Below are 72,089 nucleotides of genomic sequence, written 5' to 3'. Positions count from 1 at the left end.
TTTCTGAAAAAAAAGGATGGACCTTTGTCTTCAAAAGATAACTTTTCAGCTTATCAAAGGAAATACAACCCTCTTTCTGTTAACTGACTTTTAGTTGAAGAGTGAAACTTCAGTTCTCTATATCTAACTGACCCCATAGCAAGCTTCATCCAACACCCTCTCAGGACAACAGAATTTGTGAACACCTTGTCACCATCTCCCCTGCCACCAATCCTATTCTTCTGTTTTCTACCTTTTATTTAGGAATCAATAATAAGTAAATCAACATTACAATTGCTACTGGATAGAGAATGATAATTTATTTGCATAATGGTGCCACTTAGAAATGGATCTTTAGTTTATAAACTGGTCATGGACTATCTAGAACAATATTCTCTTTCCTGGTCATTACTTTAATCATCTTATGCCCTCTGGAACCCTCATTCTTACTTTTAACAAATATTCCTTTATATTTTGCCTCTTCCTCTTACACTCCTTTCACCAACGCCCCCTTGCAGAAACTTGACTCTCTTTTGAAAACATTATAATCATAGACATGTTTCCCTGGGATTAGTTGTCCCTTCTTGATATGTTGAGAAGAGGAAGGAGAACAGGAATTCTCATGCATACTGACATTTCTGGCTTATACTTTTCACTTTGATATTTTTTTTCTGAGTATGTTTTGTTCTTCCTTGTCATCATAGTTACTTTCTATGGTCAGAATTTTTTCTCATTTGCTCATTTTCCCAACCTATTTCTTAACTTTTCACTGTCTGTGAAAGTAGGGCTCTGCTTTTAGAATAGAGAGTGCATTTCAGGAGTTTTGTGCAGCTGTTTTCAGAGATATTTTTAGGGAATTGTAAATTTCCACTTCTTTCAAGGTGTTATGTTCTAAGGAGAGGTGTTTTATTACTCTTTTGGCCTGTGTTCTGGTCTATGAGTGACCACTAGCACTCTCTTCTTCCCTAGAACTATGAGGAGGGCCCCTGCTCTCTTGAGTCCATAAGCTTGGGTGTACTTCTCATCCTGGGACTGCCATCCAGGACTATGACCAAGATCTGGGTATGGACAAAGCAAAAGAGTTCTGCCTCAGTGCTAGCAAAGAGATACCTATAATGTCCTTCTGAATAGTTACTTGTTCCACTTACTATCTGGGCTGAAATGTTTGGAAACTACAATGCTGCCATTGATTCAGTTGTCCCCTACTTCTGCTCTTGGTTTGTTGGGGATGGGTCTGTATTATTAAAGTCTGCATTGGATTTCACTCCTCTCTCACTCTGTTGCAACAGACTTTGCTGCCCACTAATTATTTGAGGCTGTAAAATTGTTTCCCTCCAAATTTTCATAAGTTATGCTGCTCTATAATTTGTTTAGGACATTTACTTGGAGGTGTTTGAGGGAGAGATCAGTTAAGTTCCTGTCTTTCCTTCACCTCTTAACAGGAATGCTTCTTTCAAATATTTTTCAAGTAAAAAATATTTTTTCATCTGTTCATTCCACTACATCCCCTTTCCAGTTAAGTGAATCAGTAATAAAGCTATCAACAACAAATCCTTTAATACATAACTGTGTAGTATAGCAAAGCAAATCACTTTTGCTATATTCAAAAATGTATGTCTTTTTCTGCATCTGAAGTTCATCACTTCTCTTTTAGGAGGTTGGTGGAATTCTCATTTTTTTTCAATTCATTGCTTATTATTGTATTGGTTAGAATTATAAAGTCTTTCAAATTTATTTTCTCAAAAATGTGATCATTTTATAAAGTGCTCTCCTAGTTCTGTTCACTTTGTTCTACATCATTACATAAAAGTCTTCCCAGTTTCCCCTGAAATTTTCCAATATTCTATCATCCATCTACCATAATTTGTTTCAAAATTTCCTTTAGTACAACACTACTAAGGATGTTTCTAATGTTTCTCTGTTGCATATTATACCAACTTTTATTGGAGGGTGAACAATTTCTTTTATAGTTATTTAATGTTTTCATGAAATAATATTGGATTTTATTAATGGCTTTTTGCTTTGTGATCTGGTTGGAATGGGAAGGAAACTAGAAATCCCTTTCCTCTTTGGGGAAAGCAAAGAAGGATAAAATTTTCCAGGGGAAGAATCATGCTGGATTCCCAAAAATGGATCATTACATAAGCAGTTTAGTTCCAATTTTTGTTTTTCCCCATACAGAGTTAACCGGGATGCTGTGTATTCTACCTTTAATTGGGGATTATGGTACCATATTTCTCCATGTATAAGACTCACCTTAATTTTGGAGACCGAAATTTGAAAAAAAGTGCTATATAAAGTTATTGTATTCAAATTTTATTCATCATAAAATTCATACAACCCCTCATCTCTGTCAAAACTCCCATCCAGTAGTTTGTCTTCATCTGTGTTTGATGATGAATCACTGTCTTAGGAGAGGCTCTGCCTGCTCTTCTAGCTGTGCTCTGGTCTGGGGTTGACCATAAGCACTCCCTGGGCAAATCTGGTGCTTAGTCCATTCCCTTTCATGAACCTGAATCACCAATTGTGTCCTCCTTTGAAATCAGTCACTTCTTTTCCATCAGCAATTCTTTTTGCTTCCTGTTGAACCATTTTTGTGGACACAGGAATTCCACTTGTTCTTTGCTCTTCAATCCATCTCTTCAGTTCCCTCTCTAACTCAGGCTATTTGGCTGACTTGCCTCTCATGGCTTTGTGCTGCAACATTTTCAGTAGGGTTTCTTCTTCCCATAGCCAATCTCAGATTGTTTTCTCAGTTGGAGGAGAAACTGACATTCAGCAGCACAATTTCCTTTCACTTTTGCAAAGTGGATCACTTTGAACTTGAATTCAGCACTGTATGAAAATCTCTTCTGAGCCATTTCTGGGCAGAATATGGCAAAACATAATCTGATATATTAATAACAAATGTGAAACAATGAGTGCAACAAGTGTGAAAAAGCAGGAAACACAAGTAAAAAATCTACAACCACTGTATAAGATGCTCCTAGGTTTTAGATCACAAATTTTTCAGAAAAGAGTAAATCTTACATATGGGGAAATACAATACTTATCTTTCAGCACTTTCTCTGAAGTGTGTAACCCCTAGATGTGAGCTGTTATTTGGGGGCAGAGATGGGCCAAGTCTGAGGGATGAGAATTACATCATCTTAACTCAGGTGAGTCAAGGCAGTTTTTACTCAGCCCTAAGTAGAAAAGGATAGGGGTCTGCCTTCTCTCCACTCAGATCTTTCTCTGGAAGGCTGCTAGGCATTTCCTAGAGTTCTAGTTTCACAGTTTGTGAAGATCTTCCCCTATTTGACTGTGGGTCAGAAAGCCCAGATATTCTAGATTCCTCTGGCTGGAGTCTACATATGCTGATTGTAGTATCTCCTGACTTCATGAGGAAGGAAAGGGAATAGATTTGAAAAAGAGCCCTAAATCCCCAACACCTATCAGACAATGAGACATGAGGAACATCAGCGTACTGATTTGGACAATGCACCAGTCCAAAATTGGCTTTGACTTAGATTGGCTATATGGCTACAAAGGTAGCAAAACTTTTCTCTTTATCCACATTTCCAAGTTATTCTTTCAATTTTACTTATTTGTGCTTCTATTTCTGCCTCTTCTCTCATTATTCTTAGAAGGAGGAGAAAAGATTTCAGTACCTTTCATGCCAAATGAAATGGTTTGGGGAAAAACCAATTTGCTTACTTTCTTATTACTCATCCATTTTTATTAAAAAGAAATATATATTTCCTTTTTAATGTTCTAGCTATCCAATATTACCTATTAAAATTAACAAAGGAGCTAATTTATATAATAGATGAATAAATCATAAATTCCCTAGTGTTTTAAATTTTAATGACTATTCAATGTGTGTATATAATTTGCAAAGTTCTGTAGAGAATCCAAATGGCATAAATTTTGCTATATCTTATTAGGACCACTGTTAGAATAGTTAATAAACATTAAGAAAAATAATTGTTTGTGAGGTTTTGGTGTATTTTTCTCATAATTATTTCTTTTTCTTTTGAGTCCTTGTCTTTAGGCATGTTTTTACCCTCTCTATCACTTGTGCAATGTAACTCATCAAGATAAGCATTGTGAATATAACAAAAACTTATCAAATTCTAACATTTTCCTTCACCTACTTTACTTCCTTACCATCTGCCTTTCACTTTTAAAGGACTTTCAATAAAGCAGAAGTTGAAGTAAATACAGATATCCTACTGCTATCTATTTAGCTTTCATTAAGTGAGTTGGTGTATTGCTCAGATTCATTCTCAAAACCAGCCCATCATCTAAAAGTATTTACATAAGACTCTTAGCATTATATCCCAACTTCTGCCACACTAGTATTAACTACTGACATCTGCCAAGTCTGACTGGTAAGTGCTTTACAGTACCAATTCATCCTAAGCAAAAAGCATTTCTGAGTGCTACAGTGTTCTTGCTAATGCCAATAAGAAGTATCAGAGCTCATATGACACCTAGCAGAAATTAGTACCCACATTGAAAGAAAAGCTTTTGTTATTTCCCAGAGTATTATGTGGACTTTATTGAGATGACTGCATCTGACACCTGCTGTAATATAAAATGCAGCTATAATTAGCCAACTGATGCACACTGCAGTTTAGGTCGAATCCCTTCTGTGGGAATTATGCTTTAAAATATTCAGAACTCCAAGTGGCTCTCATTACATTTAATTTTTACTTAGAATTAGGTGGTCTAGAAAAAAAAATTTGGGATTGTAATAGCCCCCTGCTGAATGCCACACAGCAATGTGAAAAACCATAGGGTTTTTTTCCCCTCTCTAAAAAAAGTGAGAACAGCAGACTACACTACAGTCTTCAATTGAAGTCTGGCTTTGCTTAATTGTACTTTTTGCACTCATCAGTCTCTCCTCTTCAGAGCAAGCAAAAAAAAAATTGCCTGAATAGCCAAAGAAAAGTTTCCCACAGTCACTGGCCACAGAAAAACACTATTGTCCTTCCTCACAGTGTGATGGACAACATTTCTATAAATGGGTAGCCAGTCTGTCAATGGCACCCTTGCTGAAAAGGCAAAGGAAGAGAACAGATTCTGCCAATATCTGACAAAGGATGTTAACACATAATCAGGCATTCACTAGTCAGGCAGCTGCCCCAGGACCTTCATAACACAGGTGCCTTTAAGCCATTTCCTATTCAAAGATAAAAGAAGCAAGCAGGAGATACCTGGGAAAGGAGCAGTCTATTATGGTCAACCAAATGTCTATCTTCTGGGCTGTGTGTATGAAAATAGAAAGGTGAAAAAACTTCAGTTTGAACTGTGAAATTGTGAAACAGCAGAACATTCATTACACCGATAATTTGAGCTTGTTATATTTTTCTATATTTTTTGCATTGGTGGGGGGAATAGATATGTGTGCGTGTTTGTAACAAAGTGGTACTATGTCTAATCAGTCCAACAAGTATATTTGCCCAAAGGATCTTCCCTGTCTTAGGCTTGAAATGAAAACTTAACTGGTTTGTGTCTGAAGAATTTCAAACTATTGTTTTATTCTAAGTTTCGTCTTGTTCTGAAAAAAACTAAGAAAAACGCAAACAAAAAAACAACAAAGAAAATCAGTGATCTACACTGGTAACTGTGATAGGGAATAGATCTGCTATTTCATTGCTCCTTTTCTTCAGTTCTTGGTGAAGACTTAGTCCCTCTTCAAATTCAAGTCAACATCCTCTCTGGAATTTAAAATCTTTGAGAGTCTCTGAGAGCAGTGAGGTTAAGTGACTTGCACAAGTTCAGACAGTCAGTTTATGTCAGAGGTACTTCCAGGCTAGTTCTCTAGCCCCTAGACTTTGTTTCTTCTGTCTAGTTAGGATAATACAGTGCTTTTGTTTTTTAAAATTGTGATGAACATTTTTGTTTTTTTTTCAAGCTGCTCAGGATTAGTTCTATAGTATTTTAATTCTATAGCATTAATTCTATAGCATTTTAATTTCATCAAAGCAGGAAATCAGAAGTCAAGACAGTTGTATGCAAAGCTTGTTTGTTCATCATCATATTTTTAAATGTCATATAATAAGTTAATGAATTGACAAATTAGTAGAATCTTTCAATCTATCCTCTTAACAAAATACAAGTTTTTCCATATGAGGCCAGTATATGCATATATATAACACAGAAAGGGACTGAAGCCTATATCCAGCTCTATGTAAAGTGTTTCAGTCTAGTTGACCATAAAACTCTCCAAACCCCCATTACATACTTAGTTGCCTTTTCTATAGTGTAATAATATCTGACCATCTTGTGTTTCTCTTGTCCAAACTCTTCCATAAATTCTCCACAGGATTTTCACTCAAGGTGGGGATTACCTCTGGCACTCTTGACATTTTTGTGGATGCCAATGGAATATATAAGTTCTCTGTTGTCTAGTGCTCATTACAACTACATGACTGAATCATCTCTTTCTATTAAGAAATCTTAATAGATTTCTCTGATGAAATCCTTTAAATTATTTCTCCTACATAATTTGTTTGTATATATAACTGTTGTAGCACCATGCAGCTCTCCATTTCCTTTTGAGTGATCTTTAACTTCAAATCTTCAGAGACTGTGATATTGCAAGATTCCCAGCATATAGTTTCATAAGAATTTTAGTGTTAAGAAGATAATTCTTTGTTTGAAGGTAAAGGTTTGAGTCAGTTAAAAAAAACTGTGTAATTTTCCTAAAGCAATGAAAGATTCTCTTCTTCCCATTAAATCTGGGCCTAGCTCAATATACCTTTCCAATATCTTCTCAGTTTTTACCTACTAATTGACCTGCTCTATTAACTGTCCATTAAACTGCATATCATCACCTAAATAATACACACCCTTCATCCATTTGATATTTTCTTGAGAGGACAAAATCTTTTGAATGATTATGGACCTCATTTAGGAGGTTCAGCAGTGTTCTAGGTCTTGACATAATCAGCATAAAATCAATCTTAAACAGAAGCACCTGGAGAAATTTGTCATCTATAGAGAATCTTTCTTCATTTTGAATTAAACACTAGACATCTTCCTTAACAGTGACAAACATCCTAGACAAGCATAGCTTTCTGCTTAATGGATCACCTGATATAATCAGAGCACTACTGAACAAAAATTTCAGTTAATACATCATTATAGGAATTTTGCATAATTTTGTTATGCATGAAATATTCTGCCAGAAGACAGTTTTTTTAAGGAAGCATTTTGCTTTACCAAATATCTTTCTATTGTCAATAAACAAAGAGCATAGTGGGATTCTTTCATCTTTATATTTTTCAGTTAATTGTGTGATTGAAAAGGTGAGAAATGCAGTAGAATATTATTTGCAGAAGCTTTATTTCTTTCTTAGATTTTGGTAGGACCCTAAAGGATTTTGTTATTTTATTTTATTTTTTCAACTACATGCAAAGATAATTTTCAACATTTATCTCTTTGTGTTGTTGAGATCTATTTCTATATTTCTCCCTTCCCTTCCCTTCCCCATGAGAGTGAGTAATCAGATATAGATTATACATGTACAATCATATTTAACATATTTCTATTGTAGTCATGTTGTGAAAGAAGAATGAGAACTAAAAGGGAAAAAATGGAAAAAATAAAGCATTTAATAAGTTTAAAAAGTGAAAATGTGTATATTCAGATTCCATGCTGAGAAGAATTATGTTCATCATAATTGATTATCACCTAATTCTGCTGGGGTTTTTTTAAGTAAAAAATATGCTTCAATCTGTATTCAGACACCATCAACTCTCTCTCTCTCTCTCTCTCTCTCTCTCTCTCTCTCTCGCTCTCTCTCTGAGCAAATAACATTCTTTATCATAAGTCCTTCAGAGATTTCTTGGGTCACAGCACTGTTGAAAAAAAACTGTCTTTCACAATTAATCATCCTACAATATTGCTGTTACTATGTATACAGAACATTTCACATTACATCTGCTTATGTAAGTCTTTCCAGGTTTTACTGAGAGATTCCTGATCATCATTTCTTATAACAGAATGGCATTACATCATAAACACATTCTAAAATTTGTTCATTCATTCCCCAACTGATGGACAACTCAATTTTCAGTTCCTTGTCATTAGAAAAGAACAGCTCTAAATAGTTTTATACAAATAGATATTTTTTCTTCCCCTTTTTCATCTTTTCAGGAATACAAACCAACTAGAGGCACTGCTAGTCAAATGGTATACATGATTTTATAGCATTTTGGGTATAATTTCATATTGCTCTATAGAATGGTTGAATCATTCCACAACTTTTCCAACGGTACAATTATTAATGTCTCATTTTCCATACATCACCTCCAATATTTGTCATTTTTCCTTTCTGTTATTAGTCAATCCAATAGTTATAAATTAGTACTTCAGAATTTTTCTAATTTTCATTTCTCCAATCAATAGTGAGTTAGTTCATTTTTTTAATATGACCATAGATAGCATTGATAACCTCAACCAAAAAGTATTCTTTTTTTTATTATCAATTGGGGAATGGCTCTAATTTTTTTATATATACATTTGACTCACTGTTTTCTATATTTGAGAAATGAAGCCTTGGTAGACTGCCAGGGCTGAGCTAAGATGGTGATGAGAAGCTAAGAAGTTCCCGGAGCTTTTCTCAAAATATCATTGAATGAAGTCTCTAAACAGATCTTAAAGAGATAGAACCCACAAAAAAAGTAGTGAAACAACTTTTCATTCATATGGCTTATTTTTTTTTTTATTTTTTAGATTTTTGCAAGGCAAATGGGGTTAAGTGGCTTGCCCAAGGCCACACAGCTAGGTAATTATTAAGTGTCTGAGGTCGGATTTGAACTCGGGTACTCCTGACTCCAAGGCGGGTGCTCTATCCACTGTGCCACCCAGCTGCCCCACTCATTCATATGGTTTGGAGGAAATGCAATAAAAGGTTTGTCTCACATGAGTTAAAACAAAGTAAGGGGAAGCCAGCAGGAGGTTCTTAGCCACAGGGGAGCTCAGATCTTGGTATAATTCAGGTCCTGACTCAGCAGGCCAGCAGTGATGGTCCTGACCCCAGCTCTGAGAGCATGACTCAGGCCCCAGAATGCTGATGTGTCACTGAATTAGCCTAATGCAGGAAGTAAATCACAAATACCAAAAATGTCTTAGCAGAAAGCCAGAGAACAGACCTTCCACCAAGATGTGGAGCAAAGACAGGCACTGTGATAAGTGTTCCTCTTTCTCCTCAAAAATAACATGAGAGAAAGTTCTTAACAGAAATTCAATCAACAAAACTCAGGAGAAGCTAGGAGAAGAACATGTATCAAGGGGATCTGTCTCAGGGAGACTGTGGGTGAGCCAGGAGATGGGAGCGAAGGATCAGCATGGGGACAGCAGCTGGGGGAGGCCAGCAGGGCCAGCCTCAACCATGGAGACTTTGGTGTGTGTGGCCAGTGTGAGATCCAACTTTAGCTGTGGGGTCTTCAGCTGCGGGGAGGGGAGCTACAGGAGGGTGGATTCCAGGGCAGAGTCTCAGAGTATGCCTGGCTGGGCCAGGGACCTGAGCTCTGCGCTTTCGGCAGAGCCCTTTCCCCAAAGCAAACAGTGGACAAACCCCCACCCCATTAGGGCAACAGAGTTCATTCAACGATTAACTCCCTCCCCCAGGACCAGACCAGTGTTCAAGGCCAACTCAGACCCTGCTACCAAGGACCTCAAACACTCCAGAGAAAGCAACCAGTGCCACCTACTGGCTGTCACTTGGAATTACTAAGCCAAGTGAACAAAGACTCTAGGATGTTCAAAAGCAAACCTCTGAGAACCAATCCCCCTCCCAAACACAAGATCCTAGAAAGATGTAAAAAGGCCAGGGAAAAGGGGGCACATGGAGAAATACTTAGAAAAGATAGATTTTTAACCCAGAAAGATCGAGCACTGCTGAGGAGAATATGAATTGGTCTCTAGCCCAGAAAGACTTCCTTGAAGAAATCAGGAAGGAGTTTAAAAATCAATTGGAAAAATAGGGAAAAGAAACTCAAGAGAAAATTAACATCTAGCAACAAGAAAACAAATCCTTGGAAATCTACTTGCCAAGGCAGACTCAAAAAACTTTTCGAAAACAATTACAAAACTTTTCTCAAACAATAAAATCAGATTTAAGTAACTGGGCAAACATCAACTGCTCATGAACAGGTCAAGCTAATGTAATAAAAATGACAATTCAATCAAAACTAAACTATCTGTTTAGTGCTCTATCAATCAAAATTCCAAAAAAATTATTTAATGAGTTAGAAAAAGTTGTAAGAAAATTTATATGGAGAAATAAAAAGTCAATAATTTCTGGGGATTCAATGAAAAAAAGTACCAAAGAAGGTGACTTAGCCTTACCAGAACTAAAATTATATCATAAAGAATCAGTCATCAAAACTGTCTGGCATTGGCTAAGAAACAGAGTCACGGATCAGTGGAATAGACTATGCATATTAGCAGGAAATGATTATAGTAATCAGCTGTTTGATAAACCCAAAGAGTCCAGCTATTGGGATAAAAACTCTCTCTTCAATAAAAACTGTTGGGAAAATTTGAAGTTAGCATGGAAGAAACAGAGATTAGACTCAAACCCTATACCAAGGTAAGATCAAAATGCATACAGGATTTAGACATAAAAAACAATATTATTAGCAAACTAGAAGATCAAGGAGTAGTTTACCTTTCAGATCTATGGAAAGGGAAACAGTTCATGACCAAGAAATTGATAGAGAACATCATTAAAAAACAAACCAGAGGGGTGGCTAGGTGATGTAGTGGATAAAGCACTGGCCTTGGAGTCAGGAGTACCTGGGTTCAAATCCAGTCTCAGACACTTAATAATTACCTAGCTGTGTGGCCTTGGGCAGGCCACTTAACCCCATTTGCATTGCAAAAACCTAAAAAAACAAAAAAACAAAAAACAAAAAAGAACAAGCTAGATAATTTTGATTACATTAAATTAAAAACATTTTGCATAGACCAAAGCACTGTAACCAAGATCAAAAGAAATGTAGTAAACTGGGAAACAATCTTTACAACTAATGTTTCTGACAAAGGACTCATTTCTAAAATATACAGAGGACTGAGTCAAATTTTCAAAAAACCAAGCCATTCCTCAATTGACAAATGGTCAAAGGATATGCAAAGGCAATTTACAGATGAGGAAATCAAAGCAATCTATAGTCATATGAAAAATTGCTCCAAATCATTATTTATTAGAGAAATACAAATTAAGGCATCTCTGAGATACCACCTCACACCTCTCAGACTGACCAATATGACCAGAAAGGACAATGATCAATGTTGGAAGGGATGTGGGAAATCTGGGACACAAATACATTGTTAGTGGAGCTGTGAACTCACCCAAACTTTCTGGAGATCAATTTGGGATTATGCCCAAAGGGCAACAAAAATGTGCATACCCTTTGATCCAGCAGTACCATTCCTAGGTCTATACCCTGAAGAAATTATGTAAAAAGGGTAAAAACATCACCTGTAGAAAAATATTCATAGCAGCCTTGTTTGTGGTGGCAAAAACTGGAAATTAAGTGAATATCCTTCAATTGGGGAATGGCTTAAGAAACTGTGGTATATGTATGTGATAGAACATTATTGTTCTATTAGAAACCAGGGTGACTGGGAATTCAGGGAAGCCTGGAAGTATTTGCTGAGGCTAAGCGAGATGAGCAGAACCAGAAAAACATTGTACACCCTAACAGCAACATGGAGGCGATGATTATCCTTGATGGACTTGCTCATTCCATCAGTGCAACAATCAGGGACAATTTGGGGCTGTCTGCAATGGAGAATACCATTTGTATACATAGAAAGAACTGTGAAGTTTGAACAAAGACTAATACCATTAATTTAGAAAAAAAAAACTTATATCTTATTGTCTGATCTTGCTATCTCATATACCTTATGTTTCTTCCTTAAGGATATGATTTCTCTTTCATTCCATTCAATTTGGATCAATGTATTCCATAGAAACAATGTAAAGACTGGCAAATTGCTGTCTGTGGGGGGTGGGGGAGGGAAGTAAGATTAAGGGAAAAATTATAAAACTCAAAATAAATAAAATCTTTATAAATCAAAAAAAAAAGAGAGATCCCAAAATAAAAGTTACAAAGAATATTGTTGCTATATTTCAGAATTTTCAGCTAAAGGAGAAAACACTGCAAGCAGTCAAAAAAGAAGCACTTTAAATACCAAGGAACCACAGTCAAGATTAAGCAGTCCTTATCATCTTCAACATTAAGAATCACAGGGCCTGGAATATGATATTCTAGAGGACAAAGGAGCTTGGATTACAAACAAAAATCAACTACCTTACAAAATTCATCATATTCTTTCAGGAGAAATGATGGATTTTCCATAAAATAGAGGACTTTCAAACTTACATGCCAAAAAGATCAGAACTGAGCAGAAAATTTGATGTTCAAATATAAGACTCAAGAGATGCATAAAAGATAAAGAAAGAAGAAGAAAAAATGTTAGTCAAAAAGACTAAACTATATTCATCCCTACACAGGTAGAAAATACTTGTAACTTTTCAGAATTGTATTTATCTTAGGATAGTTCAAAGAATCATACTTAGGGTGGATATGGATAAAAAAAATTGAAAGGAGAAAAATTTTAACTCTTGAAGTTGTATTTATTTCAGAATAGTTGAAGGGATTGTAGCTGGAATCAGGATTTGAGTATAAATTTATTATGATTTAAGATTGCTTATGACTTTCAATAATTGTCCTTCTTTCATGACAGTTGAAAGGGGTATACTTTGACAGAGGGAATGGGTACAAAGTAGCTATAAAATAATTAGGACATTTTTAAAAAAAAGGATTATGCTGGAAGAAAAAGGAAGAGGCATTAGAGTATAAATAACTGCACATGAAGAGGCACAAAAGATCTAATATAATTGAGGGAAAGAGGAGAGAGAGTGTGTAAATACTGAATAAATCTTACTTTCAACAGATTTGACTCAAAAAATGGAATAACAACATACATTCCCAACTGGCTTGAGAAATTTATTATATCCTACCAAGAAATGGGAGGGAAAAGGCAGAAGAGAAGTGGAAAATGGGATGATAAAAGTGAAGGGAAAGTAAAAGTAAAAAAAAAAGAAATAAAAAAGGGAAAGGGAGGAGAAAAGGGAAGTGGGTTAATAAAATGGAGGGAAGAATGAAGAAAGCATCAGTCTGAAGCAAAACACTGATAAGGAAGAATAAGGGAAAAGATAAAAGTACAAACAGAAATATAGGGTTAGTAATCAAAACTTTGAATGGGAATGAGATTAACTCTCCCATAAAAAAGAAGCAATCAAAATTGCATGTAATTTTGGCCATGGAATGATAAACTAAAAAGGAATTAGAAATTAAACAACTAATTTAAAATGAGTGAATTAAACAATAAATCATAGAAGTAGACAACAATTTCATCCAAGATAATAACAGTGATGAAACATTATACCAAAACTTGTTATAACCAAAACTAATTATTAGGATAAATTTTATATTTCCAAATGCTTACACAAATAAATTAGAGAAAGAGGATATAAGAGATTTGTACATGAACTAAAAAAAAAAAAAACTAGGGGTGGCTAGGTGGCCCAGTGAATAAAGCACTGGCCCTGGAGTCAGGAGTACCTGGGTTCAAATCTAGTCTCAGACACTTAATAATTACCTAGCTGTGTGGCCTTGGGCAAGCCACTTAAGCCCATTTGCCTTGCAAAAATCTAAAAAAAAAAACAAAAAAAAAACCAGAAGAACAAATTTAAAATGCTCAATTAAATACCAAATTAAAAATTTTGAAAATCAAAGAAATTAATAAAATTAAAATGAGAAAGCAATTGAACTAATCAAGCTGAGTTGGGTTTTTTTTTGAACAACCCAATAAAATATATAAATCTTTGATTCTTTAATTGAAAAATAGAAAAAAAGAGCAAATTATCAGTATCAAAAATAAAAAGTGTGAACTCACCACCAATGAAGATGAAATCAAAGTAATAATTCAAAACTATAATCTAAGTTAAATAGAAGAATATTTTACAAAATATAAATTTTTCAGTTTAATAAAAGGAAAAGAAATAAAATACTTAAATAACCTTATTTCAAAAAAAAAACAAGAAATTGAACAAGCCATCAATGTACACCCTAAGAAAAAAATCTCCAGGCCAGATGGTTTTATAAGTGAATTCTACCAAACATTTAAAGAATAATAAATTAAAATTATAATTCTTTATAAACCATTTGAAGGAGAAAGATGAAGAAGTCCTGCTTAATTCCTTTTACAGTACCAATGTGTTGTAAATACCTATACCAAAAAGAGTCAAAAGAAAGAAATTTATAGAACAATTTCCCTAATGAATAATAATGCAACCATTTTAAATAAAATTTTTTACTAAAGAGATTACAGCAAGTTATCACTAGGATAATACACTATAATAAGAAAAATTAAATTCTAAGTAACCAGGAATGGTTCAATATTAGAAAAAACAATCAGCACAATTTATTATTTCAATAACAAAATTTACAGAAATAATAGGATTATCTTAATAGATGCCGAAAAAATCCTTGACAAAATATGACAACCTCTAGAGAACATAGGAATCAATGTAGTTTTCCTTAAAATTATAAGCAATATCTCTTTAAACCCACTAACAAACAGTATGTGTTATAAGGGTAAATAGAAGCATTACCAATAAGACCAGAGGTGAAACAAGAATTCCTGTTACCACCATTATTTTTCCACTCAATAGCAAGAGATAGAAAGAAAAATTTCATTTCAAGTAACTGTAGAATAAGATAAAAATATTTGGGAATCTACCTCCTGAGACTAATTCAGAAACTGGAAGGGCACAATTGCAAAACAATTTTAATACAAATAGAGTCAGATCTAAACAACTAAAATAAGGTCAATTATATATGAGTCTCTTGTCATTATGTTATTGTCTATGTCTTCTTTCAAATTCAGATAATGTTTTATTGCTTTGTTATACTAAGATCTTTGGACTCTTATTTGTAGCATACATTTTTTACTGGTTTATTGCTGATTGTTCATTTCAGCACAATTAATAATATTTTTATTTACTCCTTATTTATGAAGGTTTCTTTTTTGCTTTGTCTGTTAGCATGATGGCAACCCTGATTTTTTGACTTTCACTTAGTTTATAGCAATATTTTATCTCCTCAATTTTTTGATTATATCTCCTTTAATCTGTTTATATTTAAAATTATGAGTAGGGTTTTTATTTTCCTGCATTTTAAAATCTCTAAAAACAATTAATTTTCAAGTTATGATTTTTCCCCTCTTCTGCTACAAACATGGTATTACTTCCTTAGTTACTTTAATTTTTTTAAGGTGACTCTGCTGCCTTAAATTAAAGTAACTCTCTTCCCTTCACCCTAATTGCTGCTTCTCATTTGTTACCTCTGAGGGTTTTGTTCATTTTTTTTTTCTTTTCTCCTGATTTTATCTGGTTATATGTTTTCCTTCTTATTTTTTTAATCTTAGTTAATCAAGTAGGTTCCTTCTTCCTCTCTTCCCCCTTTGTCCATTCATATTAATTAGGGTCTTTTTAAAAACAAAATTGTGCCCCTTTCCAAAAAGGATTTGTCTCAATCTCTTTACTTTGATATTTGTCTTCTCTTTTCTCTACATTCTTCAAATAATCAAAATTTCCAAGGAATCCTTAGGCTCTCCATTCTAGGCACTTTCTACCACTGCCTTGTTCATTGTGCTTCACTCTCTAAATAATGCCAATCTTTGCAAGTCTCAGAAAAGACAGGGTGGGATTATACACATACTTACACACACACACACACACACACACACACACACACACACACCATACTTACACATACACACACACACATACACACTGATTTATGCCTTCTCTCTTGCTGACTTTTTGTTCCTTTCATTTCCCTGCAAACAGGTGTCCCCAGATTCTGTTTATAATAGCTCCTACCTCTTCACTGTTATCTCTACCAGACTTCCACCTTCAGACTGCCTCCTCCAATTTAAAAAGAAATCTTACAAGTCTGCCTATTGTCATTCTGTTACTGTTGCTGTCCTTGTCTGATGTATTCATTCATCCTGAAATTTTGTTATTTGAGGCATTTAAAAAGCAAAGTATTTCTTCAGATCTTCTTTCTAAAAATATTTCAAACTCTTATTATTGAATGTACATATTTTGTCTTGTGGGATTCACAGTGTTTCAGGATAGGTCCCTCTATGCTACATCTTAAGTTAAATTCTTCAGAACACATTCCCTCATGCTTTTTCTGGTGGGTGCAGAATAGGGTTATTGGAATGTCTGTTTAAAGATCTTTCTTCTGATAGTATACAGAAATTGCCTGTGAATTGAACAGTGAAATTTATATGTCTTGGAGTTTCCATTCTTGGGTTTTTGTTTTTGATCTTTTCTGAAGGCAACTTGTGACTTTTGTGAATTGGAATTTCATTTTTTTTATGTTGAGAAGTTTTAGAGAATTTTTTATTCTCATTTTCTTCATTATGGTATTAAGGAATTTTTGAACTACTATGTTCTGCTGGGAGACCTATGACCCTTGACTCTCTGCATCCTGTCTTTGAGATCAATGTTTTGCATACTTGCACCCCACCCCAATTTAGAGTTTTGTCTTTAGTTTCTTTGGTGAGGTTTGCCATTATAGATTCAAATTTTTCTCTTTTGCTTATTATTTTTGCTGTACAGGACATAAATTATGCTTTCATAAATCTTACTTCACTTTTAAACTCTCTCAGGAATAGCATTTTGTGCTTCTAGATCCTCAAATTCTATATGTTCTTCTATCTCATCAAGCCCTGGATATTTTTAGTTTGCACTATTATTCATAGATATTTGAATTAACTTCCCCAAATCCCATACACTACTAACAGCAAGGGTGCACTAGCAGAACTAAGGCCATAACATAGATTCAATACCCCTTCCAATCCCCTAGTCTTCCCCTTCCTCTTTTCAAAGCCTGTAAGGCCCTGATTATAGACTACCAAAATTGCTCAGGTCTTAATAGCCAGCTTGGACCCAGGCTTTCAGGAGTAGACGTCTACCAGGCTGCAACCTAGAACTAGCAGCACTAAAATGCTCTTATTGTGGAAAATTGACTGAACTGCTAGTACCAGTCCAAAGAACAGAGGAATAGAGACAATGGGACCAGTAACCAGAACAGGACATCATGCATGTGAGAATATGTGAACTCCAGCAAACCTGAAGGAAAGGGTACAACATCCATCTGGGGTCAGTTCTGGGCACACAAATATTATTTAGAGTAGAGAATTAGGTTGGTGAAGCAGGAATTCCCCAAAGTGGGAGGAGGCTGAGATGCTTTTAGATTCAGGTCCCACAGAAACCACAATCAGAAGGAAGGGAATCAGTAATGAGTAATAAGGAAAATGAAAGAGAAAAAAATCTGAAAGTAACAAAGACTTTTAGTAAAAAAAAACCCTAAACATCAAAAACTTTGAACATAACAGATAAACCAAAAGGAAAAATAGTAACAATAGAAGGAAATATGGATTTCAGATCTTTAAATGAGTTCAGACATTTATGATAATAGCACAACATAAAAAGAAAATCATCCAACACTTGATAAGACAGAAGACATTGTTGAAATTAAGAAGGTATAGAAGTGTAAAATGCTATTCCTGAGAGATTTAAAGGAGAAATGAGAATTATGAGAATATATCTTTATGTCTGCTAAAAATAAAAAAAAAAAATTTGAATCTGTAATGGCAAGCCTCACCAAAGAAACAAAAGAGAGAATACTAAATTGGAGAATTAACTAACTATAGGAAACTCAAGAGCAATCTAGAAAAAGAAAAGCAAAAACCAATAAGTTTAAAAGAAAATATATTCACCATTCAAGCAAAACATTCTGGTCTCAAAAATAGAATCTTTAGAGTCATCAAGTGTCAGTTCTTGAGGTATAGGGGAGGGATTACTTTATTTTGGATTCTCTATGTCCTAGACCACATAAATAACTGAAGTTGTTTTACTTTTAGTGCAGAATTTCTTTTTTGTAGAAGTTTGAGAGGTTGTGGGGATTGGAGAAAAAGAATGTTTTGTGGATCATGTGATCTGGAAGTACCCTGTTTCATATTTCTATAAATAGAAGAAAAGCTATATTTTCTTTTTTCAAACCTTTAATATGTGATAATGAGGTGTCATGTGACAGATTTTCATGGAAGCTGGGAAGGGAAAAAACTAAGATTCCAGAACTTCAACAAACATCTGTTAAGAAATTACTATGTGGGGGCAGAGCCAAGATGGCGACAAGAAGGGATTGAGTCTTAGGAGCTCTCAGATAAAATTCATCAGCTAAGAACTCTAAACTTTCAAGAGACAGAACCCACAAAGGGACCCAGTGAGGCAGTTCTCCTACTCAAGGTAACCGGGAAAAGAGCAGAAAGGCTCTGCTCCCCAGGATTGGAGAGGCGGCCCGCCAGAGGGGTGGCCCGCCAGAGCCAAAGAACCTCAGCCTCCCGGAGGCAGCCCCAGGGTGCTGGGAGTCTCAGCTCACAGCAGCAGGGGAGTCTCCTGAGCTGCACCCTGAGGAGCACCAGGCACAAAGTGGGGGAACAGCGGCGGACCTCTGCCAGAGCCCAGCCCTCGGGGCACACAGGAAGCAGCATCTTCTTTCCCCAGCCCTGATCCTGGAAACAGAAGCAGGGGGAGCCGGTAAGCAGGAGCCCCCAGGGCATGAGCCCATTGAGCTGAGGGAGGGGAGTGAAGAGAGACTGCCTAGCTCTGTCCTCTGCCCCTGAAACAGGACTCTGGGGCTCTGACCACATTCAGATCCTGATCACAGTCTAGGCCCCCCCATAGAACAGCAGGGCCCCCCCACCTCAGCCCTGTGGCAGAGGGGGGCGCTTATGGTCATTCACAGATCAGGAGGGAGGATAGAGCCGCACACACTGAGACCCTTGTGGGAGTGTCCCAAAAGCTCAAGAAACACCCTAAACCAGGCCCAGGCTGGGAAAATGAGCAAGCAGAGAAACAAAAAGAAGACTATTGAGAAATATTTTGCAAATGAGCCCAAGAAGGATCAAAATACTCAGTCTGAAGATGAGGAAACACAAGCTCCTGTATCTAAAGACGCCAAGAAAAACAGAAATTGGGCTCAGGCTATGATAGAGCTCAAAAAAGACTTTGAAAATCAAATGAGGGAGTTGGAAGAAAAACTGGGAAAAGAAAGGAGAGAGATGCAGGAAAAACATGAAAATGAAGTCAGCAGCTTAGTTAAGGAAATCCAAAAAAATGCTGAAGAAAATAGCATGCTAAAAAACAGCTTAGGTCAAATGGATAAAACAGTTCAAAAAAGTTATTGAGGAGAAGAATGCTTTAAAAAGCAAAATTGGCCAGATGGAAAAAGAGATAAGAAAACTCTCTGAGGAGAACAAATCCTTCAGACAAAGAATAGAATTCAGGGAGACTGTTGAATTTAACAGAAATCAGGAATCAATACTTCAAAACCAAAAAAATGAAAAATTAGAAGAAAATGTGAAATATCTCATTGAAGAAACAACTGATATGGAAAACAGACTTAGGAAAGATAATTTAAAAATTATTGGAATACCTGAAAGTCAGGATCACACAGGACTTAGCAGCAGCTACATTGGAAGCTCATAGGGCTTGGAATACAATATACCGGAAGGCAAGAGAGCTTAGAATGCAGCCAAGAATGAACTACCCAGCAAGGCTGAATGTCCTCTTCCAGGGAAAAAGATGGACTTTCAATGAACCAGGGGAATTTCAAATGTTCCTTTTGGAATGGCCAGAGCTGAACAGTAGGTTTGATCTTCAGATACGGGACTCAGGTGAATCATGGAGATTGGAGGAGAGGGGGGAAATACGAGGGATTTAATGAGGATGAACTGCATGTATTTCTGCATAGAAAAATGACACTGATAATACTCATATGAACCTTCTCAGTTAATAGAGCAGGTAGAGAGAGCTTTTATAGTTGAAGCACAGGAGAAAGCTGAATTTGAAGATAAAATATGGTGTAAAAATGGAGTCAATAGAAAAAAAGGGAAATGGAATGGGAGAAAGAAAAAGGAGAGGGGGAATAGTCCAAGATATTTCACATAAGATTTTGTTTTTATTACAATGAGCTATTGCAATGATATGGAAGGGGGGAGGCAAGGGGGAATGAGGGAAACTTTGCTGTCATCAGAGATGGCTGGGAGAGGAAACAGCAAATATCCTCAATGGGGTATAGACATCTGGAGTAAGAAGAAGGGGGAAGCAGGGGGAAGGGGTGGGGATGTGAATAAAGGAGGAGCGGATGGACCATGGAGGGAGAGTGGTCAGATATAACACATTTTCTTTCTTACTTCTTGCAAGGGGCTGGGAATGGAAGGCCTGCCCAGGACCACAGGGCTAGGTGGATTCTGGTCCTAAGGGGTGGTATGGGGACTCAGGGCTTCTTGGCCCCAGGACCAGGGATCTGTCTGCTGCGCCACTCAGCGACCCTACAGCAGAGTCATAATGAAAGGAGAGAGAAAATAGAGTACATGGTAGTGCAGAAATAAGAAAGGAGGGAGTTGCGATCAGCAATGGCAATGGTGGAAAAATATGGAAATAACTTTTGTGATGGACTTATCATAAAGAATGAGATCCACCCATGACAGAGTTGTTGGTGTTAGAACAAAGACTCAAGCACATTTTTTTGTTATGATTATTTGGGGGAGGGTGCAGGGCAAGTAGGGCTGGATGGCCTGCCAGGTGCTCCTGGCTCATGGGCCAATGCTCTGTCTGCCACCCAGCCACCCCTACTATTATTACTATTTTATTTTATTTTGGGTCTTTTTTTTCTTTCTTTTTTTTTGGTTTTTGCAGGGCAGTGGGGATCAGGTGGCTTGCATGTCACACGGCTGGGTGATTGTTGGGTTTACGAGGCTGGATATGGACTCGGGTGCTCGTGGCTCCAGGGCTGGTGCTTCGTCCATTGCACCACCTGGCCATACCTACAATTATTACTATTATTATTTTTTATTTTAATTTTTTTCTCTCCCCTTTACTTTTTTCACCCAAACAAGTCTATCTATATTCATGGGGGAGGAGGGGTATTCTGTTTACTTGTAAACAAGAATATTTTATTAATGTAAAAAAACATTTGTACAAAGTGAGAATAAAAAATAAATTTAAAAGAAAACAAAAAAAAGAAACTACTATGTGTCAGACACTTCACTAGAATATCAGGCATACAAGAAACTGATCTTTCACTATGATGATACATCATTTATACAATCAATAATCCAAAGTACTTTCAAGGTGAAGCAAGTTCTTAAAATAGTGGGATTAAGAAAAGCCTTGCTTTGAAGATGGAGAAGATTTGAGTCAGGGATAAGGATAGAATGCATTCCAGTTGTACATTCCAGAATGCTTGTACAAAGGCAAAGAGCTAAGAGATGAAATATATATAGAGAGAACAACTTGCAGTTCATTTTGGTTCAGAAAGTGTTAGAAGAATAACATTCAACCCACACAGATTAGACTAGTTTATTTTCTAAAAATGTAATTAAAATATTCTTGAGACTAAACTGATTCAAGGGACTAAATTCCCATTGGTGACATAGATTCCTAGTCACCTAAATACAAAGGTCCAGGGTAAGAGATTCAGCTTGCTCCTCAAGCCTGACACTTTTTCATCTTTCTAGTTTGCAACAATAGCCAAAGCAGAAGTGAGAGATGTATGCCCAATTGAATCAATAATGTATCCTTGATGAATATTCTTTCCATGCTATTTTGAATGTTTTCTAATTCAATTATGAACTGCCTAATCCAGAGCACAGCAGGTGTGGAGAGGCATAATGTGAAATAAGACAGGAAAAGAAAGTGAGAAACAATTCTGCTTTTGAAAGCATTCTTCTCAATAGCTTTTTGAACTGTTTTATCCATTTGACCTAAGCTGTTTATAACATGCTTTTTTCTTCAGCACTTTTTGGATCTCCTTTACTAAGCTGCTGACTTTGTTTTCATGTTTTTCCTGCATCTCTCTCATTTCTTTTCACAATTTTTCTTCTATCTCCCTTACTTGATTTTCAAAATTTTTTTGAGTTCTGTTATAGCCTGACCCCAACTTCTATATTTCTTGGAGTCTTTAGAAGCAGAAGTTTGGACTTTCTCATCTTCAGATTGAGTATTTTGGTCCTCCATGGGACCAAAGTAATTGTCTATGGTCAAGTTCCTTTTTTTTTTCTGTTTACTCACTTCCCCAGCCTGTGCCTGGTTTGGGGCTGTTCCTGAGCTTTTGATTATTATTGGAACACCCCACAAGGACTTCAGTGTGTGAGGCTCTGACTGCTCTTCTGGTCTGTGAATGACCACAAGCTCACCCTTCTTCCACAGGTCTGTGGGTGGGTGGGGGGTTCCCTGCTCTATGGGGGTCCTAGACTGCAACCAGGATCTGAATGTGGTCAAAGCAAAGCCCCAGAGTCCTGTTCCAGGGGCAGAGGACAGACCTCAGTAGTCTCCCTCCACTCCTTTACCTTCAGTGGGCTGAGCACTCAGGGCACAGTTACCTGGAGGCTCCTGCAGGGTGACTCCACAGGCCTGCTTCTGTTTCCTGGATCTGAGCTGTGCTGAGGGCCTGGGCTTCGCACTCACTCTGGCAGAGGTCTCCCTGCTGATCTTCCAAGTTGTGCTTAGTGCTCCCTAGGGTGCAGGTCAAGAAACTGCTTCTGCTGCTGGGAGCCAAGTCTCCCAGGTACCCTGGGGCTGAAGTTTCTTTGCTCTGGTGTGGCTGCCCAACACTGTGGAATACAGTTTTCCCACTATTTTCCAGGTTACCATGGGCTGGAGAATTGCCTCACTGAATCTTTCTGCACGTTCTGTCTCTAGAAAATTTACTTAGAGTCAATATTTTAAGGTTTTTGAAATATTTTGGAGAGATCACCTAAAAGAGGCTCTTCTCCTGCTACCATCTTGGCTCCACCCCTGCACTACATACCTTAAAAGATTATTGGTGGGGGAGAGGAAAGCTCTTTGTAAATTATAATGCACTATATAATATAAATAATTATTGATTGATCTATTGATTTATCATAAATATGTAAAAATTGATTTATCATGAATATGTAAAAATTTTGAATCTACTGCATTTCATGATAATAGCTCATATCTAAATAATGCAAAGATTTTTTAAGTGCTTTAGATAGATTATATAATTTGGCTCTTAAAACAACTTTATAAGGTACTATAACTACACCTGTTTTGAAGATTAAGCCCATTTGTGTCATTTTTGCCCAGGCCCAGTGTTATAGTTAAAGGGATGTGAACACAAATCTTCCTAAATCTTCCTAAATCTTAAGTTCAGCAGCACTTTATCCATTATGTTCAATCAGAAGTGATTAGTATTTATTAATATGCATAGTAGCACAAGAGATAATATTTAAACAAAGAAGTAATATTCATTATAGAGTTGATAATTGTTTTCAACTGGAGATAGCACCTGGTATTTAATAAAATTTAACTAAAGCCAGTAAGAATACATTTGATTGGAAATAACTAGGTGACATAGTGGATAGAACACTGGTCTTGTAGTCAGAAGGACCTGAGTTCAAATCTGACCTCAGACACTCAATAATTACTTAGCTATGTGACCTTGGGCAAGTCACTTAACCTCACTGCCTTGCAAAAAACAAAAAAAAATTAAATCTTACAGATTTAATCAAAAAAACTTAAAAGTGAAAAGGGAGGTAGAAGAAAATTGTAAAGATCCATTAACCAAGGTAAACAGTCTGGAAAAGAGTCATATTATAAAATAATAGCAGTTGAAACAAATAAAAGTATACTATGCATAGTAGATACAATGTAGAAAGAATAGGAATTGTAATACTCATAAATAGGAAAAAATAGGGGAAAAAATAGAAAAATGTAGTAGATTAGTCCTAGAAATACTGGGAATGAAATTTGGTTCTGTCATGTGTCATGTGGCCTTGAGAAAGTGACTTAATCTCTCTAACCTTCAAAAAATGAGAGGAATGGTGTAAGGTCCCTTACATTTCCAAATCATACTGATTCCAGCTATGTCTCTATATGCATATAGCTAGCCATAAAACAACATCCTAACGCAAGGATAGAAATTTGATCTCAAAGGTGTCTCTGAGAGTTAGGACTACAATAATTAGCCTAGAACAAAACTCTAAAAGACTATACTTCATTCTTAAGAAAAAGAATAGGTGAGGACAGTTAAGGTGGTACAGTGGATAGAACACCATGGAGTCAGGTGACCTCCGACACTTAATAATTACCTAGTTGTGTGACCTTGGGCAAGTCACTTAACCCCATTGCCTTACCAAAAAAAAGAAAAAGAAAAAGAATAATAAATAAAAGTTGAATGGGGCAGCATTTTTTAATGCTTCTTTTGATTCTTGTGTCTGAATGTCAAATTTTCTATTCACCTTTGAACTTTTCATCAGGAATACCTAAAAGTATTCTACCTTATTAAATATACTTTTGTTTTCTCCAAAAGATATGTTTAATTCTGCTGGGTAGGTTATTTTTTGGTTGTAATGCCAGCTCCTTGGCCTTCTACAATATTACAGTTCAAGTCTGATTGTGGCCCCATGGTATTTAAATTGTTTGTTTCTGGTTGCTTTCAGTATTTTCTGTTTATCTGGGAGCTTTCAAATTTGGCTCTAAGTAATTCTGGGATTTTTGCAAAGTGACATCACATTTCAAAAAATCATAAAGGAAGACTGCCCAGATATTTTAGAACCAAAGGACAAATTAGCAATTGAAAGATAAAAATCCCAGAATTACTTAGAGCCAAATTTGAAAGCTCCCAGATAAACAGAAAATACTGAAAGCAACCAGAAACAAACAATTTAAATACCATGGGGCCACATTATTCAATGGTTAATCATAGTTAGTCCAATAATTCCTAAATTAAATCTTCTTGATCTATTTTACAAATTGGTTATTTTCCTTTGAGAAATTTCACATTTTCTTCTTTTTTTCTTCTTTGGTTTTGTTTTATTGTTTTCTGGTGCTATTAGCTTCCATTTGACTAATTCTAATTTTTTGAAATTATTTTTTTTTCAGTAAGGCTTTATATTTCTTTTTTCCATTTGGTGAGTTTTGTTTTTTAAGTAGTTAGGGGTATGTTTACCCCGGTAATGAGACTACTCCTGGAAGAATGGGTGAATAAGAACAATTTGTTCTATTGATCATGAAAGCAGCTGAAACAGGTTCTGTAGGACTCTTAGAAATAGCTCAGATATTGAAAGATATCAAGTTGTCACTACATACTGGGCTATCACCAATCATCCTGACTTTGATCTTGCCACTGGACTTCAGTGACTCTGGAAGAGATTAAGGAGTGATGAGTTTGCACAACTTTGCCTCAATTAAATCCAAGTCAAGACATCACCCTATGACTTCTTTGAAAACAAAAGTTCAACAACAAGATTTTTTTAGTGAGTTTTTTTTTTACCATTTTTCTAAACCATTTGACCAATTTTAGTTTTTTAGGAGTTCTTTTCTTCAGTATTTTTAAATCAAATTGCTAATTTTCTTTTTCATAATTTTCTTGTATTGTTCTTTTCCTTTCTCAATTTTTCCTCTACCAGTATCATTTGATTTTTAAAGTAATTATTTTGCTTGTTTTTCAAACTCTTTTGGGATTCTTGTTGGGTTTGAGACCAATCTATACTTTTCTTTCAGTCTTTACTTATAAAGTTTTTCACATCTTTGTGTCTTGAGCTTTCCTATCACCATTGTGGCTTTCTTTGTTCTTTTTTCTTACTCATATTTCTAGACTTCGGACTTCATATTAGAATTAGGATATGCTTGCCTTTAAAATTGGAAAGGGAGGGATCACTGCACTGCTATTTTCAAGCTCCTTTTGGGGACGCCCAAGTTTTTAGTACTACCAGAATGCTGCCATCCAGGAAAAGGTATTGTAATTGCACTCCTGGTCTGTGGTCTGGATAATTTTGAAATATCAATTTTTAAGTAATCCCATTTATAAACTGCCATTAGCCTTTTTAAAGGTGAAAAAATGATTTCATCTTTAACTTGAGAGCTTTTATTTTAATTTCCTACAAATATCTATTAATTACCAGGAAAAGAACAAGCAGCTTTTAAATTGAGATGGTAACTTTCTAGTCCCTTTACATAAAAAATAAATTTAGGATTACACAGAAAGAAAAACAATTTAGAAATTTTTTCAATCTCATAATATTAAGGGGTACAAAAAATCTCAGAAAATACCTAGTCCAACATTCTTAATTTCATGTAATCAAAAGTACTTATTTTATTTTGTTATTTCCCGTCTACCCTGTTGGTTACGATAAAGTCTCTTTTGCTTAACTAGCTTAATAAGGCGACATGACTACTTGGTTTGAGCCTTGTACTTGTAATCAGAAAGATTTTGGTTCAAATACCACCTCAGAAACACACTCTGACATACTTCAGAGAAAAACACACAGTCCCAGCAAATTACTTGGGGTACACCTGACTATCTGTTGCCAGGGAGAAGATATACAGATGAATTCCTTTTGACTCTAATTAATCATCTTCAACATTCCCCAACATAAATGAAGGGTAGTTGTTATCTCAGCAAGGCATTTGCCCTTAAGAAAGGGGCAAGAGCACATGTTCCTTAGAAAAGTAATGGAGCATAGGCCCAGCTCTACGGGAATTAAGGCCCTCTCATCATCAGATTACATCACCATCACTTGCCATGTAAAAAACATGAGTCAATTCAGCTCGGTTGTTGTAGCAAACTAAAATAAAAACACATTCTACAACTTTCAATACCTAATATATCACAAAAGGTAATAGTGCTTAGAGTTCTGTCTCACACTCCTTTAACAATGATGACTGTAAGGAAGACTGGGTAGGGTGGGGGGGGGGGTGGAAAAACTGCTGCTTCCGATCACCTGATTGGTCTTCATGCTTACAGGTCAGAGGGAGAGGGGTGGGACTTCAGGACTCGGAGCTATAAGACAAGACTGGTTGGATGACGTCATCACAACGCGACGAAAACTGAAGGGTGAAAGGGGTGGGGCTAACTGGAAGCTCGGTTGCGGTTAGGGAGGTATCATGGCTACCCTTGTGGGAGAGCCCGGTGACCCCCAAGGCACTGACAAGAATGTGGATCAAAGTTGCAGCCTCTACCGCGAAGTTCTGGTCGGTTTCCTCTGCTCCCTCCGCACCCTCACAGGGAAGGTAAATGGTGACCGCGGTGCCTCTCTCTCTCTCCCTCTCTCTCCCCCTCCCTCTCTATTTTTCTCTTTCCCTCTTTCCCTCTCCTCTCGTTTCCTCAGACAACAGGAAGTTTGGGGGCTTTCGGGGTGTCTGCCCCAAGGAAAAGAGAATTAGGATTTCCTCACGATTACTGTGGCGGTTCAACATGCTTACATTTTTCCTAACCTGGGTCTCGCGGGGTCACTTTTATGCTGATTCAAACTAATAAGAAAAGAAAAAGGAAGGCAAAAAAGGTACGAGTGTTGAAGTCGGAAGAGGAACGGTCTGGTTGGAGAAAATGGCTTGCTTAGGAGGAAAGCTGATAAGCCGTCTCTGTGGGACTGGCAAAAGCCTGGGGAGCCCAGGATCGAACATCTTTCTTGTTTCCTCCGAGATGGAAATAAAAGCTTCATTGTAAGGAGAGGGAATCTGGAGACATTCGATCCCTCTCCTTTTAGGAAATTTTAGTCCCCCACTATTTTTGTGAGTTGATATGGTGAAGAGAAGTTTGTTTACGATTTTTCCCTAGTGGGTTATAAGGCATTTTTAAAAAAAGAAAAAAAGAATTTAGATTGCATATAGACTAAACTACTTTTGCTGTCTCATGGGTGTGTTTAAGCCGAAAATGGATAATGAAAACCATTTGGTCGGAATGTTTGGCAACAATTTTTATTTCTTCCTTTAAAAATGCAAAATTAAAAGTCGGTTATTTACATGTTTAAAATTGATGTCTGAAAGCTTGTTAAGCAATTCTTGTTAAAAACCCATTCACTATCTAGTTAGCGATCTTAGAATATTTAATTTTGGTTATATGGTCTAAATGGAAATTTACCATCAGTAATTTTTTTTTCATTAGTGACATTTCTTCCCCCTCTTCTCCCAATCTCATTAACATAGAAAACATCTTAGTTGTTAAAAAAAAATAATGAAAGTCTCCTTTATACTGGGCTTGATAACAATTGTTTTAATAACCTTGTAGGCACTTAACTGTGATAGACTGAAGCTCATAAGCAAAATAATCTCAGCTTTTGACTTGTGGATTTCTGGTAGTAATTTTATTCTAATTATTTTGTCGGGGTTAAGAAAAAATGAGTTTTTCCTTTTAGCCATTCTCTTTGAGACGGTTTGTGATACCCAGTTAAATTTGGAGCAGTTGTTTATAGAAATTATTAAGAAGTATGTATATTCAGCCCACATTTTCAAGTACTTGGTACTTATATTTTTTAAATATTTGAAAGAATATGATTTGAAGGACTTTATGTTACATATTATCATCTTAGGCCTTAAGCTTAGCCACACTGCCTTCCTTTAAATAAAAGGAGCTTGAGAGCTTGACATATAAATTGGTATGGGGAGATAAATTTAAAATAAAATAGAATTTTGTTATAGTCATTTATAATTAAAATAATTTTTTCCTGTGATAGGATAAATTTCAAAATAAAGTTAGTTGGTGCAGTGGATTACATGAAAGTTACTGCAATGGTTTATGTAAAAGTTTTCACATTCCCAATTTTTTTTTCAAAGATTATTTCCTACAGATTGTATTTTTATATGTTTTCCAGACTCTAGGCTCTGGTAATCCTAGGAGCAAAATTTGCATAATAGAAGTCACTGTCCATTGTGTAAATATTATTACTTGAATCAGACACAGAAAAGTTGCTATCAATTAAAATACAAAAATTAGCTCAATTTGATGGCTTAGAAATTTTTAGAATTTGTTTTGTTTTAGAAATGTTTTAATGTACATGCTCACTCGAGTCATGAGGGTTCTTAATTTTTGCCCCCATTGGTCCTTTGATTATTTTTCATTTGTTTTGACTTGAATACTTTAGCACTGTATTATTAATTTCTGCAGAATGGCCAACAAAATGGTCATATCAGTGACAAGTTAATAAAGATTTTGGAGTCTGTCAGTTTTATATGATATGAGATCATATTTCAAGGAATTTTGCTAATATTGATGGTTTTCATGGTCATTTTTTACCTGAAATGAAAATTACCCATATATTTTAGTAAAAGATTATGTGGTTTTTTATTCCCTTTTTATAAAAATGAAAACATTTATATGCAATTAAAATGTTAGTGTTTTTATAATTGATCTAAATTAATATAATCTCCATTCTCTACAAAATTTTACTGTTTGGACTTAATGGATTCATTACTATAAGGTGTTAACTGTAATAAGATTTTTTGTTAAAATCTACAAATAGAACAGTTCAATGAATATATTAAAGATTAGCCTATAAAATATATATAATTATAGAAAATATACATTGAGATTAATTCAGGCATGTCATTGCCCTATGCTCTAACTTCATATTTCTTTCTGAATCTCTGAAATAGACTTTTAAAACTTGAGCTAGATTCTAAATTCATAATCATGATGATCTTCCATTTTTAAGAATCATTTTTGTTTCAGTTTTTTTATTTTATATTTTATCTCCTCTACATGCACTCATGAAGAATTTATCATACTTTCTCTTATAAAAAATAGAGAAAAGTAATAATGGAAACCATTTTGGGGGGGTTTATTTTGGTTATATTGGCATATAATCCTTTTCATTCTGGCTTATAATGTAATCTTATTTTTGTTTAGTTTCTAAAAATGTTGCATACCTACCATAGGTATCTCTCTTATCCCTTAATACAATTAAACAACTTATAAATTTATTAAAAGTCTCCCATTTATGAGGCTTCATTTAAACAAGGGATCCATTCTATCTGTAAAAGTATGGCTGGTCTGAGAAGAGTTAGATCATATTTTACGTTTCCCGTTATTCTTATCATGTTATGGATAATTTTTTGAGAACATGCTTTCTAAAAACAATCTAATTCATTTAGATTTAAAACTAGTGGCCTTGATTTAGTAAGATAAAAGTTTATAGAGAAGACAGTTCAATAGAAATGATTCAGATATTAAGAGAACAAATAGCATACAGTAGATATATTTAGCTCATTAAAGTGAGAACAGATAATAAGTAATAGGTATATTTAGCTAATGAAAGTGATGTGCATATTAGAACTTACTCTTATTTGAGTGGGTTTCAGTTTGAGACTAGTCTACCTTCAAACCAATCCAAGGGGTTTAGGGACTAAAGTACCCAGAGTATCTTTATTATAAGGCAATTTCACCTATAAAGCAATCTCATAACATGGAACTTAACCCTTTTAGGTTGGGAGACACGCCTGTTATTTTATCAAAATATTCAAGTTTCTATACCTTCTAAATGGGAACTTATTAATTTTTAGTTGAAGATCAAAGATTGATAACTTTAAGTAAGATAGGTATATAGGCTGCACTGTAAAAATCCTATTTTTTTTTGGTGGCAGTACAATATAATGATGTAATTTTTGTGATGTTACTGTTTTGCCCTTTTGAAGCTTAACCTTGGAGATGATGTGGTGAAAATTACAATCGATTGGAACAAGCTTCAGAGCCTCTCAGCACTCCAGCCAGCTTTGCTCTTTAGTGCTCTTGAACAACATGTTTTATATTTTCAGGTAAATATCTTGTTGGACACATTAACTTGACTGTGAGAACAGAATCTAATTGTAGTAAAATTACAAGCTTATAACATTTCAATTATTTTTTAGTTTAGCTCCATTAAGATTACAGATAGGTTTCAGAATTCAGTTGTAAGACTAGCACAATAACTGATGGGGTTATGAAGATTGAATGAATCCATTTCTATTCAATTCTAGACCTGCATTGTAAATTCTGTACAGTTTCATCTATGGTGGGTTATAATTAAGCAATAAGACACGGCAGGTGTGTGTCATGCTATGATAATGATTCCATGTCTTGGGTGAGTTTGGAGGCTCATGGAGTGCTTTCAGTGGTTTAAGAAGTGGCATTATCTCAGCATGACACATCCTGCAGTGTCTATTGCAATTAAACATTTTCAGCTTAGTTTTTTAAAAGAAAGTAATTTCTGTGATATTGTTTCATTTTAGTAAGTAACCAGTCACTTTATTATCTGATAATTTTTCTTAACAGTTTTTATATCATTCTTTACATCAGAAACGGACATTAAACTGTTAGAAGTATAGTGGTATTTTGTTATTTGAGTGCATCGCCCCCCTATATGAACAATATCGTGACCTTTCTGACTTCTAGTCAAATGACATTATTGGTAACTGTATAAATTTTCATATAGATAATTCAAATTGTGTGGTGTTAAATAGAAACATTAAAGAGTTGTTTTGGATTGGTCACCTTAGTGGCATTAAAATGTTGTGGGATAGGTTACCATAAAGTTAACAAAGGAAGTAAAATTAAAAGATATGGAAGAAGTATGAAAAAGTGTTTTTTATTAAAACTTATATTAATGATTATCAACAAATAAGTATTGATTATTATATGTTAATATTCTCTTGCTTTACTTCCAGGACTTTATGCTTAAAATGTACTATTTCATCTTGGAAGTTTTAGTTATTGGGAGGGAAGAAGAAAATGTATAATATAATTTTATATACATTAGGTTTGATATATTTTTTCCTCATGTTAGTGATCAGTTTTTGTTTTCTGCTATGTTGAAAGAAATTTCTTTCATTTTTGTGACTTAAAGAGACTACCATGACAGGAGAAACATAAGTGTTCAGTGTTCAGTGAAAAATCTATCTATATCATGTCTGTATTCTCTCCTATACTTTGACCAACTACAGTTTCAAGTGGAGAATCTCCAGTGATGGTAGTGATAATGCAGGGCTTTACTGAGTAAGAGCACTAGCTCTCATGTTAAGGAGGAAAAATACTAAGCCTTAGTGTGCTGAGTAGGCATTTGAATGACATGTTAATTAAGTGACATTGGTGTCAGAAGGCCGATCCTTTGATTTGGCACAAAATAACAGGGTGATTCCTTCAAAGACATTTTAGATTTCTTAAGTTTCTCACAAATTTATGACAAGTGATGATAATCATGGTAGCACAAAACTACCAATTGTACTGTGTAGTTAAATTTATAAATACCAAAAGGATAAATTTAAATAACTTTTTAAAGTTGCATTTAAGTAGGAATTTTAGTTTAAGCTATAATGAATTTAATCTTGGTCAGTTTAAATGCTATCAAGTATGCTCATGGTTTTTCTTAGCCTTTTTTAGAAAGACTTCAGTGCCAGATTAAAGAAGAAAATATAGCTGCCATTGAAGAGGCTGATAAAATAAAATCAGTCAACAGAAAGGATGCAAAAATGTGCCCTGAAGATAATCTACATACAGATGAAAAATACAAAGATTGTGGTTTGGGAGTTCTTAAAGACAAGCAGATTAACTTTGATCCAGAAGTAGTTCAGATTAAAGCTGGAAAAGCAGAAGTAAGCATAGGATTTTTTTTTGTCTTGAATTTAAAAGTTGTCTTTAAAAAATTGAAATTGTTTCAACAATATATGTACATATGAACTTGTTTGTTACCTGCAGATTGACAGGAGAATATCAGCATTCATTGAACGAAAACAAGCTGAGATCAATGAAAACAATGTCAGGGAATTTTGTAATGTAATTGATTGTAATCAAGGTAAATATGCAATCAGAATTAAATATTTAGAGATAATTTTTATTCTCTTTTTAAAAATTTCTTAGTTTTTAATAATCAGTAAAATCAAGAATTCACTTGTGTTTAAATGTTTTACAAAACTGAAAACTCTAATTGAGATGACTAAACTTGGTTACAGAGTTGGGGAATTGTATCTTCCTTCAGGTGGGAAGCTATTGTGTATATTTAGAATGTTTTATAAACATATATATATAATATATATATATACACACACACATACTATCAAATATGGTGTTTTGTTGGTTTGTTTTTCTGATTTTCTTTCCTTCTTTTGAAGAATTATTATATTTAGCAAGAAATATAATGATGCAAATACAAAAGATACTCCTAAAAATAAATTTTAAAATAGGCTATTTTCAGAAATGTTTAGAGGATTATACCAAGATAAATGCTTCTTCAGTATTAAGAAGAATTAGAATAGGATGTTGTAATAGTAGTTTTTAGATGAATATATTGTTTTTTACCTTTCAATAATAGTTCAAATTTTACAAATTAAAGTAAAGACTATAATTTTGGTGGGGTTTTTTTTTGGTTGAGATGGAAAAGTATATGACCTTAACTATGAGTTGGAATTTGGTTGTCTAAATTTCATGACAGTATATGGTGTTACTTTAAATTGTATCTTCTAGGACATTAAATGAATTTAGAGAAGAGTTAGTGTTCTTCAGAAAAGTGAGAAGTTGGTTTTGGGGTGTGTATTTTTTTCAACTTGGAAGTATGATATTTTATGCTGTCAATTGATTAAAGAAATATATGTCATGATTTTTCTGCTTTTATTGCATTCAAATATATATTTGCCAGTTTCCATTACATTCTTCACTGAATTCAAATGAAAAATGTTGGAATGTCCTGACATAGCTCATTGTCAAGTATCATAGAGCACAAGTTATTACTAGAAAACTATGTGAAGAATTCATTTTCCAAATACTTGCCATTTTTCTTAAATCCCTTTACTAATTAACAGAAACATATAGATATCAGATAAAATTGGAAATAGTGCCAATTTTTTTTCCCCTTTAGATTCCCATTTAATAACTTTCCCTATTGCAAGCACTATATTCCACTTTCCCTATTATAAAAACTCTATATAGACACATTTTCTTGATTATACATGTATATGTATAATATACCTGTGTGTGTATATATACATGTAAGTAATATATTTACTGGTACGTATGAAAATATACCCAATCATCTTTTGCCCCTCAAAAAATTCAAAAGGGGTCACAAAGATTTATACACAACTAAAACAAATGAACAAAGTGTGTGTGTATGCTTCATAGTAGGCACTTAATAAGTGTATAATGTCTAAGTATATGTGTTGACACATAACATAAATATATACTTATCTTGAAGTAGCATTTTTTTAAACAATTAGATACAATGCATTGACAGAATCTCATTTGCAAACCTTAGCAACCCTTCTGGAGCACATGAGAAAGTGTTCTTTGTGGGAAGAGAAATCTGTCTTTAATATTTTTTTAATTCTCCATGTTATCACTTAAATATAAATATTCAGGGGATAGAAGTTGACAAAAATCGAAATAGTCAAGATTCCTCGACCCGAAGAGTCCTTCCTTTACTGGTTAAAAATGGGTATAAAGAAGTTTAGCAAGTTATTATCTGTACTTGTGGGTCACGTAGTCTGCTAAGTGGGAGTATTATATCATCTTAGCTCTAGCAGAGAATGATCTTTTGTTATTGTTGTTTTTCATGTCCATGATCTATATTAAACCTAATCTTAAACAAGGTAATTGGCAATAAAAATTTAAAAAGATATTTTGATTCATAAATTGAAATATCACCCAAAAGAAAACAATATGTGTGTTTGAAGTTTTTCTTCATTCAGTTGCATACATCTAGAGCTGCAAAATACCTCAAAAGTCATCTAGTTCCATTTCCTTCATTTTACTAGTGAGTGAAAAAGGTACAAGGAGTTGAATGGAGTTAAATATTCTAGGTCATAAAGTGCCAGAAGAAAATTTGAACTTTTATTTCCAGAAAGTACTCTCCAAAGACTTTCCATTCTCCCAGGCTGCCACCCTTTTTTAGTGTTAGTTAAAGAAAAATTGCTTTAAAAAATTATTAATGTGAAATAGAATTTTTCTTTAAATTTCTAATCCAAAAGGAAATAGGATCCACCCTTGGAGTCCGGAAGGCTTTATTTACATCCTGCCTCTGATCATGGGCTCTCGAGACACATTTAACTGTAAAATCATGAATTATGGAGTCAACTGCATTGGTGGAAGGAGTTTCCACAGCCCAAGATCCCTGTACTGATGACACCTGTGATTTTAAAATCACAGGTCTTTAAACCCACTTTTATTTAAAAAAAAAAATTTTTAACCTAGTATCCATTTTGTAGGGTTTTTTGACTAGTTAAAAAGAAAGGAAATGGTTCAGTAAAACAACCAATATTATTTGATTCAGTTAAATATTTTATTTTATTTTAAAAGTTTTTGTTCTTCCAGTAGTTTCTTAGGTGTCTTGCTCTCATAAGAATTTATTGCTGGCAGTGTGGCATTTGGACTAGAGATTCAGCCTTAAACTTAGGAAGTTCCGTCTGATAAAATATTAGCTGTGTGATCCTAGGCAAGTCTTAAGTGACGCTAGCAACTCTCTTAAGAATGTAATATAAATGATAGAGTAGATGTTAATATTTATTAGTAAAAAAAAATTTTTAACAACTTCTTACTCTTGATGAAATTACCAGCCTCATACAAAAGCAAAAATTACCTCTTAATTCTGTACTTAATTATGGGGTTTATACCTGGCCACGTTGAAACAAAAATCGGATGGTAAATTCTAATCTGTTTGAAGATTTCAGGAGAAAGGCCAAGGGATTTTTTAATATGAAGTTTGTTCTTATGTCTCAATGCTCTTTCTTTTGATACAGTTCTTAAAAAGAATAAAAAAGTTATTTTAATTTTTATGGGTAATTCTTTTTAATTTTTAATGCCAGTAAATATAAAAAAATACTAAACATTTTTAAAAATTCAAATCAGGGGGCAGCTAGGTGGAGCAATGGATAGAGCACTGGCCCTGGAGTCAGGACTACCAGAGTTCAAATTCAGCCTCAGATGCTTACTAATTACCTAGATGTGTGGCTTTGGGCAAGTCACTTAACCCCATTGCCTTGCCAAAAAAAAGAAATTCAAATCAGTATCTAATTCTATTTTAGAACAGAAGTAATAAAATTTCTCTGTCACTTAAGAATAAAGTGCTCTCCTATAAGGGAGTTATGTGTTGTTTATGAGCTTATTCTGTCACATTGGCTTTTTGAAAGTATGGTATTAACTTAATAATATCATCTCACATGACCCAAGGTTTATATCTGAAACTAAATTTTTGAGACACTTTACAAAAATTTTTTTCTGTGCTTGGGAGATCTACTAAAATTACCTAAAAAGTTATAGATATGAAAAAACTTTTAAATTTTTAACACTTTGCTCTTGTAATGTTTTATATTTCAGTATTTAGAAGGAACTCCATTTTCCTACTATATTTTTAATTTGAGTTACTTGAAAGACTACAGAATTCCACACTTCATAAGTGATTTTTTTGAGCTCATCATGCTTTTCTGAATTTTTCTTAGAAAACAGCTGTGCAAGGACTGATGCTGTTTTTACCCCTTATCCAGGGTTTAAAAGTCACGTCAAGGGTAAGTAACCATATAATTCAAGTTACTTAGCTACTGTATGCTTCAGTTTTCTTAACTGTAAAACGGGAAAAATGATAACATCTGCCTCACAGGGTTGTGAAAATAAATGAAATGATACTTATAAAGCTGTAAGCAAGGTGCCTGGCATACATGACTTTAATAGATAAAAAATATATATATTTTTAAAACTTCAGTAAACTTTGTGCTAATCAAGACTATATACTTACTGATGTATTTCTTTCTTCCCTAGTTTCAAATTTTAAAAGTGTCTTTTCTTGTTAAGCAAAACATTTGGCTTTTCCTATACTTGTATTTGGGTGTGGGAGAAGCATGAGCATAAATGGTCTTTTAAAAAGATAGAAAAGTATTATTTGGGAGCTTCTGATTTTAAAGAGTCTAAAAATGTCAAAGTACTTTTTTTTAAAAAAAATTCTTGATAATTTAGTTTCTAGAGTTGTAAATACCTATGGCCCACAGACTAGAACTGAAAGAACACAGGGAACTGGTCATAAAATTAATAATATGCTTCGTGCCTGTGGGAACCAGGCTGTAGAGGAAAGACTGCAAAATATTGAAGCTCATTTGCGATTGCATACAGGTGAGTGTGCTAACCATTTTAATGATCTATTTTTTTCATTTGCAAAGTATTAAATTAAGTTTCAGTGTTTATTCCTTGTTGGTTCAGGAATACACTTGAGATCTGAAATGCTGAAAAAGAAAGATATTCTTATGCTGAGAGGAAAAATCTTTTTTTTGTCCAAATTGTTAATTAAGACTGTCTTATAAATTGGTAAAAATCTTGTCAATACTAAATTAAAAGAAAGAACTTCCATGTGTGGATTACAAATAAAAAAAGATATTTATTAAAATCCCAGTAGACCAGCCAATTATGCCTCTTAAGTTTCTTTTTGAAAATAAATAGGGGTGGTTAGGTGGCATAGCAGATAGAGCACCCACCCTGGAGTCAGAAGTACCTGAGTTCAAATCCGGCCCCAGAATTTTAAACCCCATTGCCTTGCAAAAACCTAAAAAATAAAAAATAAAATAAAAATAAAAAAAATAAATGGGGGCAGCTAGGTGGCGCAGTGAATAGAGCACCAGCCTTGATTCAGGAGTACCTGGGTTCAAATCTGACCTCAGACACTTAATAATTACCTAGCCGTGTGGCCTTGGGCAAGCCACTTAAACCCATTGCCTTGAAAAACCTAAAAAAAACCCAAAATGATCAAAATGAAATTATGAGAATACTTAAGAACTTTCTATTCCAACTCTAAAGGTACATGATTAAAAAAACATCTTTTACCCTTTGTATGCTGAAATGATTAACTCACGACTGTAAAATAAATCGTGGTTTTTAACTTCTTTCCCCAGAGAGCTTTTGTCTTAATTATGTGTCATTTATTTTTTAGCATGAGGACTAAAGGTACACAGATTAAAATTGAAGATTTACAAAAAAATTGTATATTTTTAATAATAATTCTCCTTGGAGATGATTTAATGCTTCCATAGGAAATTTTCTGGGTTAATCATTTTAAATTTTTGCATAGCTATAAGCTTAAAATTTGTATGGTATTAGTTGTCCTCCATCCTTCCTGAGAAGAAAACCATACGATATTTTAGGTACTCTAACTTTCTGTAATGATATACTATGATATACTCCAAGACATAGGGAAAATATTTTGAATAATAGGAGAAAATATGACAAATAGTAGAAAAAATGAAATTGAGAGAGATTTGACAAGTTGGCTCCCATATGATAATAGTAACTGGATTTTTTTCATCCTAAACAACTAATGGCCTGCTTAAAAGTCATATAATTAAGACTCACCTGGAAAAGCATGGAAGCTTTAAAGAACATATTAAGAACCATGAACTCTTGACAACTTATATAAGTAGTGTTTTGAAAAAGGTAGGTAGGTAGAATATGATATACCTCAAAATATATATTGTATAAATCAAGAATTCCTTGTATTTTCATTTTTTAAGACTGAGATACAGCTTAGTCAATCCTACCAGGTCATTTGTATAAAAGTCCTTTAAGCACTATGTGTTTTAAAAGTCAAAATAATAACATCAGATAATTTTTTAAAATGTTATAATTTTGGATTTTTAAAAATTTTTCTTTAGGTGGTCCGGTACCTAGAGATATTTATCAGAGAATTAAAAAACTTGAGGATAAAATCTTGGAATTAGAAGGCATTTCTCCTGAATATTTTCAATCTGTTGTAAGTAAAGTTCCTTTTCTTATATATTATATCTTATACTTTATATCAGATGAAATAATCTTTGTAAAGCTTAGCACATAGTGAGTTTTTAAAGCTTAGCTCATAATGAGTATTTGATAAATGCTTGTTTTTTTCTCTTCCACTCCTTTCACTCCCCTGCTTTTTTTCCTCAAAAGCACTAAAATCTAATTTGTTTTGAAAGTCAGTTGTATACTAGAATTCTAATTTTTCTCACCATTTTTTACTTTATTTTCTGAAAATGTTATTGTTTTCTTTAAGAAATTTTGGTTTCTCTGAGAAATTCATATGAATATGAAAATAGTATTTTGAATATAGCAACCATTAAGAAATTGCTTCCTCTGAAAAACTGCCCATTAAATACAAACTTGGCATTTGAGGTCTTCTAAAAATTTACTTCCCATTCTACTATTTTCTTCTTAGGGGCCAGCTTTTTTTTTTCACTCTTCTGTGTTCTAAATAAGACTGAATTATTTACTTTTATTCAAAAACCTCATATTTTTTGCCTCTACATTTTTTTAATTCATACTTAGAATTAAGTTGTTGACACTCTTTTCCCATCATTTTAAGCCCCAAATATATAAAACTATTCTATAAAACCTCCCTTCCTCTAAAAATATTTCTGCTTCATTCTTTATATTCCTCTTTATATTTATATTTTTGTATTACACTTATACATTTATATTTAAATTTTTAAATTATTTATATATATAATTATCTCATTCAAATCAGAAATTATTATATTAGGCCAAGAGTTTTAATTCTTTTTTGTGTCTTCAAAGCATCTAACTTGGTGAATTACATGTAGAAAACATTTAAGAAGTGTTGAATCACTGTTTTTTCTATTGTCAGACATTTCTCTTCTCATAACTGTCTTTGATTGATTTATCTCTGTATTGTTTCTTTTATTATTTTTGATTTTTAAAAAAAGACATTTTATTGATATATTTTGTACATCCATCTATTTTTCCCCACTCTATCCCTCCTCACTTTGAAATAAGGGGGAAAACAAAAGATTTTTTAAAAGTTCTGCAAAGCCAACAGCATATAAAAATAATTTTATTACATCTCTCATCTCTGCAAAAAAATCAAGGTTTTCTTGTACAAGGCCAATAAATTAAAATTAGTTGATTTGGTGTTGTTGCTGCTTTTTGCTACCTTAGAAAGTACTGCCATAATTTTAGTGTATATGAAACATTTGTTTTTGTTATTGATCTCCTTTCTTCCCCTTTTCTTACAATTTTTATAAGATGATAGCATCCATTATTTTCTACCATCCTTCTCTTATTTTGAAAAATAAATTTTTATCCCAAATAAATATTATCTTTGGCTTTCATATCTTCCTGTTTGAAAAGGATCGCAAATACTAGCATTATTGATCTAGAGTTAGAAAAGTTCTGAGACCATCTAATGCAACCTCCTAATTTGACAGGTGAAAAATCACATGTGAGGGATGCTGAGTGATTTATTCAAGATCACACAAATAGTAATCAACAGAGGTGGAATTGAACTTAGGTCTTCTGAATCCAGAGCTCTTTACACTATACTACATCATTTTCTGACCATTTGATTTTTCGGTCTCTTTGTGGCAATTGATTTACATTTATTTTAGGAAATGGTTAAAATCTGTGTTTAATAGCTCTTTTATCTATCTTTTTTTCCAGTGTCAGCAGTTTATTTAAGTAGGTTATATTAGAGATACCTCAATTACACAGCAAATCTTCTCATTTTATTCTTTCATCTCCTGTAAAATTTGCCTATACCACTCATTTGGCACTCAGCATATATTGCATTTCTTTCATTTTTATCTGTATATGTATTATGAATAGAGAGATAGGACAGAGGCCTAATGTTAATTTTCTTTTTGAGAAATATTTAACATTTTGAGTGCTAAGATGACTGGTGAATGATTCATGAAAGAAGTAAGATTTGGTTGTCCTTGAAAGGAAGGGCTTATATCTGAGAAAGAAAGAGAAAATGGCATAAGCAAAAGTACAGAGGACTAAATATAAGATGTTTTGTGAATATTAAATATTAAATAAATCAGTTTCACCAGAATAGAAGATTTATGTAGGGTACTAATGGGAAATTAATTGGCCCTCTAAGGAGTTTAAATTCTATCATATTGGTAGTTGGGGGGGGGGGGTCTACTAAAGTTTTTGAGCCAGAAAGAGTTATGCCTTAATTAACTCAGTTGAAAACTTTGGGTAAGGAAGGGAAGAATTCCAACCTGAAGTTCATTTATCTTTACAAAATTTTAATATTTACCCACATAAATTTTCTCTCTATATCAGTCAACTACTTTATTTCCCACTAGAGTTTGAAACTTTTTCATGCTTGGTTGATTCATCAGTTCAATCAACATTTTACTTACATCTTTTTTGTATGAATGTGTGTGGTTTTTAACAGACATAAACTGCAGTATCCTTTATTTTAGAAGTAATTACAATAATGTTTATATATGTGACTTTGTTTTTAAATGACTTATTCATATTATCTTAAGTAATCCCCCTAGAACTCTGTGAGATAGATACCACAGGTATTATGTATAATGTGAACAGTCAGTTGACCTCTAACTCCAATGACTATCTTTATGATTTCTATTCATAATACTTTTTCTTGGCCACTGTCTTCCTCTTTTAGAATATAAGGTTGATGTCAAGGACTGTTTTATTTGCTTGCATTTGTATCCCAAGTCTTTACTACAGTGACTAGTCCTTAGCAAATGCTTTTTTTTTAGGTTGTTTTTTTTTTGCAAGGCAATGGGGTTAAGTGGCTTGCCCAAGGTCACACAGCTAGGCAATTATTAAGTGTCTGTGGCTGGATTTGAATTCAGGTAGTCCTGACTCCAGGGCTGGTACTCTGTCCACTGTGCCACCTAGCACACCAGCAAATGCTTTTTCAATCATTCATTTATCATCCTCATTTGATGGATGATGCCACAGAGACCAGAAGGATTGCATGATCTATCTGTAGTCATTCAACTAATAGGATCAGAGGTAGGATTCAAACACAAGGCTTCCTGACTAAAACACATCAAACATTGCTTTGTTCAACTTGTCTTAAGTTTTACATTTTCTAACATTCTCAATTCTTTATTTTTTAAATTATGTATTGAGTTTACTTACCACAAGAGATATTTGGGCATGTAAAAACATTTTGAATTATTAAGTACTTACATTTTGCTACATGTCAAGGATGCAAAGCTGGAAATAGCATAATTCTTATCCACAGAGTTTATAGTCTACTCTGTTGAAAGTTACATATATACAAATCTAGAATATTATATATTGTGGGGGTGGGTCATTAGAGATCAAGAAGTCTAGGAAAACTAAATGAGTCTTGTGGTTTAGGAAGACATTTTCAATTAGGGGAAAGGGTAAGAATGTGAAATCATTGAAATCATGATTTAATGAAGAGGTGAAATATGAGCTAATATTGAAGGATTAGAGTTTTTGATAGATAGCATCGAGAAGATACCATTCCAAAACATGAACAAAAACCTTGGTGAACCCACATAGGCCAGAGATAGATGGCAGAACAAGATGGAAAAACAATAGCATATGTGAAAGGGATTTATTTGAAAAAAAGGCCAGAAATAATAGGTTACAACCATATTGTAGAAGAACTTAAATCCTTAAGAAATGTATATATTGTCCAGTATATAACCTAGGAAGTCATTGAAAATTTTTAAGCAGTGAAGTGATATGACTAGACTTGTAATAAGAAAGGTTATTTTAAGCACCTACGTTAGGAATGATCTAGAAAAAGGAACTAGCACAAAGAAACAATTCAAGCAAGAAGAAATAATGAACTTAATGCCTTCACTTCCTCCCCTCATTCATTTCCTTGAGATCTTGCCTCTCTAATTCTCTCAAAATTCAACAATAACCTAACTGTAAAATCAGTTGGCTTTTGCCTATTCTTTATCCTCTTTTATTCCCTGAAACATTGTTGAAACAAATTTTTCAGTTACACTAAAAAAAAAATTTGGATCAGCTACAATGGACCAGGTCTAATCAGATTAATTTATTAAAGATAATGTAAATTCCTACACATGGATTCAAAAAATTAGCTTCACCAGTATGGGAGGTGAATAGACATAGTTGGAAAATGATATCCAGGGGAAATATCTGGTAGGGTTTAATGGACAGCAAGATCAGTATGAGTTAATAATATAGTAGCCAAAACATACCCACTAATTTGATCTTAGAGATCTCAGAGAGACAGGAAGATAGTAACAGAGTATGTTAAAATTTATATAGCTCATCTATAAACTTTAAATTGGCAAATAGTTTAATTAGCACTTTAAAAGTGAGCCCCTCTTGACCAGTAAATAGATTTATTGTTAAAGGAACAGAATCATGAAAGTCCTGACATTTTTAAGAGTCATGGTGTCCAGAAAAAGTAAGTCCTAAACTCTAATCACATCTATGGTATTGTTTTCATTTCTGGAAATCACATTTTTAAAAGGACAGCGACAGTTATTTTTATGGTGATATTTTTAGAAAATATTTAGTATTAGTACTGCAATATATAATGACTAAATATTCCATGAAATACTGTTTCTTGTTGCCTTTGGATATAAAATAAAATCTCTTCTATCTACTCCTTTGCCTCTGAGCCATCCTTTCATTTGGGTACAAGTACCTTTATTTTTTTTTAAGCAAAAACCTTAGGACTGTTTATTCCCCTGATACTGTCTGCTTGTTGGTCATTGAACAAGGAGCTCACTTCTAGAGTGTTCATTGTACTAGTTATCTGTTATCAATTTGGAGTTTATGGACAATCTAAAAACTGATTCTTGTACTTTTGCTACTGACTGACCCTCAACTACAAAGCTATAGAATCAAAAGGCAAAAGTTTAAGACCGAGCTATTTATAGTTTTCATTGTTTCATGGCCAAAAAAGTTCATGACCCAGTGACCAGACTACTAGTAATATTCTTCTTCATAGTAAACTAGACTGATTCTCTGGGACACTGATTTCTTATGGAAGTAATCCCTAAATCAGCTGTTTTTCCTCAAACCATTAATGAAGTTCCGAATTAGTGAAAAGCAAAAAGATTTAACATATAGTAAATTAAATAGTGTATAATTGAAGAATTTTAATCCAAACTATTTAAACAAGTAATTGACTTTCAGAATGGTAAGCTAACATCAGAAATTACATGAGTAGTAATAATAATTTTTTTAAACCATTGTAAATTAATTTACCACATAGAGACCAAAATAACACCAAAGTACCTTAGTCTTGATATGATATATATGATATGATATGATATGATATATGATATGATATATAGGATTTAATGCCAAACAGGGAGATGGTTGCAAATGGTAATCAAATTGTACTCATACAATATAGGAAGTGATTGCAAGTTTTTAAGCAATGAACTATCCCAAGTTTTTTTTAAAAAAGGGAAGATGGGGGAAAGACCTATTTGAACAAAAATATTTATAGAAACTCTTTTTTTATGGTGACAAAGAATTAGTAATTGAAGGGATGTCCACCAATTCGGGAATGGCTGAACTAGTTATGATATATTTGAATATAATTTAATACTATTCCATAGTAAGGATATGATATATAGGATTTAATGCCAAATAGGAAGATGGTTGCAAAAAACAACACTTCTAAATTTGTTAAATCTTACAAAGAAGAAAACCAAATAGTATGAGCAGAAGGGAGAGAAGCAGTGGAAAACAAGTCGTTTTTTTTTTCTCATGAATATTTTTTCTTTTTTAAATTCAGTTTTCAATTTTAAAATTTTCTCCCTCTCCCTCCCCTACCCACTGAGAAGGCAAAAAAAAAAAAATAACAAGAAAAAAATCTCATTACAAATATGCATAGGCATATAAAACAAATCCCTACAAGAAAAAAAATAGATAGAAATTTGATTCAGACTAATCTTTCCTCTCCCAGTAAACAGTTTGATTTAGGATTTATATGTGCAGTCATGTAAAACATATTTCCATGTTAATCAAGTTGTAAAGAAAGAAACCACACAAGGAGAAAAAAAAGTAAAAAAAGTGAAAATGCTACACTTTATGCTCCATCCGTATTCTATCAGTTCTTTCTCTGAATGTGGATTATTTTTTGTTCATCATGAGTATTTTAGAACTATCTTGAATCATTGTGTTGCTGAGAGTAAGTCATAAGTGATCACACAGTATTGATGTTACTGTGTAAAATGTTCTACTGGTTATGTTCATTTCACTTTGCATCAGTTCCGATGAGTCCACATTTTTCTGAAACCTGCTTGCTCACAATTTCTTACTACATGATAGTATTAAATTACATTCAAATACCACAAGTGGTTCAGTCATTCCCGAATTGGTGGACATCCATTCAATTACTAATTTTTTGTCACCATAAAAAAGAGTTGCTATAAATATTTTTGTTCAAATAGGTCTTTTTCCTATCTTCCCTTTTTTAAATAAAATCTTGGGATAGTTCATTGCTTAAAAACTTACAATCACTTCCTATGTTGTATGAGTACAGTTTGATTGCCATTGGGTATAATTGTTCTCCAAAATGGTTGGATCAATTCACAACTCCACCAACAATGAATTAGTGTCCCAATTTTCCCACATCTTCTCCAATACTAATCATTTTCCTTTTCTGTCATATTCAATGTGATAAGTGTGAGCTGGTACCTTAGAATTGTTTTAATTTGCATTTTAATCAATAGTGATTTTCAAGCATTTTTTCTTATAACTATGGATAGCTTTAATTTCCTATGTGAAAACTGCCTATTCATATCCTTTGACTATCAGGTGAGGAATGACTTGTATTCTTATCAGTTTGATTCAGTTCTATGTTTTTGAAAAATTGGGTCTTTATCAGAGGCACTTGCTATAAAAATTGTTTCCATATTTCTGCATTCCTTTTAATCTCGTTGCATTGATTTTGTGCCAACCTTTAAGATAATTAAAATTATCTTTTTAAAATTTCATAATGTTCTCTGTATCTTATTTGTTCATAAATGTTTCCCTTCGCCATAGATCTGACAGGTTAATTTCTGTTAATTTCTTTCTGGTATCACCCTTCATGTCTAAAACCTACTTTGACCTAATCTTGTCATATGGTTTAAGATGTTGGTCTATACCCAATTTCTGCCATTCTGGTTTCCAGTTTTCCGGGCAATTTTTGTCAAATAGTGAGTTCTTATCCCGGAAGCTGAAGATACCAGGTTTATCAAATACTAGAATAACTAATATATTCCACTGATACTCTATTTCTTAGCCAATACCAGATAATTGAGACCTGTTATGGTTAGGCTATCTTTTTTCTTTTAATTAATTCTCCTGATATTCTTGACCTCTTGTTCTTCCAGCTCTATAAAATATTTTTTTTAGTAGATTGATTTGTATGACACTAATTTAGGTAGAATTTTCATTTTTATTATGTTAGGTCTGCCTATCCTTGAGCAATTGATAATTTTTCAATTAGTTAGTTCTCATTTTATTTGTGTAAAAAACAGATAAATATGTTCATTTAGTTCCTGGGTTAGCCTGGGCAGGTAGACTCCCAAATATTTTGTATTCTCTATAGTTATTTAGATGAAATTTCTCTATCTTGTTCCTAGTCTTTGTTAGGATAATATAAAAATGCTGATGATTTATGTGGGATTCTTTTATATTCTGTGACTGCTAAAGTTGTTAATTATTTTACACTGAATTTCTAGAATCCTCTAAATATACCATATCATTTTCAAAGAGTGATAATTTTGTTTCTTCTTTGCCTATTCTAATTCCTTCAATTTCTTTATCTTCACTTAATTGCTAATGGTCATTCTTGTTTCATTAACTTTTTCCTATTACAGATAAGACTTGATGATTTTAGATAGATACTGCTTATCATTCTAAGAATAACTTCATTTATTCTTTACTCTCTAGTGTTGAGATAATATGATTTCTGCTACTTTTGTTATTGATATTAGTCAAATATACTGTTAACTTTCCTGATACCAAACCAGTCTTGTATAAATCACAGTGTATGGTCCTTGTAATGTATTGCTGTAATTTCCTTGCCAGTTTTTAAAATTTTTATATCATCATTCATTAGGGAAATCATTCTATAGTAATTCTTCCTGCTTGAGGTATCCACTATATTTGTGTCATGAAAGAAATTTGATAGGTCTCCTTTTCTATTTTCCCAAATATTTGAAATTAATTGTTCTTTAAATGTTTGGTGGAATTAACTTGTAAATCCATCTAGCCCTTGATATTTTTTTATTAGAGATTTCACTAGTGACTTGTTCAATTTCTTTTATTAAAATGGGGCTAAGTATTCTATTATCTTTTCTATTAATCTGAGTATTTATATTTTATAAATATTAATAATTTCACTTAAATTATTAATACACAATTGGGCAAAGTAGCTTCTATTCAGTGCTTTAATTTTCTTGTCATTGGTTGTGATTTAATGCATTTCATTTTTGATACTGGCAATTTGATTTTCTCTTTTTTAAAGAATTTATCAAATAAACCAGTTTTTTTTTATTTTATGGATTTTTCCCCTCCACAGAACCAGTTCCAATGGTTTTCTTACTTTCAGTTTTATTAATTGCCTTTTATTTTTTGAATTTCCATGTGGTGTTTAATTGTGATTTTTAAATTGTTTTTTCAAGTTTTTAAAATTTTAGTTTTAAAGTTTTAAAATTTTTAAATAATCTGATGAATACCTTTAGAGATATGAATTTTTCTCTAAGTACTGTTCTGTCTACATCCCATAAATTTTAATATTTTGTCTCATTATTTTCATTCTCTTGAATGAAATTATTGCTTGTTTATATTTGTTCTTTGACCCACTCATTCTTTAGAATTAGATTATTTAGTTTCCAGTTAATTTTTATTCTATCCACTGCCCTTTATTACATGTAATTTTTAATTGCCACATGATGTGAAAAAGTATTTCTGCCTTTTTGCATTTGCTTGTGAGGTTTTCATGCTCCAAAACAGGATCAGTTTTTTGGTAGATGAAATATTCCATTTAGAAATAGGTATATTACTTTTTCATCTCCATTCAGTTTTCTCAAGGTCTCTGATATTTAACTTCCTAAAATTCTATTCATCTCCTTAACTTTTTTCTTGGTTTTTTTATGATTAGAATTATGTTATTCTGAAAAGAGAAAGTTGAGCTCCCCTACTAGTAAAGTTTTACTGCTTCCTCCTGTAACTCATTTAAGTTCTTTGGAAATTTGGGTGCTATATCAATTGTTATATATATTTTAGTATTGATAGTACTTATTTGTCTTTAGTACCTTTTAATAAGATGTGGTTTCTTTCCTTCTCTCTTTTAATTAGATTGTTTTTGTTCTGAGATCATGTTCACTACTGCTTTTTTTTTTACTTCAGCTGAAACATAATACATTCTGCTCTGATCTTTTACCTTTACCACCCGGACATGTCTCTCTGCTACAGTGTGTTTCTTTTAAGCAACATATTGTAGGATTCTGTTTTTAATCCACTCTGCTATCCCCTATTTATGAGAGAGTGTATTTTCTGCCATCCTTTTTTTTCCCCTACTTATATTTTCCTCTCTCTCCTCTCACCCTTTTCTCATTATCAATAAAATTGATCAGAAATAGATAATTCCATTTAAAATAAATTAAGAATTTATATTAAATATGTGTAATAAAGTACTTCATCACTGCTAAATTGCAGTGACGAAATGAATAACTCTAAATTATTCTTTGCACAAAAAACTTAACTAATCATAGAAATATTAATTGTTGGTGATAAGCTGATCCAATCTCATAAGAATAATGCTATGTGAATTAATTTACTTCTTCAATCCCATACCAATCAAACTATTAATGCCTGACTTTAAAGAGTTAGAAAATATGACAAACTATTCTAGAGAAACAAAGGTTCGAGAATGTCAAGGATTTCCATGATTTAAAAAAAAATGGGAATGAAGGACTCTACAAGTACCATATCTCAGTAATTATCAAGACAATTTGGTATTGGTTAAAAAATAGAAAGATTTATCAGTGAAGCCAATTAGTTATAAAATATGCATCATCAAATTAATTCAGTAATCTTGTGATTAAAAATTCCAAAGATCCCAGCCAATGGAGTAAGAACTTATTATATTATTTTATTCTTTTCCAGTTTCAATCATTTCTTAAGCCTTTTTGATAATACCTATGAATTATGTTCTTTAATTGTTTCTTCTTCTCTACTCTCATTAGATATAGTGAGACATAGAAATATTTAGATATAGAGATATAGGAAATAGGACTAGCAGGGTATATTAAATGCCAGAATCCTACAATATGTTTAGAGACACACACTCATTAGCTTCCACATTGCTCTACAAAATCCTGACAGCTAAAGTATTGTTCTACAAACAGATCATATGTTTGCCAGTATACCTTTATTCTTTTTTTCCACTTGAAATGTCTTTCCTAAATCATTCCTCCTGCCTTCCTTCCGTCCTTCCTCTGTGCTTCTTCCCTTTCTTTAAAGCCCAATTCAAAATAATATCATTCCCTTTATGGCACTTTTTCTGATCCTCTTAGCTGAAAGTAATCTTTGTTCTCCTGGCATATTGTTTATACCTCTCCTAACATTTATCACCATTGCTCAGGGTAGTTGGATGAATAAAAGGTTCTTTTGGTCTTTTCTTCTTAGTCATCCTTAGAATAATTTTTAAGAGTAAATTTTAAGAGTTAAAAAGATACAACAAAAATAGCTAATAGTGAGTTGATACCCAAGAATATAATACTTCCCTTGGTGAGTTTCAGGTAATCTGCTCACATGCATCCTAGGATACTGAAAGACAAGGCAAAGTGGTTTTTTTTATTGATTTCTCTTATTTTTCTTTGAAGGATTGTTGAGAGTAGGAAAGAAACCATGGGATGAAAGGAGAAATATTTCCATTCCCAAAAAAAAGAAAGAACCTAGGGGCAGCTAGGTGGCACAGTGCACCAGCCCTGGAGTCAGGAGTACCTGAGTTCAAATGTGGCCTCAGACACTTAATAATTACCTAGCTGTGTGGCCTTGGGCTAGTCACTTAACCCCATTTGCCTTGCAAAAAAAAAATCTAAAAAAAAAAAAGAAAGAAAGAACCTGCAGACAACAGGGCAGTGAGCTTGACTTTTGGTTTCTGGATGGTTGGTGAATATCTGGAAGAGGAAGCAGTGATTTTTTTTTTTAAAAGAGCATAGCTTCATCATGATCATTGTGCTAAACTATTCATCTTCTTCTCATTTTCTTAATTTATTTACTTCCCCTCTACTTTCTTTCTTATGAAAGAGGCAAGTACATAAATATATACATTATAAATTTAAAAAAAAAGGTTTTGGGGGGAGGGACTCATACCTAAGAGAATCAGGAAAGTCCTCTGTAGGAGGTGGAACTTCAATTTAGCTTAAAATTAATGTTAGAATTAAGACTCTAGAGATTCTAAGAAGAGAATAGAGGGGCATGAGAAAGCATAGGAAATAAATTTGCATAAAGCCCAGAAATTGTGTTTTTTGTTGGATTCAGATGCTGAAAGGTTTTGACAGGTAAACAGGAACTTTATAGTTGATCCTAAGGACAACAGGAAGCCATTGAAGTTTTGAATAGTGAAGTGAAATTATGCTTCAAGAAAATCACTTTGATAGATGAATTGGAGAAGGTTCAAGACTTAAATGAATTGGAGAAGCTTAAATAAGGTAAAGAGATTAATTATTCATGCATAAGGTGATAAGAACCTAAGATAATAGCTGAATGAGTTAAGAGAAAAAGACAGATGAGAAAGATACTGAATGTAGAAATAGTGAGATTTGGCATCTGATTGGGTTTATAGGTTAGGTTAAAGGCAGGGATTCAAGACTCAGAAATAGCATTGAATTTACAAATGTAAGTGGCTAGGAAAATGGTCATGTTCTTGACAGAAGCAGAGAAGATCAGAAGGGAGAGGGAGAGGTAAAGGTGAGAAGAGTTCAGTTTTAGATATGGGTATTTGAAATATTTACAATGCAGTTGGAGATATAGTTATATGAATGAATGTTAGGAAAGAGACCCTGGATAGGAAAAACTACAGGAACCACTAGTTACTGTGTTTAAAGAACATTTGGAAGAATGATAGGTGACTTCAAGTATTTTGAAAAATTGTCTTATAGGAAAAGTAAGAAATATTTTTTTTCCTGCTTAGTCCCAGAAGACAGGTAAAAGTTGCAACAAGATAAATTTAGATTTAATAAAAGGAAGAACACTTTTTCAAAAATCAGTTATCCTGTCATGAAATGTACCCTGTAAGGGCTTCTACCTTCTTCAAAGAAAGATAGAATGACTAATTGTGAAAATGTTGTGAAAGGGGATGCTTTGTTTAGATATAGTTTGGTCTCTGTTCTTTGAGATCCAGTATAAGATTACATGATTCTTTAAAAAAGGAAGGTCAATGAGGGTAAGGAATTTTTTTTTAAATGGACCAGAGTTCTTCATAATGGTGATTAGACATTTTAAAGTGTTGGGGAGGAGCAGCTAGGTGTATAGAGTACAGGCCCTGGAGTCAGTTGGACCAGAGTTCAAATGCTACTACAGACACTTAATATTTATTAGCTGTGTGACCTTGGGCAAGTCACTTAAACCCATTGCTCCCCCCAAAAAAAAGTTGTACTAGATTTTACATTAGATTAAGTAACATAAATTGGTTTATATAATTGGAGGCAATATTCATAACAATTAGATTATGAATCCATTGTAATAATGGGACAGAATTGGGAAATATTTCTTTAAATGAATTAACAGTTTGATTTGCAGTATTATCAGAGACATTCTAGCTATTAAATTTTACTCCAACTACATATACTAGAGCAAGATTTCCTAAGATATAAATCTTACTTGTCCAGTTTACCTTTTGTGTGCTTTATCTTTCTAGTAATTCTACCTAAGAAAATAGTTAGATTATTTGAATATTGAAAGTTAGTCAATTTTGAAGACTCTTTCATGGATTTAATTATCATCTTTATGCAGATGACTCTCAAAATTTATATTTTTATCAAACCTTAATCATCAGTTACTTCCTGGATATTTCATCTAAGATGATTACTAGGACTTCAACTTGACATGTCTGAAATGGAACTCTTTATATTTTTCTCTAAACTTGTCATTTTCCCATTTCTTTTTAGGGTACTCTTATTCTACTCTTTCCCAAGGTTCTAACTTACAAAGTTATCCTTGACTCCACTTCTCCTTTCATCTTCTTTCTATACCCCATATCTAGTGACTTAACTAAGTCTTAATGAATTATTCTTTAAAACAGTTTTCCTTCTGTTCTCTCTTTTCATAGGGCCCTTACCTTGGTTCAGGTCTCTTGTCCTGAGCTATTGAAATAACCTCCAAAGAGGTCTTACTGCTCCCATTCTCCTCTCTAATATATTCTCAAGTCTGATGAATTACTGTTACTAATATAGATCTGACATGTTACTTCCCTTCTTAAAATTCTTCAATGATTCCTTTTTGCTTCTTGTATAAAATTCCTAAGCTTGGAACTTTAAATTCTTTGAAAATCAGGCTCCCACCTATCCTTTTAGATGTACTGCATATTACTCTTCTCATGCATTTTACATTTCAAACTGGCTTTTACTATCTTTGACCAGTCTCTTTGTGGCTTTGTTCAGGCTGAAGTGAATTGCCTCTTCTCCTTTACCTTTTAAAATCCCTACTGAAACTCTTCTCCCCAACCTCCCTTCCTGAAATTACCTTTTACTATATTTATTCATTTATATATATATATACATATATATATATATATGTTATATCACCCAATAGGAACAAACTTCTTTTTTTACTTTTATTTATTTAAGGCAGTGGGGTTCAGTGACTTGCCCAAGGTCACACAGGCAATTATTAAGTGTCTGAGATGAGATTTGAACTCAGGTCCTCCTGACTCCAGGTCTGGTGCACTGTGCCACCTAGCTGCCCCAGGAACAAACTTGAAGACAACTGTTTACTTTTTTGTTTTTCTCCCCAGCATCTAATGCTGTGCCTAGCCCATAGTATATGCATTTAATGGATTTTTGTTAAAATTAAATCAAATTTAATTTTTGTAATAGAATATTGATTAGGCTATGATATATATACACATATATAGTAGGTTCTCTTGTTCAAAAAAAATCTAAATTTTGATTCTATAATATATGAAATTTTAGGGAAAGGAGTTTTAACTTTTTTTAAAAAGTACCAGTTATATAACATTTCAAAAAATGGACTGTCCAGTGGGAGAACAATAATTTATTTTAACCAAGCATCTCAAAATCTGATATTGGGAATGTGTGAGACTGACTATTGCCCTTGTCTGATTTGGAAATGTCATCTCAGGGAAAATTTGGAAAATGGCACGTTGTTCTGAACACTTCTCTTCTTTCCCATACCTCTACCAAATACCCATTTATCTCTCACTCTGGGACTATGTAGATTTCTTCTCTGGAGCCTTCTCTAATCCTTCTTTCTAATCTACTCTACTGATTTTCCTCCCTCAAATTTTCTAGAACTCTATGTACTTTCTCCTTTAAGTGTGTGTGTGTGTGTGTGTGTGTGTGTGTGTGTAGGGAAAGACTATTCTGTCTTTTATTTTCTTTAATAGCATCTTATATGATGCTTGTATATATCAAATATTTGTGAAATATTTAATGAATCTAAATTTATCCTTTAAAAAGTATTGATAATTAATACATAGCAGTGTTAATCAGATGTTGTCTCAGCATAATTTTGTCTCTTGGTAAAGAGACCTAAGATTGAGCAGCTCCTCCATTTAGCTACTCCTTAAGCCATTATGTGACCTTGGGCAAGTCACTTGACCTGGGGTGGAGGTAGTTTCATTTGCCTAATTTAAGCCTCAAGCTAAACCCAATATGTTATTCATAAGAATTGTATCTTCTGTAAAAGGAGAATAGTAATGCTATGAAACCATCTCAAAAACAGGAGAGCAGGCCAGTTGGGTCTTTTTGAGTTCTCAATTCCTCAGTGTTGCAATTTTCTAAATCAAATGCAAAAAAAACAAACCACACACACACACACACACACACACACACACACACACACACACACACACACACAAGTTCTCCCCAACCCTTTGTCAAAATTTGAAGACATTGAATTCTTGACACAATTTTAAAAAAATGGGATGATCTACTTAATTAAAAGTAAAAATAAGCATCTTCTATTATTTTAGTTAAATTCCTGTTTCCTTCATCCAGTCGAATGCCATTTTCCTTCTTTTAATAAAAATGTTCTAGAAGGAGAGAAAAGAGAAAGAAGTTAGAAAACTCCTATAGTTATTCTACAGATTCCAGTCTGTACTTTCACTGATATTAGTTGGAACAACTGAAGACTGGCAAGTAAAATTTTAAGAGGTTTTAGGAGCAAGAACATAAATGCAGTCTTAAAAATGTCTACTTTTCTTTTTGCAATAACATCCCTTCTGAGGTTTTGACCTACTCCATAATAGTTTAGGCTTTTGTACCTAAACATATTCTCTTGAAGCTTAGTAACTAAAGTCTTCTTTAGTGTTCTGCTTACAGTATGAATAAAGAAATAATTGTTGAATTGGGCAAATAACATTTCATGCCTGTCAAGCATTGCTGTTGGAAACTTTCTAGAAATTCATGATAGAATTATATGTCTAGACTGTATATTCTACCAACATTCTAATGCAGAGTTGATCTTGCAAATTTTTAAAAATTAATGACTGGGTTTGGATTTGTTTTTTTTTCCCCATATTCATTAGAATTTTTCTGGAAAAAGAAGAAAAGTGCAACCACCTCAAGTAAGTAGTTATATCTTAATTTTATTCCAATTTCTAACATGTAAGTTTTGCTTTATGCTATGCACAATATTAAAATCTACCATAATTGTCTGATATCAATAGAATGAAATCTCATCAATTTGAATTAACCTAAGAGTAAAATCAAGTAGTGAAATCTGAAGTATAGTGCTGTATTTTTTGTTGTTTTCTTAATGTGGAAAATTTTTAACATTTCAAATAACCTAGACTTGTTTGTAACAAAATATCTAGCATAGTTTTAAACTTTAGTGCTAATTCCAATTTTAAACTTTTGTAGCTTGATATAAATTTGTAAAGTTTGTTTAACTAGACAGCTAGGTGGTAAAGTGGGTAGAGCACTGCACTTTGAATCAGGAAGACTGGAATTCAGATGTGACCTTAGACACTTTCTATCTGTTTGATCTTGGACAAATCACTTATTCTGTTTGCCTCAATTTCCTCATCTGTATAAATGAGGATAATTGTAGCACCTACTTACCTCCCAAAATTATTCTATCAAATGAGATAAAATTTGTAAAGCTTCTTTTCAATTAAAATACTATATTTTAATACTAAACAAATTATACTAAATTTAAATAAAAAGAATTAATTACTTTATACTAAATAAAAATATTATTAAATACTTTAATAAAATATTAGCAATTATTATTTGAATTAAATGTTAAAATTCTTTGTTTTCTCATCCCTGTACATTTCTTATTTACATTGCTCTTTTTAATTTTTTGTTGTCTTTTCTAAAGCATCATTTTGCAGTGGTGATATGATTTTTAAATGGCTACTTGAATTTGACTCCTTTTTAGCATTTCATATTTGTTTTTCCTACTCCTTAAACCTAATGTATTTATATGCTCAATGAAATTCATTTCCCACTGAGAGGGAAAATATTGTTTTAAATATATTTAGAAATCTATTTAGACATTTAAAGTCTTGAATAGTTTTTTCCACCTATGAAATTAAATGTGTATATATATATATATATATATATATATATATATATATATATACATATATGCACACATATGTGTGTGTGTGTACACTGAGAAAATCTGGCCTAGTGGATTGAGAACTACTCCTGGAGTCAAACTGGAAGACTTGAGTTCAAGTCCTGTCTCCTATATACTGGCTCAGTGTGTAATACCTCAATATCGTGAGCAATTCTCTAAAAATTTTACTTGCCAGTCTTCAGTTTTTCAACTGATATCAGTGAAAATACAGATCTGAACCAAAAAAACCTAAAGTATTTCTACTTCTACTACCTATAGATAATGTAAAAAACACATTTTGTAAATCTTAAAACACTATAGAAATGTGATTTGTTATTACTCAATAATTTGTGTCCTTATTGTTTACAGCAGAACTATTCATTGGCTGAACTTGATGAGAAAATTAGTGCCCTTAAGCAAGCTCTGCTAAGGAAATCAAATGAAACAGAATCCATGGTCACTGATCAGCTTCCATAATGAATTCTCTTCATTGTTATTTTTGTTACATGTGGAACTGTTTAATTACTGTACTTTAGACAGGCATTGCCCCAAAAATATGTTCTATAAGTTTTGCTAGAAATGTGAGTCCAGTCCTATAAATAAGTAAAATCTACTAGTCAATTTAAAAACATTATGTGACTGCTTTGGAAATATAAGTGTCTGAATTTATCCCCTTCTGTTGTACAGGAGGCATTTCAGCATTTGTTTTTTTCCAGAAAGTCCACAAGAATTAACTTGCAAAATTGAATTTTTATCTGTAATTTGTAAGGGTAAACCTTATTTTAAACAGTGTGATAAGATTTTATATCTGTATATTACAATATTTGTTTATTTTTTTAATGTAAATATCCTGTTTTTAGAATGTTTTAAAATGTCATTGTTGATATAAATAAATATGGAATCTTCATGTAGTTTGATTTTGTAAAAATTAAACTTTCTGGTCAATATTACCTTTTCCTAAAGATGATCACATAACTAATATTAACATATCTTCATCTTATGTTCCTGAGGTTCATCTGTTTTTATTGGTGAAACAGAAATATTAAGAGATACAGCTGAGTTTACATAGGAAACTGAAAACAGAACTAATGGAACTCACATTGTATGACCTAGGGCAGTACGTACACTATCTATTAGATTTTGTTAATTTGAGTTTTTTTCCATTCTCCTTGGAGAAGACAATGATTGATATATAGCTATTATTGACAAAAATTTGAGGCATACAAAAAACATAATAAGAATTACAAAACCTTGAAGCTTTTACTTTTACTATCCCTTTTAGGATTCACATCATACCTAAATAATATTTTATTCTCTAATATACCAAACATGGGCTTTTGTTTGAAGATCTCCCATCTAAATGTCCTGCAAAAATGAAATTTCATATGTACAAATGCAATTTTAGCATAGCTTTTTAAAACATAATATTCCATAATCAAAATACATGAGTTCTTATGACTCTTCCCCTCCTCCCTTTTAGATGAGAGACCTTCATAGGCCTGATAATATACTACATGTCTGTTGTCTAAGACCAGTTTGGTGAAATTCCAGCTAAGTCATAAGATAAGCATTCAGTTGAACTAAAAATGTTAGAAAAAATGAATAAGAAATGGATGAAATTAAGTATCCTTTTTTTTAAGATCTATTTTTTCCATTTTTAAAAATTAATTTAACTTTTATTTTCCTCAGTTACATATAAAAACAATTTTAACATTGACAATAAATTCAAAGTATTAATTTAAAAACTGGACCACTTATCTATCTCCTTTTGAAATTTCTTCATTTTTCTTCTGTGAACTTAAAAAAAAGATTCATTAATCTTTTATGTCTCCGTTTTCTTAACATTATCCCACCTCATAGGCCAATTTTAAAAATGGAGGCAATGTTTTTCCTTGTAACAAATAAGATAAGTAAGCAAAACAATCACACATTAGCCATGTCAAAAAAATATAGTTGCCATTATATTTATCATGGGTAGGGACCAGAATTAATTGGTCCACCAGAGTCCTGGTTGGCCACTCTATTGATCAGAGTTCTCTAGTGTTTCAGAGTTGCTTTCCTTTACAATTTAGTCACTATATAGTATTCTTCTGATACTGCTTATTTCATTCTGTTCATTGAAGTTTCCCCAGTTCATTCTGAATGCAAACCTTTCATTGTCTCTCATAATGCAATCTTATTTAGTATGCCCACATATTCAATTTGTTCCTCTATTAGATAGGTAAACACTTAGTTCCCAGTTCTTTGCTACAACAAAAAATTCTGCTCTCAGTTAAAGTGTGTGTGTGTGTGTGTGTGTGTTTACAGAGAGTTTAGTGACTGAACAGCATTCCAAATTGCTTTCCTAGACAATTTCACATCTCCTAACAGTATGCTTAGCCTACCACAACTTCACCAACAATTGACATTTTCCTTTTTTGTCATGTTTACCTAACCTCTAGAGTTAATTTTAAATTGCATTTCTCTTAAAAGTAATTTATAGTGACAGCTAGGTGGCACAGTGGATAGAGCACCATCCCTGGAATTAGGAGGACCTGAGTTCAAATTCAGTCTCAGACACATAATAATCACCTAGCTGCATGACCTTGCGCAAGTCACTTAACCCTACTGCCTTGTAAAAACTAAAAAAAAAGTGATTTGTAGCAATTTTTATATGACTATTGATTGCTTTGATTTCTTCCTGTATGAACTGCTAGTTCATATCATCATCTTCCTTCCTCGGGCATTTAGATCTTTGAGATTAACCAACATTTTACATTAAACTTATTTTTTCTGTGTGCTGGGTATTCCACTGATTAACCCTTCTCTATTTTTAAGCCAAAACCAAATTGTTTAGGTGATTACTACTATATATCATTTATTTATTTATTTTGAAATAACTTCCTTTTTCAATATTGTCCTAATAGATTTTATTGTGGTTATATAGAGAAAAGCAAATGAATAATGTGAGTTTGTTTTATTACCTGCTAGTTAGCCAACATTGTTTTCCTTTGAACAACTCTATGAGGTAGGCAGTGCAATTTATCCCCATTTATTAGAAAATAAAATAAGACTCAGGTTGTGACTGGGTCACAAACAACAATGAATTCCAAGTATAGAAAATAACAAGGGAAGTTGGATATTAATTCTTATCAAAATGATGTGTTTGCATAAGCTCTTTGAGAGCAAAAGTTGCTTCATTTTTGTTTTCCTGTCTTCCCTCTCCGAGTACCTGACATTTATGCATTTATTTAATCATTGCTTATAGATTTAGTTTGGTTTTTAAAGAAAAAATAAATTTCCATACATTATTAAGTTATAAATATTAGGACAGTTGAAAAGGTGATAAACGATATAGAAAAGTTTAAAAAATTATGAAATGGGGTAGGAGTGGTTAACATGGATTTGTTCATCATAAACCCAGTACAGTAAAACCTTTATGAAACTTGAAAGAGAGGATAATAAAAAAGCCAAAAATAACACTTTTCCCCACTAGATCATAAAAATTTTAAAAGAAATTCCTTGGCCCAAAAATTGAATAACTTACAGAATTTTAAAATTAAAAGGAATCTCAGAGGTAATCTTGTCATACCTGTTGACTGAACAAAAATCCCTTTTTCAAAACTGCTGACAAGTAGTCATATAACTTTCACTTAAAAATCTTCAGTGAGATGTTTAATTTCATGTTAGGCCCCTGTTGGGGGCAAGGGGAAGGGAAGGGAGGAAGGGAGAAAAATTGTAAAACTGTCTTGAAAAAAACTACCATTGTATGTCGTTGGAAAAATAAAATATTTATTTTTTTTAAAAAGTATGCAGAAATCACCCAAAGTATTCTTTCTCTTTCTTTTTTGGTTTCTCTTTCTGTCTTTGTTTCTCTTTCTCTTCTCCCCTCCTCCACCCTTCTCCTCCTATTCCTTTCTCTTCCTCCTCTTTCTTCTTCTGCTTCACCTTCACAGAGGTTACTAGCCAGATTCCATCTCTTGTAACATTTATGTTATGTACTCAGTATATTATGGAAACTTAATAAATGCTAATTACCAAGCAAATAGATTTTTAAAAAAACTTCAGTAAGAGAAAACTCATTTTTCTGAGATAATCACATTGAAATCTACCTGCAACTTCCCTCTTCCCCTTTACTATAATTTCTTCCTACTTGTTTGCCATGTTGGATGAGTAATCCCTTTCACTCTGAATATTTCAGCTCCTTGAAGACAAGCACTTATCTCCCTAACCCTCTTAAATCTTCTTCATTCCCAGTTCTGTGGGGTCCAAAATTATTGAATCCTCATTATAAGAAACTGAGGCAAACATCTGCCTCATTAGCACTTTATTAAAAGGTCCCCCTCTTAATGAAGTAGACCTCAGATCTTCCTCATGATGCTACTTAGTTTTATCATGCTTGGTACCCAGATGATACAGAAGAGGCAAAGTAAAATGCATAGTCTATTGGTTGATAGACCTGTATTTTGACCTTCCAGGAGACTCTTCAGCTCATGATTAAGATAAATTAACTAGAAGAGGAAATCCAAATATGGGCAGAGCTGATGGTCTTGGACTGGGTAATAGATTTGCAGACATCATTGAAATTCAACTCATTCCCCATGTCCATGTCTCATATCTCATCACATATAGTTGGCTAGTTTGCTAAATACCTCCAGATGGCATCTACTAGTGATGTTTCAGAAACCAAGCAGCTCCTTTGGAGAGTTTCTCCTTTTAGATATGTTGGAATAAGTGAGGTTTTAGAACAACTTCCAGTAGATTTTGCTTTCACTTGTATAGATCCCCTTTTCTGTTAAAATCTCTTATAAAATTGGTCTTAATACATTTCAAGTTTGCTTTGACAATAACCAGGTCAGATAGTAAGAGCTAGATCAAACTTTATAACTCAAAGAAGAACATCAGAAGAACAGAGAATTTGCATTTTAGGTTAGCAAATTTAAATAACTTAAAAAATTAGAAAATCCTGAACACAATGTTACTACTACCACCATGATGACATCAACTGCTACTACTACTACTACTACTACTACTACTACACTACTTACTAACTCCCACTACTACTACTACTATCACTTCTATTATTTAAAACAAAATTTTCTCCTGCTAAGAAACTAATAACAAAAAACTTTTAAAAATTATCAAATTATAGCAAAAGGTTGTGAGATAAGATTATATTGAATGATTAATTTCAAAAGAGTACATATCAAGGAAGTTGTTTATTGTAAAACATTTGCACTTCAAGCCATGCTTAATAAACGGTAGCTCCAAATTAATAAACCCAAATAAAATTGACTTTCCAAGATATTTTGCAAATTATTCTCCCCTAAGGAAATTGCCCTAAAATTCCTTTCTTCAAAGCTAGGTTGAGTATACTATAGACTTCCTGCTAATAAATGAAATTGATGACTTTAGGAATAATTGCCATGTTGGATGAGTAATCTCTTTGATGTGATGTTATATTTCAATTATCCAGATGTATCAGAACTAACTAGCTTATAACTTCTTGATTTTCCTTTATTATTTTGATCGGGGCGGCTAGGTGGTGCAGTAGATAGAGCACCAGCCTTGAAGTCAGGAGTACCTGAGTTCAAATCTGGCCTCAGACACTTAATAATTATCTAATTACCTAGCCGTGTGGCCTTGGGCAAGCCACTTAACCCCATTGCCTTGAAAAAAAATCTAAAAAAATTTATTATTTTGATCTTTCAAAAGCTGAAAGAACCAACAATGAGAAATACTGTATTGGATCTGAAAGTAAAGTTGTGATAGGAAAGGAGAAGAAATCATATTCAGTGAAAAAATACATGAGACCTCTTCTTTGTTCCTTCTACACTTCATTTGGCAAGATCAACAACAACATTCAATTATCATCTCATGCTGACATCTCTTGAAAATAACTCTTGTTCTAACCTCTCTATTGACCTACAGTCTTACAAATTCAGCAATTAGAAACCTCAAACTATATCCAATAACCTTAAATTATTAAACTTGCAGCTCATAAAACTCCCAAATGAACTTGGAAAATGTTCAACAAAATAAATACATAATGCTAATTTGTGGTTTTTCTAAATCAATATTGGCATATAGGGATCCATTTCTATTTGAGTTTGACACTACATTTTAAACTCAATGATTCTCTCCTCACTTCAAAACTTTCCTATTACAGTTGTGAACACCATTTGTCCTCCCCAGCTCAGAAACTTTGTGTCATCCTCCATATCTCATTATCTTTCACTTCCCATATCCAATCTGTTGCCAATAACTGTCAGTTTCATCTTTGCAATATGTCAAAAATACATCCTCTCTGACCCTGCCACTATTTTGGTGGAGGTCTATACCTTTTTGCATTTGGACTATTACAATAATCTGCCTCAACCCTCTCCTCACTCTAATCCATCTACCTTTAAGTCACTGAAGTGATTTTCCTAAAGCACAGCTCTGACCATGTAATCCCCTGTTCAATAAACTACAGTATTTCCCTATCTTCTTCAGGATCAAATATACAATTATCTGTCTGGTGTCTGAAAACCTTCATAACTTACTCCCCCTTATCTCTCATAGTCAAGAAATTTCAGAGTAATAGTATTTTTGGTTTTGTATTAGCCAATCAAGGAGCATTTTTAGATATTTACTAAATATGCAAATGATAACACTGATGGCAGAAAATGAAAAAGAATTAATCCTCTTGATGAGGTGAAAGGGAAGCATGTAAAAGCTGGCTTAAAGTTTAACATCAAAAAAAAAAAGTAAGATCTTAGCAACTTAGTCCCTTCACTTCCTGGTAAATAGAAGGAGAAGAAATGGAAGAAATATCAGTTTTTATATTGTTGGGTTCAAAGATCACTGCAGATAGTAAATCCTAGTCATGCAATTAAAAGATGTTTGCTCTTTAGAAGAAAAACTGGGAGGGCGGGGGGCAGCTAGGTGGCTCAGTGGATGGAGCACTGACTGGAGTCAGGAGGACCTGAGTTCAAAATCCATTCAAAGTCACTTAATCCCATTGCCTCGCAAAAAAATAAAAAAAACAAAAAGGAGGAGGAGGAGGGAGGGAGGGAGGGAGAGGATCATATACTAGAAAGAAAAGAATCCCTTGGTCAGTAAAGAGATCAAATCAGTCAACATTTAAAGAAATTAATTCATGCTTTTCTCTGGAAAGTCTAATACTCATCCTCATTGGAATCCATTGTTTTTGTTAGGGCAGGGATCCACTGTTTTGTTGTTGGGGATTTGTCTTCACTAAGAATTCATTTGAGGAAGCTAGATGTCATGGTAGATAGAACACTAGCCTTGAAGTCGTGGTCTTCTTTGAGAATGAAGGACAGGGGCGGCTAGTTGGCGTAGTGGATAAAGCACTGGCCTTGGAGTCAGGAGTACCTGGGTTCAAATCTGGTCTCAGACACTTAATAATTACCTAGCTGTGTGGCCTTGGGCAAGCCACTTAACCCCATTTGCCTTGAAAAAAAAACAAAAAAGAAATCTACCTCCACTCTGACAAATAAATCTAAACAAAAAACAAACAAAAAAAAAAGAATGAAGGAAGGACAAATATCAAAAGTTCATTGATTTCATCTCAATAACTTGAACAATGGGATGGGAGTAGGGGTGTATATTGTGTTAAGCAATGTTAAATGGAAGATCCATGGTCAGTGCAGAGGGAACAGATTAATTATAAAACTTATTTTTCTGTCCAATATCTCTTCTACCTCTATAGGACTAATTTATAACATCAAAAATGTTATTAATATACTTGTTTTCCAATAGCTACTCCAACATTTTTCATTTTCCTTTTTTGTCAGTCTGATGAGTTTGAGGTGATTGAATCTCAGAGTTTCTTTAATTTTCATTTCTCTATTAATAATTTGAAACATTTTAATATTTTTATTGATAGCTTAGATTTCTTCCTTTGAAAACTACTTATTCATATTTTTGGCCATTTATCAATTGGCAAATGGCTAATATTCTTATATGTTTGAATAAGTTATTTATATAACTTAGGAAAAGACCTTTATCAAAGATATAATTATTTTACCTATTTAACTATTTGTCTGCTAATTTTACTTTAGCTTTATTTGTTAAGAAACTAATATGTTTTAATATATTCAATTGCCCACTTTTATCTTGTGATTTTCCCAATTCCTTGTATCATTATGAACTTTTCCTTTGTCCATAAATCTGAGATATATTTTTTCTTCCTCTAATGTCAACTTTTATGTCAAAGGTATGTATCTATTTGTAGTTTATCTTTGTATATATTTTATGAGATGTTGGTTTATACCTAGTTTCTACTAGACTAATTGGTCTTTGGATATTTTATTCACTAGGTTACTTAATTCTAGGGTGTATATTTTATAACTAATCTGTTCCACAGATCAATCTTTTTGTTGTTACCTAATACCAAATTGTTTTGATAATTCTTTGAGATCTGGTACTGATAAGGTTTTTCAATCCTTTTTTTTTTCCTCCACTGTCTCTTTCAAGGTGTTGGTACTTTTAGCTCTTTTGGGTCAAATTGCCCAACAAAAACCACTCAAGTATTGCATACAGAATTCAATCCCATTTATGAATACTAAGCCACCTATACCACCAAGGAGCATAACAACAATTCCAAGTATCCCTCCCCTGCTTCCTCAGGGCCACATCTGTATCTAGAGGAATTTGATATTTTTTCTAATACTATAAGGCATTAGTAGTTTGATTGGCTCAGGATTGAAGATGTAACTTAATTCAGGTAGCATTGTCATTTTTTATGAGATTACCTATTTATGAGCAATTTTTTGTGCAAAGAGTAATTTGTAGTTATTCATTTAATCTCTCCCTCTCCCTCCCTCCCCCCACTTCTCTCTCTGTCTCTCTCTGATCTGTCTCCCCCCCCCTCCACCCCCCCAACCTAGCCTAGACTTTTGTTACTCACCCCTGCCCTCAAGCTGCTTGCTGCTTCTCCAAGAAGAGAAAACCTTTTGAAATCTGTGGATTTTGTAGGCTTGTATAATAAATCCTGAATAGTCATAAAACTCCAGGGTTATATGTGAATTCTTTCACCTTCAAGACTTCTCAATCTTAAATTGGCAATTCCAATCCTCCAGCAACACATTTACTTCTATTTTTTTCCTTCTTACATTTTGATATCAAATAATAATGGTGATATAATAACATCATTTCTTTATCCCTAAAAATAAAATTTTTAAAATAAAACTGTCATCTTGCCTAATACATATTCTCTACATAGCAAGGTAACTCTGGGCACAAATAAATGTTGTAATCTTTTTGAAACTTCTGTGTTGGCTCTTTACAAGCTCCATTTCTTAAACTTCCTATGCCCTTTGGGGCAGGAGACAACTTAGTATGCAGATACTACTCCTGAGTAGTAAGTGCTGTTTTAGCCACTCTTTGAGGATCATCCCTGTGTCATGCACATTAGAGAATACCTGGAGTCAGTTGCTAAACCACTTCTCAAGCAACTGCCCTTGTCCCACCTTCCACAGAAACATTTAAACAAAAATGTGCCCAGATGGAAGTCTTTTTCTCCTTGACTCCTGGACAGGCTGCTCCGGCTCTTCTTTCACTTCTCTAAGCTGGATCTACATGAACTGGCCCATGCTGCTGGAACAACCCAGCTCCTTGAGGCTGTATCTGTGTTGATCTAAACTTCTTTTCTCTTTTTCTTTTAACTTAACTACTTCTTTCCCAGTTTGTAACTATCCCCCTTGCTATTTTTTCTCAACTATCTCCTTTTGCTTAACTTTATTACTTTCTTAAGAAACTATCTCCTTAGAAACTATCTCTTTTAAGTAACACACTATCTTGCTGCTTCTCCAAAGAACTTAACCTGTGAACTTTTTGTAGTAATCTGTGAATTTTGTAGTAACTTAGAAACTTTTGTGCAACCTGTGAATTAAAGTCTAAGCTTCTCTTATCTCTGGGAGTCAGTTGTATCTCCCCACCTCAGCTTCTCCCTCAACCTTTTTGGTATTCCTGAGTGGACACAAATGTCCCTCTTTCTGGCTTCATCCAGACTGCTTTTAAGCCAAGTTTAAAAGCCAAGTCACTAGAAAACCCAGCTTTAATGGGGTTTTTGCAGGATGGGGAGGAGTCTTAAATCAACCCTAGGTGATAGTATCCAAAGGGATTGATTAAATCCATAGAAGGTGAGAGGAGGTATGGGGAAAGAGGTGAGGGAAAGTGAAGGAGACATAGAAATTTTGAAGTAAAATATGGGAGGTTTGGGTAGGAAGGGAACAAGATCAAGGCCAAGATTTGGTAATTCTCTGAGCTGCTCCTGGACACTTTTAGTACTTCAGATGGCAGTTCAACTGGAAATAGTTATACTTTTGCCCCTGAGGTTTACTTTATCAAGATCTATACTTCTACAGTGAAACCTAAAGTCTGGTATAACCACCCAGATATGGAAAGGAGAAGCCTTTGAGAGTTCTATTTGTATAAAGCAGGGAACAGAAGGAAGGAAAAAAAAAGAGAAACAATCCTACTGCCTGAACATTTTTCAGATAAAGAAAAGACTAACATTCAGCAGAATCATTTAAGCATACCTGCTGCTAGTCTGATGAATTTTCTCTATACCTCTTCCAGGGTATCTACATTTGCTGGAGAGATTGGTGTCACCAATTTAGATTTGAGAGTTGTTGGAAGTGAAGGAATTCACTGGAGTTTTAAACAGCTCAGAATTTATTTTACAAACCTCCAAAGGTCAGAGATTTCCAACTTTTCTCCTGGAAAAACAGTAAGCTGCTTGAAGAAAGGGGTGAATAAACATTTTTGCAAGCATAAGCCTAAGCAAGGTGCCTGAGGAAAAAGATAAAGGAAGGCAGCCAGGATTGCTGACTGGCCTGAGACTCAAGTGAGTAAGCATCACCCGGGGCCTTTAGGAGAGACTGTTATAGTCTTGCCCATTTCCTGGACATAAAAGAGTCAGGAGAATATGGGCAGAAGTGGACATCCATCCCCCTCCATGTGACTGACATCAGATTGAGGGCTGTAAATTGAGTGGCGGGGCTCAGGGCAGAAATGAGCTGTGGTTGCTCTTATCTTGGGGAATTTACATTTAACTATCCAGTTACTTTGAACAAAAGGAGTCAATTTACATCTGATTAGGGTCTATATGCAGTCCAGGGAGCCCTCTTACTGACACAGATAAAATTTTAAACTAGTAAGAAATTTCTCCTACACTACTATTAGCTTTCAAAATATCCTGGGGGAATGGGAAGAGGGAGAAGGAGGAAAAAGTTAGAAAGGAAGAGATGGTTATGTATGGGGGTAAACACACCAAGTTGGCAATGAACACACACACACACACACACACACACACACACACACACACACACACACACACAAAGAGACAAACAATCTTTTCTTCAGGGTATTCTATTTTTCAATTACTAAAGAGTTTTGAATTTAAAGTTCACTGAAAAGCTCATCACTCTTCCCATTTCAGACCTACCCCTACTATAGAGGGGAGTAACAGGATCATTCTATCAGGCACTAGAATTCACATTATTTAAACATTCAGCTACCTGATTTTGTACTTGGAATGGTCCTATTTGATATTATTATTATCATTATTATTATTATTATTATTATTATTATTATTATTGTCTGCTTTAGGAATGTATGCAGGATTTTCTTTGCTGTAAGAAAGATATCTTCTGTGTTGTAGAAGAAATGATTCACCTCTAGGAGGCTAATTTCATATAGCTGAGTGTAGGATTTTAATAAAAATACCAAAAAGTGAAGTGCTGTTGTGAACAGCCCTCTCATCAGCAGGAAGAATCAGGGAATTAGGAACTACCCATTCACTCCAAAATACTGTTTGGATCAGTTTGGGATTTTTCAAATAAATGATAACTGATTTCTTTTTTTTTTCCTACAATTAATAACTTAGACTACTCTTGAAGTGCTTTAAATCCTCCAGAACCAAACAAGAAACCCCTGGATTAATTCTTTTTTTTAGGGTTTTTTTTTGCAAGGCAAATGGAGTTAAGTGGCTTGCCCAAGGCCACACAGCTAGGTAATTATTAAGTGTCTGAGACCAGATTTGAACCCAAGTACTCCTGACTCCAAGGCTGGTGCTTTATCCACTACGCTACCTAGCTGCCCCGATTAATTCTTACAAATAAAGAGTTCTTAAAATATGACAATAAGAGGAGAAAAATCTAGTGATGAAGAAATCAAGATGTATGCAGTTACCATGGAAAAATAAAAGAAAAAATGGCAAGTGAAAATTTGCAAGTTCCACTGATAATGCCCAAGTCAAGTTAAAATTTAGTATCATCAATATACCAGTTATCTATGTGTCTGATTTGAATGACTGGCTAAATAGGAGAAGGTTAAAAGAATAGTTAATATTAAATACCCAGAAAATGAAATGAAAATGGTTTTTGGTAGTGTGGAAACAGCATGGAGCAGAACTATAAAGCTAGGCTGGCTCTATCACATCTTTTAGGTCCAGTTTTTGTTTTTAGATTAACAGAAGATAAGTGACTAATTAACCTATAAACTTCCTTAAGATCATTAAAGTTGAACTTCCCATAAGAATAATGTAGCCTATTCACCTTTATCACCCTTATAGTCAACTCATCCTTTTTAATCTTGCCATACACTTCTTTTATAATTGCATATCTGTTGTAGTTCAGTTTTCTGTGGAGACAGAGAGCTCAAAGAGAAAGTCATCTTAACATTTGGTGTCTAGAGATATCCTAGAAATTTCAGAGTGCCTCTATGCTATAGGCCAAAGAAAAAGATGGTGATTTTCAGCTGGATAAAAAAGATCTGTAATTAATTTGAATAAAATAGACTATAAATCCTTAAACAACAGAATGGCAAAAGAGCAGGTCTTCCTCTCTTGGACCCAAAGTCTTATGCGATTGATTTCCTCCATTAAAAGTTGCCAGAAATAAATATTTTTTCCCTGATTCTTACATAAAAGTGTTGAGGGTGGGAAGGGAGGAGAGATTTGCCCAAGTAAAGCATACTTTTGAAGCAGAAGAACTCGACTCAGAATATTGGAAACAAATCTTGTACTTTTCCTGTACCTGTTAAATTGGCTTTTAGAAACCCCTCCAAGGTATCCCTATGTCTGAACCTGGTGGGGGGTCATGTATCTGACCAGGGTCACTCATGCCTGGGGGCAGATATAACAGATGCCATTCATACATAAAAAATGCAATCTTACCCCAGGTGTTAACTAAGCCCTGCCCTTGGAGTATGTTGTCATTTCTTAAATACATCACCCCATTCCTGCATAGAAATAAATTTAAGCAAGTTTACTCCTCAGGCTTGCTCTCTCTCTTTTCTTTTTTCTGTTGGCTCAGCTGCCCAGTTTCTCCCCCCCACCCCCCAGCCCTTTCTCTAGGTTGGATGAACATGGATCCAGCTGCATGGAGCTGGCTGGATTTATGTTGGTCTAAGTCCAATCACTGTCTCATGGCTCTTTCCTTTCCCTTTCCCTTTTCCCCTTTCTTAACTTGACTGTCCTCTTTGCTATTCTCCCTCAGATGTCTCCTCTTTGCTTAACTTTATTACCTTCTTATTACCTTCTTAGATTATTACCTTAACTTTATTACCTTCTTAGATACTCTCCTTAAAGAAAATAGGATGTTGTTGGTCTTCACAGGGTGGAGGGTCCTTTTGAAATCCATTACAAAGGGGGAATGGCCCCAGCCAATCACAAAACTGGGAGAGTTCTAATCCCATTCCAAAAATGACAAACTCAAGATTAGAAGAATCTAGTCCTTAACTGGTCATGAGTGACCTAGAGATCTTGACCTAATGCCACTGAGTTTGTGCAATTAGATAATTGAATATTATCCCACATATCCCCTGTGTCAGTTGGGATTTATCAATATAACATGGGTCCTATGATGTGGGGGGAATCATATTAGGGACATGTCATGGGATGTGCAAACCTCTTAGACTGTAACTCAAATTCTGAGAGCCTATGAAAATCCAGGTGGGACAGGAAAGAGATTCTAAAGACTGTATTAATACCTGATGTAATTACCCTACCTTGTGCCTCACGAATACCATATCCTGCAGGATTCATAAATAAAGTGTTCAATTTTCTCTCACTCCAGCAGATTTCTTTCATTTATAGATAACAGTAGCTAAACTTAATTCCCATGTGACTACTCTCCCTCATTAGGGATCATGGTTTCCTGCCTTAACTTTAGTCCTTCTTTCCCTCAGCTTCTGCTAATCAGACTATTCTGTTAAGTCTCGCTTTCCCTTTAGCTAACAGCACTACTAAAACTCACTGTCTAGCTGCTTTTCCAAAGAACCTAATTTGGGAACTTTTTGTAGTCACTTATAAACCTTTGTGCAACCTATAAATTAATGTCTAAGCCTTTCTTACTTCCACATCAGAGAGATGGGTGGTTTTGCCACCCAAGTGAATCAGAGCTGTCCCTCTCTCCAGCAACAAGTTCAATTTAATTCACAAGCATTTAAATATTTATTATGCACAAATTTCTTTGCTAGGCCACTGTCTTATAATAATCAATAAAAACAATACAAATAAAATAAAATCATTCCTTTCCCTCAATGAGTTTACTAATTATATAGAATCCAAATTCAGATCTAAATGAGCATCTAACCAGGCACTGCTAAGTTGCTACCATGTGTTGTTAGCAACATTAGCTAACTCCTTTGTTGACCCACTCAGATTTGTTCATGGTTCATTTCCATGGAATTGCCTGTCTCCTCAATGTTGTCTTTGTTGTTATTCATCCCTTGTCCTAGAAGAGGATCAATGATATCATGATATTGGGATCAAGATACAATCTATTTAACTGTGAGTGATCAGTCCAATATGAGCTCAGAAGGCCCTACAATGGGTTTGCCACAAATAGTCCATTTGAATATTTGAGATGAATATGTCTCTAGATTTGCTTTTAGTTTTAATTTCTTTTTTTAATAGATATTTTATTTTTCCAATTATATGTTAATTTTTTCCTTTTTTTGCAAGGCAATGGGGTTAAGTGACTTGCCCAAGGTCACACAGCTAGATAATTATTAAGTGTCAAGTGAGATTTGAATTCAGGTCCTCCTGATTCCAGGGCCAGTGCTCTATCCACTGTGCCACCTAGTTGGCCCAATTACATATTAAGAAAGTTTTTCAACATTCATCCACATGCATATGCATATTTTAAGTTATATAATTTCTTTCCACCCTCCCTTCCCACCCCCCTCCTGTTAGCAATGAACAGTCAGGTGAATATTGTACATACATATTTGTGTTACACATACAGAGTAGTCATTTTCAGTATGAGAAATTAGGTCTAAGAGGAAAAAAAAGAACCATGAGATAGGAAAGAAAGAGAAATTTTTGAAATGTAAAATAAGAGAAATTTTTAAAAAGTGAATGTAGTGTTCATTCAGATTCTGTTTTGTTTTTCTTCCTCTGGATGGGGATAACATTGTCCATAACCAGTCTAATAGGGTTGTCCTAGCTCTCTGAACTGCTGAGAGGAGCTACTTCCATCAAGGTTGTTCATCTCACAATGCTGTTGTTAATGTGTACAGTGTTCTCTTGGGTCTGCTCCCTTCACTCAGCATCAGATTCAATTTCAATCTCACTTCAGACTCTTGAGGAGCAATCTGTTTTTAACTCTAGACTAAGAGAGCCCTCCCCAGCACTGGGGGAAAGGAAGCAAAAAACGTACCCAAAATACAAAGATGGATCAGGTATGGAACAGAAACTTTCCCCACAGGAAAGAGAATACTAAACAGTAATCATAAAATGATTAAAATCGGTTGAAGCTAGTATTCAAGCTCATGGGACATTTGCAGTATTTTCTATTTTATTTCCATTCAGGACAGCCCTATCAACTCAGCTTCTGCAAGTAATTTCTCTTATTGTGGGTGGCCCATTAGCCAATAATGTACTGCAAGGAAAGTGAGATGATGATGCTAGCTGCCTTTCAAGATATCTTGAAGTCCTGTACTGAAAAAAAAAAGGAGGCATAAACAGGAGGTATCTTCAACCCAGACATAGGCTTGCTTTGGAGTCTATGGGCCCATGTGTTCCAGTGTGGGGTAAGGCATCACCCCTACTTATCCGCTAGAACCCAGAATGCCATTTTTATACATGAAGGATAATATAAAAAAGAAACCTGATAGGCAGAAATTGCCCCTTTAGAATTTTAGCAGGTCTTGCCCAGCAGTCAGTTAAAAGTCTCAATAAGACCAATAGAAAATTGATATCTTTGGCAGCTCTGAAGTTGGAGGGGAAAGAAATGAATCAGAAACTTTGAACCTGCATTTCCAGTGTCTCAACATATTGTATAATGCCATTTGGGTTGTCATTAAGTTGGTTATTTGTTGCTTTTTATGTATTTTTGAGGTTTTAATTATATTAACCGCATTAGTTTTTTCATGATTTCCTTTTTGTTTCTAAATTACTACTTGATGACTAAGCTTTCTTTAGTTTTTTTATTTGATCTTATGATTTCTTAGCTTTGCTAATATTTGCTCACTTCAAATGTGTTGTTTATCCACCTGAGGATTTTTTTCCCATTTCTATTGCTTCAATAATTTTAGCTTACTCAAATGTTTTACAGTATTTTAAGAATTATTATTGTCACTTTTGCTTTGCTTTTTATTTTGATTAGTTATTTTTAAAAACTATTTCCTTGTTATTTTAATTTGTTGGGTGTGTCTGTGGGGGTTGAGGGATTTGTCAGGAGCCAA

General features: G+C 33.8%; 1 protein-coding gene across 2 annotated transcripts; it reads left to right on the top strand.

The window, feature by feature from the left end:
- Positions 1-26,983: 26,983 nt before the first annotated feature.
- On the top strand, positions 26,984-60,401 carry MBIP (MAP3K12 binding inhibitory protein 1). Of its 2 annotated transcripts, none has more exons than XM_074213391.1 (9): positions 26,984-27,166; positions 30,566-30,685; positions 32,276-32,497; positions 32,601-32,697; positions 36,332-36,397; positions 36,843-36,995; positions 38,525-38,622; positions 54,370-54,408; positions 55,782-60,401. In XM_074213391.1, exons 1-9 carry the CDS (start codon positions 27,041-27,043, stop codon positions 55,884-55,886), a joined length of 1,026 nt encoding a protein of 341 aa, XP_074069492.1. In that variant the 5' UTR covers positions 26,984-27,040; the 3' UTR covers positions 55,887-60,401. The 2 variants fall into 2 exon arrangements, with proteins under 2 accessions (XP_074069492.1, XP_074069491.1); XM_074213390.1 differs by having other exon boundaries at positions 55,779-60,401.
- Positions 60,402-72,089: the final 11,688 nt, after the last annotated feature.

The sequence above is a fragment of the Macrotis lagotis genome, chromosome 1 (genome assembly GCF_037893015.1).
Source record: "Macrotis lagotis isolate mMagLag1 chromosome 1, bilby.v1.9.chrom.fasta, whole genome shotgun sequence".
NCBI lineage: Eukaryota > Metazoa > Chordata > Mammalia > Peramelemorphia > Peramelidae > Macrotis > Macrotis lagotis.
Note: the sequence above shows the minus strand (reverse complement) of the source record. Positions and strands in the feature narration are given on the sequence as shown.

Coding starts and splice junctions, on each gene's coding strand:
- MBIP (XM_074213390.1), top strand. CDS start 27,041: ATGGCTACCCTTGTGGGAGAGCCCGGTGACCCCCAAGGCACTGACAAG. Junction 27,167..30,565: donor TCCGCACCCTCACAGGGAAG/GTAAATGGTGAC, acceptor GCCCTTTTGAAG/CTTAACCTTGGAGATGATGT. Junction 38,623..54,369: donor CTGAATATTTTCAATCTGTT/GTAAGTAAAGTT, acceptor CATATTCATTAG/AATTTTTCTGGAAAAAGAAG.